This window comes from Notamacropus eugenii, chromosome 4 (assembly GCF_028372415.1).
Source record: "Notamacropus eugenii isolate mMacEug1 chromosome 4, mMacEug1.pri_v2, whole genome shotgun sequence".
NCBI lineage: Eukaryota > Metazoa > Chordata > Mammalia > Diprotodontia > Macropodidae > Notamacropus > Notamacropus eugenii.
Window position 1 is genome coordinate 245,306,079 of NC_092875.1, and position 72,089 is coordinate 245,378,167.

General features: G+C 36.4%; 2 protein-coding genes across 9 annotated transcripts in view; one reads left to right on the forward strand and one right to left on the reverse strand.

Moving 5' to 3' along the window:
- Positions 1 to 270: 270 nt before the first annotated feature.
- ESCO1 (establishment of sister chromatid cohesion N-acetyltransferase 1) lies at positions 271 to 56,496 on the reverse strand. 7 transcript variants are annotated; one of them, XR_011966068.1, is made up of 14 exons: positions 56,169 to 56,300; positions 45,241 to 45,287; positions 43,396 to 43,457; positions 40,917 to 41,013; positions 38,505 to 40,699; positions 36,530 to 36,644; positions 34,107 to 34,170; positions 32,609 to 32,726; positions 25,146 to 25,277; positions 14,635 to 14,756; positions 13,981 to 14,070; positions 6,601 to 6,744; positions 4,497 to 4,684; positions 271 to 1,481 (listed from the first exon to the last, which is right to left on the reverse strand). XR_011966068.1 is itself a non-coding variant. In XM_072604364.1 (13 exons), exons 5-13 carry the CDS (start codon positions 40,695 to 40,697, stop codon positions 1,334 to 1,336), a joined length of 3,192 nt encoding a protein of 1,063 aa, XP_072460465.1. In that variant the 5' UTR covers positions 40,698 to 40,699; positions 40,917 to 41,013; positions 43,396 to 43,457; positions 45,241 to 45,287; positions 56,380 to 56,496; the 3' UTR covers positions 271 to 1,333. The 7 variants fall into 7 exon arrangements, 6 of the variants coding, with proteins under 6 accessions (XP_072460465.1, XP_072460464.1, XP_072460466.1 ...); XM_072604364.1 differs by lacking the exons at positions 14,635 to 14,756; positions 56,169 to 56,300 and adding an exon at positions 56,380 to 56,496; XM_072604363.1 differs by lacking the exon at positions 14,635 to 14,756.
- A 7,351-nt stretch (positions 56,497 to 63,847) lies between these two features.
- SNRPD1 (small nuclear ribonucleoprotein D1 polypeptide) overlaps positions 63,848 to 72,089 on the forward strand; it is a 17,650-nt gene continuing 9,408 nt past the window's right edge. The window contains exon 1 of one of the 2 annotated variants that reach the window (XM_072604369.1): positions 63,848 to 64,058. In XM_072604369.1, coding sequence (XP_072460470.1) covers positions 64,045 to 64,058 — 14 coding nt within the window. In that variant the 5' untranslated portion in view covers positions 63,848 to 64,044. Of the gene's footprint in view, positions 64,059 to 64,263; positions 65,242 to 72,089 lie in introns of those variants that run through there. The other variant, XM_072604370.1, reaches the window with a different exon arrangement.

Here is a 72,089-nt window from a genome sequence, read left to right on the forward strand (position 1 = left end):
TGAGCAAAGAAAAGGTGTAAGGAAAGCAAGTAGAGCATGGTGGGAGATGGGCAGGTGAATTCCAGTTTGGCCCAGTGCTTGAAGGGCAGAGAAAACTGACAAGACTCAGTGAACTGAAGATGTGAGCTGTGGATTACTTCATGCCACAGCACCTGCACTTGAGCAAAATGGTGGCAAAGACTCTTGAACCATCAAATTTTCAAAGGGGTTGAACTCAATCACAATTCAAAACGACGACAACATATGGGTCACATCAGGCCAGCACTGATATAATTTAGAAAAGTCTATCAAGTTATTCTTTTATTCTACATTATATACAGTTCAAGAAAGGCCACAGCAGTTTTTCAACATATAAACCCTTTAAAAGTGGAGGGCATTATACAGACAAGTATAAAAGTGAAGTCCAGTAATAAAGGCATATATCCAGTGCAGTATTTGAGGAAAAATAAAGCAGATACCAGGGCCATTTGATTTAGCTTCAATCTTAATTATTAATAAATTACAAAAAATCTTTTTCAGGAATTTGGTAAACTTGAAATAATCGGGCTTGTCTTCTTGTAGGATATATAGAAATACACAAGTAGGAGCAAGATGTACAATAGTCTGCCCCTACAGTTTGTTTTTTACCATTAAATTCTAGCCATAGGAAACTTTCCAGAGGGAAAAGTCCCACTCTCTTTGGACTAACTCCTACTTCACTCTTCTTGCCTATCAAGGAAAAAAAAAAACCTAGCATCTCACATAACTTCCTACTTCCTCAGTGTATGTGCAAATGAGGGCAAGTACATACAAACATCCTGGAGCTTTTAATTTTGCCACTGTTTTCTAAAAAACATAGTGTTGTTCCTCCTTTAACAACATCCCAGAAGCAATTAAGTTCCATTAAAATACAATCTTTAAACTCTTATGCTTAAAAAGCAAAACTAGGATCAGCAGTTCAGTATAAAAAAAGATACAGTACCAAGCAGCACTGATATATTACCATATTAGGAACTTCAGTATATATACTCATCACTGAGACCATAGTCCTTGCATTAGTTTACAGTCCACTATGAACAATTAATTATCTGCTGCATGTAAACATGACTAAATAACTATAGATAAAATACAATCATAAACTTCTGTAAAAGATAACAAAATATCTTCTTTTAAAAAAAACAAAAAAATTAAGCTATTACTGCATTGTTTCCAATTTTATTAAAATGGAACAACCTTTTGGTTGTTACCAGTCCTGAGTTCATTGTAATAAAAATGGCCCTAGCTCCTGGTTAAAGTCAGCAACCAATCCATAATATTCAGCAGATGTAGTCAGATCAACATAGACAAGATTCTATTAAGAGTTCTTTTGTCCATTAATAAAATTATATACCAGAAACTGGCCAGTGCCACAGTACTGTGTTGCAAAGAGTTTCCCATCAGGAGTAGGATCTGAAAAAGCAATTTCTTCTTTGCTCAAATATGAGCCATATATGAAGTTGCTCCTAATTGAAAAAGAAAGAAAAAAGGGGTGAGGAGACACGGTACAGCATAAAAAGTATCATATTATTAAACCCTCATAAAAACTTTTTTAAAATCACAGGAGATAACTGAACTGGAAGACTCCATGGGTAACAGAATATGATTCCAATTCCAAAATAACTGCTACAAATGTTTATTCATCACACATACTATTCAACTTTTACAGTTACAAGTTTGCCTAAATTTATTACTTTCCAATTAGCAACAATTTCCTGTTGTGTGCCCAGCCCCACAGAACTGTAGGCGTGCGTGTGCTGCTGGAGCACTCAACGATAACACAAGATCTAGCACAAGATGGACAAGGAAGTGGAAAAAGTTTGAGAAGCCCTGGTTTAGCTAAGAAAAGTGACAGTGAGAAGGAGAAGGGAAAAGAGTTTGTTAGCTTGGAACTGTTTGGAGCTCTTCTGGCTATCCCTGCATGGTTTCAATTTTAATAAAATACCACATTGCTTAACTATCTCAGAACAGGCATCATGCCATTCTAATAACCTCATCATGGGACTATAAAAAACTGGAAGGAACTTCAATGGCACCCAAAATTATTTGTGGAAATAAACATCAAGCAGAGCATAAATGAAATTCATATAATAATTCTTGAGAACGGTGGAGAAGGAGTGATCAGATTTGGAGTTAGAGGAGAGCTGGGTTCAAATCCCACTAAAATCACTGCTCCAGGTGTAACCTTGGACAAGTTGCTTTCTCTCTCTAGGCCTGTTGTCTCATCTGTAAAATGAGGGCATTTAGGCCAAGGTTTCCACAATCCCTTCCAACTCTAAGTCTGTGATCATATTAGTTAACAATTTCATCTTCTTAATTCGCTAAAGTTACTAAGAAAGGAAACTTGCCTAGGAATTCTCTCTCCTCTATTACTGCCACCTGCAGAAAGAGATTTTAATGGATAAAGCTCTGCAAGGTGAGTGAGTAGAGCAAGCAGCCAAGATAAATCACCAAGAGATTTGATATGCACAATCTAAGACCAAGTCTGTATTCATTTCCACCAAGTGGATTCATTCTCAAAAGGTAAAAAGTACAAGCGACAATTCTTCTATGACTATCACCACTCTTGCAGTATCTACACATTTACAGGTCTATAATGATCAGGGAGGCAAAGCTTGCATGCAGCTGACTAACTGCCAGCCTCTTCTTCCTCAACTCTTCCTTCTACATCTCACCAATAGAAGAATCAAGCCAACAAGCTGTTGCTCTGTAGCCCATCTTCCTAAGCCTTCTGAATGAGCTGCATCTACAAGTCAGTGGGGGACAGAGCAAAACAAAAAAATTTGGTCATTTCTTGACCAAATCCACTCAATTCCACACCTTTAAATTTACTGACATCTGTGACCAGAAGATCACAGGCTGACTTCCCAAATTTGGAGTTTCTTGAGAAGTATCTGAAGGATTTCACCAGAAGAAATGATAATGGATTTCAGTGAATAAAACTGTTGGACTTTCCAAGTGATTAAACCAGTTGGACCTTCCAAGTGTTAAGACCAAAAAGATAGGGCATCTAAAACCACTTAGTTCAAAATAAAAATTCACTAAATGTCACACAGAAAATATGGATGATTAGAACTCTACCTTGGGAACAAAAGGGTAGATTTCAGTCAATAAAAGGGAAAAGGGTGTGGAACAGTCATTTTTCATTTTGGTTCACTGAATCTCCATGACCATAAAATGACTAGATGGTATAAAGTTTACAAACCAGTCCAGTTTACATGTTTCTATTTATAAAGATACTAAAAAGAACATCATTGAGCTTTCCCTCTTCAATGTATTTCAGAAATAGTAATGTCTATATGATCTAGTTAAGTTTTAAAACACTAAGGTATTACTGTTCTCATAAGAACTCAATTACTTCTTTGGAAATTAAACTGCTGTGTTGTAAACGGCCTGTGCCACAGTAATGGTGGATCGGAACCTTCCCAGGATAATAATAAAAGCTAGTGTTTATGTAGTGCTTCAAAGATGTGTAAAAGCGCTTCACATACATTACTGGCAGGTACTGCTATTACCCCCATGCAGAACGCTACTATCCCCACTTTACAGATGATAAAAGTGACTCGTCCAAGGTCCTACAACTAGGAAGTATCCAAGGATAGATCTGAACTAAGGTTTTACTGACACCAGTTCAGCACCCTCTATCCACTCTGTCACCTAGCTTCCTAGGATTGTTAGGAAAGTGGCTTACATAACTTTAATTGAAATCTAAACATTTTGATTACTTCCCAAGTCAACAAAATTTTAAATTAGCTAGCTTGATTTCCTTAATTCCAAAGTATAACTTCTTAAACAAAGTTGTTTTATTTTTGAACATAATCAAATATCTTACATTCTGAAGATGATCTACTGTAAAGGTTTATTATTTCAAAATATTATTTAAAAAAGAAGCCAAACAAGGTAAATGAAGTATTAGAAACAAAGAACTGCGAGTTTAAAATTATACCTTTTTAAGTTCACAAGACATTTTATAGTATTTTGGTAAATATTTTTTAAAAAAATCTTTGTAAAACAGAATAGCTTTTAAATGAGCCTATTCATTAAATATTATGAACAGAGCCTGGTATGGTGCCTAAAGCTGGAGAGCCAATATGTTATAACTGCCTCAGTGCTGAAACATTTTCAAGAAATACTCACTTTTTTTGGTTCAGATATAGAGTTGCTTAGCTTTGCAGGACTATCTGAGACATGACCCTAATATTCTAACTTACAACAAAAGCAAAGAAAGTCTATTGGTCTTAGAAAAAAATTTAGAAATGTCCTGATAGAAAAAATGTCTCAAGTTCCTGCACATAAGTAAATGGACACTTTTTATGTTCTATTTTGAATGATGTATGCTGTGTGACATTCTTGCATATTGTGTTCTGAATGATTTGATTCATAGTAACTACTTTCATGTTATCAAAATGCACTGCAAACAAACTGTAAATAAGAAATAAAAAAGAAAAAACTTTTAAGATTCCTATTTCTAAATTACTTACCTTAGACATTCAATCATTCGAGAAGCTATTTTTCTACGACGCATCATGCTGAATACCCAAATGCGACTAATCCCACAGACAGCAGGTTCAGGAGAGGTTGAGCAGCACCATGCTTTTTGCCGTTCAAATATAACTTTCTCTTTTTCTGAATTGACATCTGGAACTTTATCTTCTATAACTCTAAAGCCCTATAATTAAATTTAAAATATATTACGACAAAATATTTTAGTCAATACATGTTTCATTTTGACCTAGCTAGGCTTACAAAGTAGTATGTCTGGTATCTACCCACACTGTACTAAATTTAAGAACATATTTTCATCTCTGCAATCTCCAGTTTTCTAGTATAACTGGGCCATTAGATAGAACCACTACATAAATAATTATCATCTCCTCTGTTCTAGAGCTCAATGGAACACTTCCCATCCCATCCCCCAAACTATCTGATGTATTTAGAATAATGGGTACTAAGTTCTCAAGAATCTAGAAATTAATCCTTTTTTATTTTCCTTCACAATCTTCTGAGAGCATATGCCAGCCCAGCTGAGGATGTGGCAACTATAATGATGGGATAAAGCAGAGTTTATAAAAGAGTAACTGAAGTCATAAAATATAGAAAAAAAAATTTTTTTTATTAAACTTTTTTCAAAGTACCAAGAAAACACACATAAACAAATACACACACAGAGATGTATTTTCACAAAAAACAGTGTAAAAGGAAGGAAAAGTAAGGACTGGCCAATGAAATTAAATCATCATAGCTTTTCAAAGAAGAGTGGTCCTCAGAATATTTACACATGCTTCAACTCTTTTTGTGCTATTACTAAGTTAACAGGATCCTAAGCCTCAACAAAGAGAGTAGTATGAATTCTCTTTACAAAGAATCCTCACGGTGCCTGAGCAGGAAAAAAATTGTGTAGACCTGGTCTGTAATCCTGATTTTGCCATTTGACAGTTGAGTCACTTGGATTTTTAAATCATTTAACCTGAGTCTCACCTATATATTCTGTATATATTTTGTATGTACCTAGTTATTTCACATGTCTCTCCCACTAGAATGTAAGCCCCTTAAGAACAGGAGTTTTCACATTTTTTTGTATTCACAGTGCTTAGCAGCGACTGGAACAGAGTAAGGGATTAACTGATACTTGTAAATTGATTATTACTTGAATTATTAATCCCATAGTATTATTATGAGGAATGAGATAATTTAACCACAAAGCACTACATAGAAATTGTGAGTTACTTATTTTAGATCAGCAAACTGAGAGCTAGAGCAATACATTTAACTGATCTGTCTTGAAAAACATTACATAACCTTTTATGTTTGAAGCAGAGGAGACAGAAAATGAACCTGGAAACCAGAAAGACCTGGTTTCAAGTCCTGCCTCTGTCACATAATGACTGTCTTGGTACTTTAAAGGCTTTAAGATGCAGAGAAGGTACATGCACCTGGACTAATGGAAAACAGATCCATTGCCTCTTCCTATGCCTATGCGTATCTTTATGTTCAAGACATAACCTGTGCTCTAGGTTTGCAAAGGAAAGAAAGACTGCCCTCAAGGAGATTCTATTCTACAGGGAACACATTCATAGATGATTAAACACAACGTGATATGAGCAGTGGAGGTGCAGAACTAACACCTGGGAAAGAACAGGCAAGACTTCACAGATGAGGTGGCACCTGAGGTGAAAATGTGATAAACAGTGAGTGCTTAAGAAATGCTTTTTAATTAAAGACAAACATTTTACTCAATATTTAATAAAGCTAATAGTTTAAACAAGTTTTATTATTTAAATACTATCTCGAAAATCTTGGAATTTTAGGTTAAAGTATGAAATATTCTAACATTTATCATAATGAAACCAAAATGGGATTGTTTCCTCATGGAGTAATATTTTACCAGATAAGTAGTTTCACCAGCTTGATGTGACGCATTATTAAAGTACTAAATATTCAATGAAATATCATGTAGGATGGAACCGTTAAAACTAAAATGTTTAAGCGGACACTTTCTTGAAACATAGCAGGTTTATTGAAAATATAATGTTTAAAATAATCTGTTCAATACACTCTATGATCATTTTTTAGCAAATTACTCACCCACTGGATATGTTCTGCAATTAAACAGCCAACAACTTTTTTGTCATTAGAAATAAAGAGAAGAGTCTTAATTCTAGAAGAGCACATGAGTGGAGCTTGTTGGAATCCCAAGTCATTGTCTACCATCTCTCTAATTTCTTCAACCTGCCAAATAGAGAGAAAAAAATTTTTAAATTGAGAAAGTCAGCATGGTGTATGTACTAAAGAGTGCTAGGTATGGAGTCAGATCATCAGAGTTCAAATCTTGGTTCTACCTCTTACTACTTGGGTGACCTTCGTAAATCGCTTAAAGAAGCAGAATTAACATTGTTATGTTGCTGCACCTTAAGGATCACAGAAATTTTCCATCTTACTTATAGCTGATACTTTCCATATGGGTTGTCTCTCCCATTAGAATTCAAGTTCCTTGAAAACTAAACCCATCTTGCTTTTTTCTCTATTTGTATCCTCACTGCTTAGCCCAGTTCTGTGCACATAGTAAGTGCTTAATAAATGCTTTATTCAGCCAGTCACGTTCTAAGCCTAAATCTTCTAATCTACAAAACAAAAGGATTAAACTAGATCAGAGGTGTCAAACTCAAGGCCTCTCCCGTGGGATCATAACCAGACTAAAATGCAATCAGGAAAAGTTTAACAAAACATATAAAAATACCATACAACACAGATAATGCTAATTTGTGATTTCTAAGTCAATATGCATGTGCAGGGATTGATTTCTATTTGAGTTTGACACCAATGGACTAGATGATCTCTAAGTTTCCTTCCAACTCTGTATCAATGAACTTATGAAACTATATGAAGATAATACATTTGTACAAAGGAATACTATATTGAAGTCAGTAAGTCCTGTATGATTGGGATAATTGTGATTTCATTGGTATTGGGGAAGCCACTCTACTAATGTACCTAGGCAGATAAATGCCACAGTGGACTGAATGCCAGGTCTGGGGATAGCAAGTCCTGAGTTCAAATCCAGCTCAGACACTTACTAGCTGTGTGACATTGGGCAAGTCATTCAACCTCTACTTGCCTCATAATATCACCTACAAGGCTACTGTGAGGATCAAATGAGATAATTATTTGTAAAGCACTTAGCACATGGCACACAGTAGGTGCTATGTAAGAGCTATCACTATTATCATTAGCATTATTATTAGTCAGTAACTTCTCTGCAGCTTATAGCCTTAAAGCTGGAGTTCTTGACCTTTTTGTGTCACAATACTGGTAATCTATAGTGAAGCCTATAGACCCCCTTCTCAGAATGTTTTAAAATGAATAAAATAAAATACATAGGAGTAAGAAGGAAACATGTTCAGTTATCAAAATATTTAAAAAGCAAAAACTTCCTGCCCATGAGAATTACCTAGAGCCCTGGAAGTATAACTGATCTGTGCCAGGATCTCTGGGCTATGAACAAATGCAGGCTTTCCATTTCTGTATCATGTATAACATGTACTTTGGTACTTGCTGCTTAATGCAATAGTCATACTTAAAAGGCTTGGCATATAATAAAATCTTTAAAAAGCTCTTTTTCTCTTGAGACAACAAACGCACACACACACACACACACACACGCACACAGAGTTTGAAACATCAAACCCAGGGAACACAGTCTTGAAAGGTACATTGATAGGCAAGGGACAGCTGTGAATTAGTCCAACTATTCTGGAATGCATTTGGAATTATGCTAAAAAAAAAAAAGTAGCTAAAATATTCTTACTTTTAATGTGGAGATCCTATCCAAGTCATATATCCCAAAGGGGTCAAAATATACAAAGGCAGGTTTCATATGAATAATATCCAAAGCAGCTCTTTTAGAGTAGCACAGAACAGAAAAAATACAGGTGCCCATCAAGTAGCAAAATATTGAACAAATGGTGGCAAATTAATGTAACAGAGTATTAATACACAGAAATAATTAATATGAATTCAGAGAACCACAGGAAGACATATGAACTGGTTAAGAGTAAAATAAGCAGAACTGGAAAATAGATAAGGACTACAACAATGTAAAGAGAAAGAAAAAAGAAAACTCAATGTTACATAATTACAATGGCCAAGCCTGGCCCAGGAAAAACGTTGAGAAAATGCATCTCCCTCCTTACAGTGCAAAGGTATGTGGAATACAGCATATGCTTTCAGATAATCATATCTGATCAAATATGTATATGCAAATTAATATATATGAAATTCTACTATGTTGATTGGTTTTAATGAACTTCCTTTTTTCTTTTTCTTCTAAAATTTTTGTTACAAAAGATGGCTCACTGGGTTGAGGGGAGAAGGGGTGCGAGAATTATATTAAGAAAGAAAGGTGAATGCAAGAACAAAAAGCATCAATAAAAAATAAAAATAAGGAGGTTACACTATATAACCTCCAAAGGGCCCTATAATCTTCTAACTGGTCTCCCTGCCTCAAGCCCATCTTTCACTTTGCTCCCAAAGTGATTTTCCTAAAGCACTAGTCTAAACATGTCGAACACCCCTCCCCCACCCGGCCACCCCAATAAACTCCAATGGCTCCTTATTATCTCTATGACCAAAAATCAAATCTTTTGAATGGCATATAAAGCCAAAAGTCCCATATGAACAACCAGAACTCTTTACTTGCCAATTTTCTTACACTGAACTCTTTTCTAAAGACTCTAGAATACAGCTGTACTGCCCTCCTTACATAGGATAAGCTATCTCCCAATCCTCCACTTTTCACAGGCTGTGTCCCATGGATGGAATGCTCTCCCTCTTCACCCCCTGTCTCTCAACTTCTCTGGCCCCCTTCATGATTTACCTTAAATTCCACCTTCTTCAAAAGGACCTCCTTGGTCCCCATAGCTGCTAGTGCCTTTCCTCTAAGATTATCTTCCATCTATTCTGTTTATAGCTTGGATGTGCAGTTACTTATATGTTGTCTCCCTCTTTAGAGTGTGAGCTCCTTTAGGGTCAGGACAATGTTTCCACTTTTTTTTGCTTTTTTTTTTGGTATCCTCAGAACTTCACATGGCACTTGACGCATTAGTAAGTGCTTTATAAATTCCTGTTGACTATTACAAATCATCTGTGTACTCCCAGAATCTTGCACATAGTGGGCAATGAATCTGTGAGAGGTGGCAGTAAAGTGTGATATTCATGAAACCACAGAAAGATGTATTCAGAAATGAGAAAGTAATCAGGAACTAATGAAAAGAAATGCTAGGGAAGGTAGCGTAGCTCTACCAGATCTCAAATTGTATTATAAAGCAGCAACTATCAAAACCACTTGGTACTGGATAAGAAACTGAAGGGTAGACCAGTGGAATAGGTTAGGTACTCAAGACACAGTAGTCAACGAATATAGCAATCTACTGTTTGATAAACCCAAGGACCCCAGCTTCTGGGATAAGAACTCACTGTTTGACAAAAATTGCTGGGAAAACTGGGTAACAGTGTGGCAGAAACTAGGCACAGACTGACACCGTACACAAGAATAAAGTCTAAATGGGTACATGATCTAGGTATAAAGACTGATATTATAAACAAATTAGTGGAGCAAGGAATAGTGTATTTATCAGATTTATGGAGAAAGGAAGAATTTTTGACTAAATATGAGGTAGAAAGCATTATGAAGTACAAAATGGATAATTCTGATTACATTAAACTGAAAAGTTTTTGCACAAGCAAACCCAATGCAACCAAGATTAGGAGGGAAGCAGAAAACTGGGAAAGAATTTTTGCAACTAGTGTCTGTGATAAAGGCCTCATTTATAAAACATATAGACAACCGAGTCAAATGTACAAGAATACAAATCATTCCCCAATTGATAAATGGTCAAAGGACATGAACAGGTAGTTTTCAGAGAAAGAAATTAAAGCTATCTGTAGTCATATGAAAAAATGCTCTAAATCACTATTATTAGAGAGATGCAAATCAAAACAACTCTGAGGTATCACATCACACTGGTTAGACTGGCTAACATGACAAAACAGGAAGATGATAAATGTTGGAGAAGATGTGGGAGAGCTGGAACACTAATTCATTGTTGGTGGAGCTGTGAGCTGATCTAATCATTCTGGAGAGAAATTTGGAACTATGCGCAAAGAGCTACAAAAATGTGCATACCCTTTGACCCAGTAATACCACTTCTAGGACAGTATCTCCAAGAGATCATAAAAATGGGAAAGGGTCCCACATGTACAAAAATATTTACAGCAGCTCTTTTTGTGGTGGCCCAGAACTAGAAATCAAGGGGATGCCCATCAGTTGGGGAATGGCTGAATAAACTGTGGTATATGAATATAATGGAATACTATTGTGCTATAAGAAATGATGAACATGAAGACTTCAGAGAGGCCTGGAAAGACTTATATGAACTAATGCTGACTGAAAGGAGCAGAACCAGGAGAACTTTGTGCACAGCAACAACCACAGTGTGCGGGGAATTTTTCTAGTAGACTTAGTACTTCACTGCAAAGCAAGGACTTAAATAATTCCCAACGGTCTCTTAAGGCAAAATGCCTTTCACATCCAGAGAAAGAACTATGGAATTAGTCCTTTCACAGAATGGAGCAGATCATTTTCTTTTGTATTATGTTTTGGTTTGTTATATGATTTCTCCTATTCATTTTAATTCTTCTGTGCAACATGACTAAGGAGAAAATATATTTAATAGGAATATATGTGTAGAACCTAGATAAAACTGTATGCCATCTCAGGGAGGAAGTGGGGAGGTAGCAGGGAAAGTGGGAGGAAAAATCTAAGATATATGGAAGTGATTGTAGAAAACTGAAAACAAATAAAATAATGAAAAAAAAAAGGAATCAGCATCGCCACTATCATTTGATATTGTTCTGAAAATGCTAGCAAAAGGAATAAGATGAGAAAGAAATTAAAGAAAGACATGCAAAGAAGAGATTTCAGAACTATCCCTATCTGTTGATACAATGGTACATTCAGAAATCAAGGAATCAGCAAAGTTACTGATAGAGATAATTAACAGCTTCAGCAAAGTTGTAGATTACAAAATAAACCTTAAAAAATCAATTGCATATGTATATAATAGGAAAGTCCAACAGGCAATAATAGAAATGGAAATTTCATTCTAAATAACCATAAAATGAATAAAGCACCTTGAAATCAATCTATAAAAGCATGCAAAAAAATTTGTTCAAATTCAATTACAAAGTATTCCTTATAAACATAAAGAACAACTTAAACAGCACAAGAAATATTCAGTGCTTGTGTCTAGCCTGTGCCAATATAATAAAAATGACAATAGTATCAAAATTAATTTACATTTTTAATCCTACACGAATCAAATTATCAAACAAATGCTTTATAGAACTTGATAAAATAACAAAATTCATTTGGAAAAGCAAAAGATCGAGAATATCAAGGAAAATGATGATCAAAGGAAAAGAGATAGGGATAAATGGCGAAAGCACTTCAAGAGCTCAAAATGTATCATGAAGCATCTGTCAACAAAACCATCTGGCACTGATTAAAAAAGAAAGGCAAGTCAATGGACTAGACTACATATGGGAGAATTAGGAACAATGGAACTCAACTGAGTGTTTGGTAAATTGGAAAACATAAAGACTATTTAGGAAAGAACTCCTTGGTTAATAAAAACTACTGAGAAAACAGAAAAACATTCTGGCAGAAAGTAGGCTTCACCCCATATTCGACAATATATTCTAAATGGATACATGACCTTAATTTTAAAGATCACACTATAGAAAAATTACAAGAGAAGTGCTCATGTCCCTCTCAGAGCTAAGGAAAGGAGATGCATTCTTAACCAATAGAGGCAATTGCAAAAGAAAAAATAGATAACTGTTTACATAAACCCAAAAAGCTTCTGCTTAGACAAAATTAACACATCTAAAATAAAAAGGGAAATTATCGATAAATTTCTCTAATTGAGGTTTGGTATGCAATATACAAACAATTAACAGATACACATAAAAGAACAATAGTCATTCCCAAAAGAGTTATGGTCAAAGGGGATAAACATATAGTTGTCAAAAGAAGAAATGCAAAGTATTTACAACCATATGAAAGAATGCTTCCATTAGTAATAAAAGAAATTCAAATTAAAACAATCCTGTGGTTTCAACTCATACCCTGAAAATTAGGAAAAAAGTGACCAAAAAAAAAGCAATAGTCAATGCTAGAAGGACTGTGGAAAAACAGGCACATGAAAACATTGTTGGTTGAGCACACAATGAGTCCTTTAGTAAGAAGAGTCTCCACATCAAAAATTTGTAGTAGGACTTTTTGTGACAGCAAAGAATTGGAAACAGACATCCACTGACTGGGGACTAGCTAAAAAAAAAATGTGATATATAAATGCAAAGGAATATTGCTATGCTGTAAGAAATGAAGAATGTGTTGAAAGCAAAGAATCATGGAAAGATTTACATAAACTAATGCAGAGTGAAGTAAGCAGGGCCAAGAAAACAACATATACAATCATTACAATAATGTAAATGGAAAGAAACATACACGCATACACATAAATCAAAAGTGTTACAAAACTCTAAAGAATAAATATGGTTTAAAAAGAGGCGAAGAGTATGGACAGTACATTTTTTTACTTTTGACAATGTAAAAACCAAAAGACATCAATAAAAATTTTTTTCCTAAGATAGCCAACAGTGTCTAAAGCGGCAGATGTGAAAGAAAATGAGAATTGGGCAAAAAGGTCACTGGATTTGGCTACCAGGAGAGGTAACTGGTGAAATTTGAGAGAACATTTTCAATAGAAGGTTAAGGATCAGAAACCACACTGTAGGGATAGGGGAGGAGAGAGACAGCATTGGCTAATATGAATAGAAGCAATTGTTGCATTCAAGAAAAGGATGACTGCTAGAACAAGGTCCAAGAAAAGACAGGAAGAAATGGGATCAAGGATGCAGACAGAGGGTTTAGCCTTAGAGAGGATAAAGGGTACCAGGATACTTATCATCTAAGACCAGAAAAGAGGGTAAAATATATAACGATCCTGAGAAGTTCTGAAGAAAAGAGGGGAGGAACTAAAGAAGCTCATGTCAGACAGCTTCTATCTTCTACATGAGGAAGTGGGGTAAAAAGCACATGGCTAGGACTAGAGGAAGAGCTGCTAGGGGCAATGAAATAAAGAACTGACAGAGACAAAGTAATTTGCACATCAACAACCAGTAAACACAATCAGTGATCTCTGCAAAAAGAGAGGCAGAGGAAGAACAGAGTCACAGCAAGTTCACAGCTCTTTTGCTTTTGATACATCATTTAGCTGCTTGAAGAAATTGGAGACCAAGAGGAAAAAAAGTCAGTAAGCAGATACATATACACCTAGCTGCTATTATAAAGCCACAAAGGAAAATATATTGCCTATTCAACATTAAATTATAATGAAAATTTACCTTTCTAAGTGCATACTTTGGGTCTTCAGGAAGAACCATTATTATCTTTCCATCAGGATATTCAGCTAAAATTCTTTCCTTTTTCCACCCCTAAACAAAATGAATACATTTACATACTTTATTCCACACAGTCATTTAGAAGGAAAAAAGCAGCATTAATTTATCTGAAAATTTTCACCAATATCAATTATCTTATACATTAGCATTTGGCTGCGAGGGCATGGCATAATTAGTCAGCCCATTTAAACACAGAGTTAAGCACAGTGCAAGTTCAAGTTAAGCTCTACTTATACAAACATACCCTCCCACTTCCTGATATGGCTAAAATATCAATATATCAATTCCCACTTCAAAATAATTCTGAAAGATCTTAACTCAAACTACATGAAGCCCCTTAAGAGTTACTGGTCCCCCAATGTAAGTTACCCTTCCCCAGATTCTTGTGAAAAGAACTTAACTCTTAAATTTATTTTGAACATGGTTACCTCCACAAACACACACTCATGGTTTTATGTCTGGCATGCGAAAGACCTCCAGGAGGTTTTAAATGAACTGATTTGCATGCAGTAGCCCAGTATGTAAGGTATAATTTTTATTCTTATTGATCACAACTATTAAGAGTCACAAGAAGGAGACTGTAAAAAATATAACTACCTTCTAAGAATCTAATGGGGAAGGAGGCTACGTTGTGTGTATCTGAAGTTAAACATACTCAAAAAAATAGAGGTAATTAATTCTTCTTCAGATCCACACTCGTGGTGATTAATGAGCAGAACCTGCATGAAAAAAAAAAACAACAAAAAGCCGCTTAAATCTAGTAAGATGGGACTGAACCAGAGGTTAAAACTAGGAGCTTTGAAGTTCAAAATAAATACAGAAGGAATGAGCTGAATGGGTTGTTCCATGTGTCTTACCCAAGCAAAAAGGCCTTTGGAGAAGCAATATTAGTACTTCCTATTAGAATAAACCATCATCTTCTTTCTGAGACCTGTGCTTTCTAAAAATGTTAAAAGCTGAATGAAACCAAGATAAAGGCAAATGGACTTACTCAATTTCATTTAATGCTGTTGACAAAGCTCAAAGTAGTTTTGTTATTTAATGAATTGGGATGTTATTTTTGTTACGTTGGTTAGAAAGATTTTGTTAACAAGACTCGATGACATGACCATTTGATCATACATGAAATTTCTGGGTAAACCCTAAGATTTCTTTGCCAACTCTATAGCATCTGTAAGGGCTATACAAGATAAGATCCTGTAACCCTGCCTGGTAAGCTATCCTCAATTTAAGGAAAGAAAAAAAAGCAGAAACAGTCTTAAAAGACTTTTTTAAAGAGGAAACTAAAAATAGTTACATCACCATTATACGTCTTTCTGTCTCTCTCTCTATATATATATCCCAAAACAAGTAACAAAATATCAGCAAATCAAAGGCATACAGACATCACTCTTTATAAACACAACATTTTCACAAATAGCTTGACAAGTTTTATGAATTTTGAAAATAAAGCTCATTACCATCAAATAAAAGCTAGAGGTTTTTCACTTGATTAAACTATAAATTATTTATTTACTAAAGACCAATAATTTAAATAATTTTTTTTAAATGCCACACTTTCTAAACTATTTGAAAACAATCTAAATTGTTTTCATTTGGTTCAACTGTTACCTCAATGTCACTCAACTGCTATTCTATTATGTGATATGTACTTTTAAAAAATAACATAAAAAAATTAACAAAAGTCCACATTTATTGAGAGCTTCTTAAAACAATTCCACAGTTAAAATGCAGACCAAGATTAATGTAAAGATGAAAAGAATCAGAGTTGGAGTAGACCTTTGAGATCATTTAGATCAAGCTGCTTCTTTTATAACATATGTGGAAAAATTAGGTCCAGTTCCTTCACAATGAATTTGAAGAGGCTATCCAAATTATTCTCTCATTAGAATCTTATACAGATTTACTGAAATGAGTAGACAGAAATTTTATCATATTGAGGTAAGACTTGTACTTATCTACATTTAAAATACTTAAAGTATAATTTTTCCCTTTCTAGGGATCTGACAAAAAAGCCTTTCACAAATGAAAAAAAAAAGCAACAGAAAACAATAAATATACAGTACCACCTATACGACCAATGGTTTTATTAGGGTTAAAGAATATTACATTATTAGTATTACTAATTAAGATTCTGAAACTAGAAAAAATAGAACATTGTCAAATAGATCAAAAAATTACAAGAACTGAAACTGCCTGCCTCTGCACTCTAAGATCATCCTCTATTTGCTTTCTTTTCAACTGATTAGTCATACATACACACATACATAAACATAACTACATATGAAGTACTGAAGACTGAAAACTACTAATGATCTCTTGAAATAGAAGAGTGAGTTGAATTCTGCTGTCCAAGATTATCTGGGGTCAGTAAAGAATGTTAAGAAAGGATAGCTTTGAAGGAGAAACATGGAGACACAGAGACAGGCAGACAGACAGGCACACACCACATACACACACACACACACATATACACACATACCCCTTTAAAAGGATATTTACAAGGACTGTGACAGTTAATCTGAAACCAATTTATTGAGGGATTTTCAAATCACTGCCTCTGCTAAGGGAAAGGAGTGATAAATGATGTCAAATGAAGAGAGAACTCATGTTAAATAGTGTGAATATGAACAATATATACAATGGCAACAATGCAAAAATAACGTTGAAAGATTCTAGAACTCTAATCAATGCAATGATAAGCCACAAGTCCACAGAACTAAAGAGTAAACATGTTACACACCTTCCCACCAGAAAGGTGATAAACTTAAAATGCAGAATGAGACTTACATTTTTGGATATGACCAACACAGAAATTTGTTTTGATAGATATAAATGCTTGTTTTGTGGGTTTTCTTTTACTTTTTATTGTTTGATGAGGGAAGGTGTCCGTGAAAGGGAAAAATAACAAATGCTAATAAAAATAAATTTAAAAATAAAATCAATGTAGCTAATAATTAGCATATTCTAGGTCAAAACTGATGTTTATACTCACAGTTTAGAAAAAATGTATTACCATCTCTCCTTACAATATTTAGCGCTTCAGAAGTCAGATGCTTTAAGCATTACAACATCTTAAATTTCATCATGTCTTATTTGCCAGCAGCATGTCAACTCACTGGTCATATTTATAGTCTAAAAATATGCAAGCCTTAACCTTCTGAGCACCCTTTTGAATTACCTCTCCATAATCACTACAAAAGCACAAAGGGGCCACCTAGGACTGATGGCAATATTTAATTTTTTGTTGCAGAGCACTGAACCAGAAGTAGCACTATCAATATTATTAAAGAGTCAAATGATCAGAAAAGGAGGTGGGCTAGACATATAAAAAGAGGAAAACTAATTAATAAGACTGTCTGCATCTTTGCTTAGGAAGCCACATAAAGTCAGAAAAATCTAACCAAAAGGCCTCCACACAAAAGCAAAGAGAACAAAGACCTAAATTTGAATCTCAGCTCTTCAAGTTTCTACTTCTGTTGATTTGGGTAACTACATCATCCACTCTCCTAGGGTCTCAATTTCCTTATTATATTAGGGAGCTGGACTAAATGGACTCTAAATTCTTCAATCTCTAGTCTACCAAACAATCAACAAACATTTATTAAGTGATTACTATGTGTCAAGCCCTGGGGGAGGACAAAGATAAAGAATGAAACAATCTATAATCTCAAAAAACCTTCATACGATGTGATCCCTATGGAACATTTATAGGACATAAACATGCACCTCACAAAAAGTTAAGGCATGGATAGACTGAGAGCTACATAGTTGCAATAAAAACATGCATCCAACTATCCGTTCTGAAGAAAAGGCAGAAGCTAATATATGAAAGAATACACTAAAACTACCTGTTAAAATGTCAATTGTAGCACTTCTTAAATGTGTGTTATATGTATATATTTGGGTCAAACTAACTTTTAAACAATGTAAATACTTAAATATCTCAAGCAATTTTAAAAAGGGCTGTGCTAGATACTTCTTCGGAGCAACTGTCTTAGAAAGCAGCTTATGTATAATTTATCATAACTTTTATTTTACATTTCAATACAGTGTGTGACAGCAACCCAACCAGACTACTTTAAACTGTAAACTAAACCACCCAAACACTAGTTAATATTCCAATTAAAATCTGTAAGTACAACTACTAGGAAAAACTGATGAAATAAAATGGATCTTAACTTCTAATCTATATTTCAAGTCTAGCATAAGTTTAAAAATTATCTTTCAGTTTTTACGTTGCTTTGATACTTATCCACTGTAGTATTAGAAAAATATAAGAGAGCTTCAGGTCTTAATTTACCAGTCTTGTTCCATGAGGTATTTGACTTGTATATCTAAGTTTTTCCTCTAAGAGAAGAAATACAATCAAAGCTGGAGTGGATCTTAAATTATCATCTAGCAGGTAGCCCAAATTTCATGGAAAGTGATGTTTAAAATAACTTAGTGTTCCCTTTGGCTAATACAATAGCTAAGATTAGGTAGAGCTCCTGACTACAGAACCAGATCACAGTCTTTCTCTCCTTCTACCAAGGAAACATCAAGAGAATCTATCTTATGCTTCAGAAAGTAAATATTCTGACATTTTACTCTTAAAAAAAATAATTAAGACATAATACAAATTCCTCAGAAAATACATGACACAATACTCCCCTTCGTAAGACATGGTTCTTCTCACTGAAAAAATAAATTATTTTAGACTCATGTAATGTTAAAAGATGGAGATAATCTAAGAAGAAACTAAGCACACTAAACATCCTGCTCAACAGCATATAGTTGGTTAAATGACAGGGTCAGAACTCAACTTAGAAACCAAGTGTTCCTTCAACTATCCCATGTTTCTTTCTCTGAATAAACAAACCAGAATGTCATATTAGTTAACTTAATCATCCAAATATGAGTACCTATATTTTATGGCACTGGTATCTTTATATTTTAAGCAACTCTGATTCTTTTGATATTGAAGATATTCAGCAATCCTGAATGATACTGAAGAAACACCTCTCTATGGCACTGACCTTCTGTGTCTCTGATCACAAGTGATCAGACTTCAAATGACCAGAATTTAAGAAATGACATGTTAGATCAAATCAATGATCCATCAAGTTCATTTTCTATCTGAAATAATATTAAAACATCTACAGGGAAAGAAAATAATAATAGGATATTTGCAAAGTCATAATGAAAGGTAAGGAAACAATAATAAAAAGAACTCACATTTCTATAGTACTATAAAGTTCATAAAGCGCTTAGCTTACGATTCCTTCATGGCTCTATGATCCACAATTAATTACTATTTGTATGCTCTAAACACTTTAAAGCGTTTAGTAACAGTATCCAAGTTAAAAAAATGGGCTGAATATAATAAAACACAACCCAATAGGATAAATTTGAAATCTTATACTTGGGGTTCCAAAAAACACAGCTTCACAAGTATGAGAAGGGGGAGGCATAGTCTCATAAGTTTGACTGATAAAAAACCTAAAGGTTTAAGTGGGCTCAATACAGAGTTAGTCATGTAATACAGTAGTCAAAAAAGGTTACTGCATCTGAGACTACACTAAGAAAAGTACAGTTTCAAGAAATATGGAGGTATCAGCTCAGGGTACCAGAGTTTAAGATGGATATTCATAAATCAATCAATCAATAAGGACTATATTAAGCATGTACTACTACATGGCAGACACTGCACTGTTGCAGGTGTTGGGGACATAAGTAAGTACAAAAGATGAAAAAATCCTTACAAGGAGTTTATATTCTAATGAAGGAGATACACAAGTACATATGCAGCATAAATATAAAGTTAATTAAGTACAAAGTAGTTAAATACAAGATAGTTTGGTAAAAAAGGCTCTACCAACTGAGGGGTGCAGGAAAAGCTTCACACATAAGATGGTACCTGACTTGCAGGTTAAGAGAGAAATACTCAGAAAAGAAGAAAAGGAACTAGAGTCTGGGGGACAACTAGTACAAATCTAGACAGAAAAGCGAGAGTATGTGAAGTAAGGAACAATGACCACAGAGGGCATAAGGGAGAGTAATGTTCAACGAGACTAGAAAGATAGATTATAGGCCACAGTGGGTCAAAGTGGGTGATACCTCCCCTTGAGGGGTGCTAGAATGATGAGGGGGAGGGATAAGTAGCATCTGTTGCAATTGGGGGCACTAAATAAAAATAAGGGGGCAGTGGAAGTATAAAGAAGAGAATTTTGGAAACCATTTGCATGTTTCAATATCAATGTTACAATAAATCACTAAATTTAAGATGTCTTTTTTAAAAGAAGTATTTTTTTAAATGGCACAGATTTTAAAAAAGTTAAAGGGTTAAAGAAAGTAGATTTCCAAGAGGGAACTAATTTTTTTTTTAAAGGGGGAGGTAAGCCAAATAAGTTTGGAAACCTCTGGTATAGAAGGGCATTAAAAGGAAAAGTTTAAATTTTATCGTAGAAGCTACTGAAGTTGATTAAGAAACTCACACGGTCAGATCTGTGTTTAAAGAAAATTACTTTGGCAGCAATGTGTAGGGTAGACTTAAGTAGAAAAGACGGTTGAGGCAGGGAGACCAATTAAGAGACAGATGAAATAATCTAGTCAAGGAATGATGACAGTCTAAACTAAGGTATGAGTGAAGAAAAGGGATGAAGACAGAAATGGCAAGATTGGGCAACTAAATGGATACACAGGGCAAGTAAAGGAAAGAATCAAGGATGATGCGAAGATTATGAACCTGAGGCATTGAAAGGTTGGTGGTATCTTCAAGTAAAGTAGGGATGTTTGGAAGAATGTAAGATTTAGAGATAAAGATAACGAGTTCCCTTTCAGACATAAGTTTAAGATATCTCTGAGACACCCAGTCTGAAATGTCAAAAAGACAAATGGTAATGTAAGACTGAAGCTAGTGGGAGAAACTGGAACTGGATACAGAAATATAGGAGTGATTGGTATAAAGATGATGCCAAACTCATGGAAGCTAAGAAAGTTACCATGAGAGGGGGAAAAGAGCCTAGGACAGGATCACCCATCAAGTGATACGATGTAGATGATGAGTCAGCAAAGGAAACTGAAGAGTTAATCAGACAAGTAGGAGGTGAACCAAAATAGACTAGTATCATAAAAACCTAGAGAGAAGAGACCATTCAAGAGGAGAAGGTGGTTAATTTGTCAAATAATGTATAGAGAGAAGGGTTAGGATGGAGAAAAGACCATCGGATTTGGCAATTTAGAGATCACTAGTAACTTTGCAAAGATCATGCTGTTTCAAATGAGTGGTGAAGTTATAAACTAGATTGCAAAGGGTCGAAAGGACTGAAAGGTGTGAACCTAGAGGCAACAGATGTAGCCAACTTTTTAAGGGAATCTGGCTGAGAAAAGGAGAGATAAGTGATGATAGGCTTAGTGGGTACTTTAAGGACGACTTAAATGTATAGGCAGTAGGGAAAGAACCAACTGACAAGAGAGGTTGAAGATTCAAGGAGGGGATGAATAAGGATTCAATCTGCTGGACAAGAAAGGGTGTAAAAGAGTGCAGCAAAGATGGTGAAAACAGTCTTGACAGATATGAGGAACTGGAAAAGACTAACTGAAGGAATTGGGAATAATTAACCTGGAAAAGACTGGCTGGAGGATGGTGTGAACAAGGTGTACCTTTGAGGGTCTTAGTTTATTGTAAACAGACACTAGGTTGTTTCTTTGCATCCTCCACGGTACCTAGCACAGTACTGTGCACACAATTGTTAATATTAACAATTGTTAACAATTTAAGGGAGAAAAAAGTTTAAACCAGGAGCTTCATAATGAATCCAAATGCTATTCTGATTAGTCACTAGAAAAACTAAAGGTGATTCTAGACACCTAGAGGGAGTCTGAAGTTACACCTGGGACTGGGGATCAGGGACAAATATCTGACTTGGCCATTTGGTATAAAGCTATACCTGCTTGCAAGTCACCCTGAGCTCTTTTTCCTACAGGAACCAACATCTCCATACACTAAGGAGTTAAAGAAGTTACTCAAAACAGTATCAAAAATCAAGAAGAGAGAATAAAGAAATGAAGAAAGGAACAATGAGAAGACTGCAATAGAATGATTTCCAAAGAACCTTTCCAGCTCTAAAGTTGTATGATCTATGAAGTCGCTTTCACAGAAAAGGATAAGAAAGGAAGAGATCAGAAGCTTAATGTTTCAGTAGGCTAAAAATTATCAGAAAAACTAAGAATGTTTACAGGTCTTTATTATATGCACATGATTTAAATATTATTGATCTCACAGAGGAAAAAAAGCCTATTTTAAGAGTTTTAATTCAGTTCCTAAAGGAAATTCTTTTATATTTCAACAATTTATGATTCCACCAATGAAGAACACAGCCACCTTCACACTTAAACAACAAGTTATTCTGAATTGACCTGCGTTGGTCCTCGGACCACAAACACAATCTGTTGACAGGGACATGCATGAAAGTCTTTCTATTCATTTTGGTTACTATGAACAACTCACATTTATATAAGAAGCTTTAGGCTTTGCCAAGGATCTAGAAAAGGTATTTCACTATGCTAAAATAACCCTCAAAAACCCAAGGCCACCTAGTATAACACTGTAAGATACAACATAAGTTTAGGGGGAGAAATTTTTATCATAAAAATATTGAACTTCATTCCTTTTTGAAGACTGTTTTATTACTGTACTTTCATCCAGTATAATATCCATAATCATTATTCTGGAGGACTGATGGGAAAGACTGTTCCTCACATCTCAGCAGACAGACAACAGGTGGAAAAGTAGGCTTAAATTAGCAGACATGGCCAATGTGTTAATTTGGCTTATTTTACCTGTTACGTATAAGGGCATGTTCTATGGGATAAGGAAGGAGAAGAGTCAGTGGAAAGTGACAATTATAGAAAAACAAAGCCATCAAAATTTTTTTAAGGACTGCTAATTAAAAAATAATTGAATTATCTTTTATTTTGTATTTTAGTAAGTGTAACAAAAATCCTGAATAGTTTTTGAAAAGTATGCTACTTTAAACATGACTAATAAGGGCAGAGCACTAAACTCCTTTTTTAGCATACTCCACCCTTGAAGAAACACACCAAAAAGGCAACACAGAAGATAAAATAAGGACAAAATTATCCAAACTCACTTTGGTGTTATAATTAAGAAATCAAAACTGTGTGCTCTCTTTGGTACATTTTGGGCATCAATATTTTCACCTTCTTCCAAAAACTAAAAAATCAATTATTAGATTTTTATCTGTCAATCTACACATATATATGAAATGGAAAACATACTTATAACATAAAAAGTTAAGAATTTGGACCTCAATGCAAAGTAAGACCATCTGCTTAACTCAATTCCTTCTCTTAAGGTTTCAAAACAAAATCAAACAAAAAATTCTACTAAAAAAACAACAAAAACCAACAACCCTTAGCTCTGTCCCATCAATTAAAAAAAAAAGAAAAGAAAAAATATCCTTGGATTCTTTTTGGAGTCTCACCCTCGCAAAAAATCCTAACTTATTAAAAAGGTTGATTTCATTCCTTTTTACATAAGATAATCAACTTAGTTATTAATAAATTATAGGAAACATGAAATAATTATTACTACACTCCAATTTTTGCTCAGCTCAGCAAAATGTTTTAAAGCAAAATCTTCAATTCTGTGCTCAGAAATGTACTCTTAGTTTTTTTTACCTCAATGAGAATTTGACACATTACATTAGCACTTGCATTTGATCATAATGGCTTCAGTAGCAATTTAAATTAAGTTGTTAAATCCAAATTTTAAACTACTTTTCAAAGTAAAATCAAGTGAAATATTTTCCCTGAAAGCTATTATTAACATTGCACATGTGTGTATATACACGCATATATGCACATACATGTATGTATATATTTTTTTGCTTCCTTAGAAGGTTACAAAAGGATTCAACACCTGAGAAGTCCCATTCTAAAACATCACCTTGTTGAAGCATACTGATATAAACAAATTGGAAAAACGCAGGTTTCAAGAATCTGTATCTTTCAACAGATTTTCTGCATGTATGAATCTTAAAATGTGCTAAGCATATTTGAGGAACATTAGAAGCAGAGACAATATTAAGTAACTTCAGTATCTTAGATAAAGGTGAAAATTTTATCCAAGGGAGAAAACTGGTTAACTGAAATAATGATAACAGGTCTTTTTAACTTAAGGCAAAATGACTCTAACTTGGGCCAGAGTAAGAACATTTGAATAATTATCTAGTGCTAATCTGAATGCCTATATGAAATGAGTTGGTGATTTCAGTTCAGATATCCTGGAGGTCTTGTCTACGTGAGTGTACAGTACTGAAGGTAACATGTATGTAAATATGGATTCCAGTTTGTATTTCAGAACATGTGGGAACAGCTTTGGTATAAAATCGCTATTTTCACAAGATATCTAAAATAGTTCAAAATTACTTAAAATTTTACAACATTAAACTCAAATGTTAAAAATTACCCAATAGACCTAACATGCACATAAATAAAGAAAAAAATATACAATTCCCTTATCCTTATACTACTAAACAGGAAAAAAATAGGAACTTAAAACATAATTTCTTTCTAAAGAAGGCTTCAGAGATTTAAACTACTAGGAAAACCTCTATTTTTCTAAAGAGTAGTCTCTTATAAAGGCCAAAGGGAAATAAAAATTTGAAAACCATCTAGATGTCATTTTTCAGAATACTATCATATAATTATAAGACACAAAGTTGTTCCAAGCCATTGGACTATTAAGTAACTCTGAATTTTGATATCTTCCTAAGCTCATATAATAAGCAAGAACTGCCCAGGTGGAACAACATTATTTCTTAGTAGAAGCCCAGAACAAAGGCAATAAAAATGTTTATTTAAAACAAAAACTAACTGATACTAACCAATCAATACTAACTGATCAACATTAAGTAGTTAAATTCTTAAAAAAAAAAAAAAGCCAGTTAATTCCAGAAATGTTATGTTTTATTTTATAAAACTACAACTGGAAAATATGTAAAGTATTATTTTAAAAACCATTCCAGAATTAATCTTTTTGAGAACTCATCTCACTAAAAAATCTGGCCCTTTACCCTTAATGAACCGTGAAATTCTCTTACCACATATTTTACAGCACTAATAAACTGGTTGTGGAATAGCAAATGTTGCGTCTCATCTTCCGGATTTGAAGCAGTGTAAAGCATTCCACAAATATTACAGGAAACTGCTCCAAACCTTTTTTGTCCAGCATCCTAAGAAAAACACAATATATTACTCAAACTGAATGTAATTCATAAATCTGAATATAAACTACATATAAGATTAAAAGTGGAGAGAAAAACCTGTAAAGTCAAAACTGGACTCTAAAATTAAAGAGTAATTTGAAAACTATCTAATAAATGAACTAGCAATTGTTATATTTAATGTGTGAAATTTTGTACACAAAGAAAACCAGTTTTAAAGATATGATATATCTCTCATTACACAGAATCCTCTACAGTTTAAATGAAGAAATACACATAAAAAATTTAGGGTTTCATCATCATTAAGTTTTGTTTTGTTTAAAGAAAATAGTTTGCTTCATTCTGCATTCTGACTCCACAGCTCTTTCTCTGGATGTGAATGGCATTTGGCATCATGAGTCCTTTGGAAATGTTTTAGGTCCTTGCATTACTGAGAAGGGTTAGTCTATCAATATCAGTCCTTGCACACTGTGGCTGTTACTGTGTATTATTCTTCTGATTCTGCTCACATCATCTTATAGCACAATAGCATTCCATTATATTCACATACCACAATTAGTTCAGCCATTCCCCAGTTGATGGGCATCCCCTCAATTTCCACTTCTTGGTCACCACAAAAAGAGTTGCTATAAATATTTTTGTACATGTGGATCCTTATCCCATCTTTATGATCTCTTTTTGATACAGCCCTAGAACGATATTGCTGGGTCAAAAGGTATGTACATTCAGACTGCTCTCCAGAATGGTTGGATCAGCTCACAGCTCCACCTACAATGAATTAGTGTTCCAACTTTCCCACATCTTCTCTATCTTCTTTTGTCCTGTTTTGCCATGTTAGCCAATCTGACAGTTGTGATGTGGTACCTCAGAGTTGTTTTGATTTGCATCTCTCTAATCAATAGTGATTGAGCATTTTTTCATAAGACTATATATATATAAGACTATAGATGTTTTAATTTCTTCCTCTGAAAACTTCCTGTTCATATCCTTTGACCATTTATCAACTGGGAAGTGACTTGTATTCTTGCAAATTTTACTCAGTTCTATATATTTAGAAATGAGAACTGTGTCAAAGATACTAACTATAAAAATTCTTTCCCAGTTTTCTGCTTCTCTCATAATTTTGGTTGCACTGAGTTTGTTTGTGCAAAAACTTTTCAAATTTATCCATTTTGCATTTCATGTTTCCTATCTCTTGTTGGGTCACAAATTCCTCCATTCTCCATAAATCTGACAGAAAAACTATTCCTTGCTCCCTTAATTTATTTATAGCATCAGTCTTTATACCTAGGTCATGTATTCATTTGGACTTTATTCTGGTATACGGTGTCAGATGTTGGTCTATGCCTGATTTCTGCCACTCAAACAGAGAGTTCTTATCCCAGAAGCTGGGGTCCTTGGGTTTATCAAACAGTATAGATTACTATAATCTTTCACTACTGGCCCAGTGAAAGATTATAGTAATCTATACTGATCTACTCCTCTATTTCTCAGTCAGTACCAAGTGGTTTTGATAATAGCTGCTTTATAACACAATTTAAGATCTGATATGTCTAGACCACCTTCCCGAGCATTTCTTTTCATTAATTCCCTTGATATTCTGGACCTTTTATTCTTCCAGGTGAATTTTGATATTATTTTTTCTAGCTCCATCCTTAAGTCTGCCCAAATATTTTGTAATGATGAGAATTAATGTTTACTGAACGAAAGTTTTATACATATCTACAGTGCAAAAAATTACAATCAGAAGAATAATTTTACTAGCACATTATGGATTTTTCCATACAAAATATTTAAAACTTACTCCCTCCTTTTTAATATTTTTTATTTAAAGGTACATATATATGAAACAGAAAATGATAAATGCTGGAGGGGATGTGGTAGAGGTGTGAACTGGTGCAACCATTCTGGAGATCAATATGGAACTATGCCCAAAGGGCTATAAAACTGTACATATCCTTTGACCCAGAAGTACCACTACTAGGTCTGTATCCCAAAGACACTGAAGAAAAAGGAAAAGGCCCACATGTACAAAACTATTGATAGCAGCTCTTTTGTGCTGGCAAAGAATCGGAAACTGAGGGCATGCCCATCAACTGAAGAATGGTTGAGCAAGTTATGGTGTATGATTGTGATGGAATACTATTTATTGTGTTTGCTATAAGAAATGATGAGCAGTATTGTTTGAGAAAAATCTGGCAGACCTATATGAAATGATGCAGAGTAAAGTGAGAAGAATCAGGAGATCAAAGTATACTACAACTGTAATGATTAACTATGAAAAGTTTAGCTACTCTGATCATTACAATGATCCAATATATTTCCAAAGGATTCATTATGAAAAATGTTATCCACCTCCAAAGAGAGATTTGATGAACTCTGAGTGCAAAATGAAGTATAATTTTCTCATCTTATTTTTCTGGCCTTTTTTCCCCCAACATAGCTAATATGGAAATATGTTTTGGATGATTTCACATACATAACTGATATACTGCTTGCCTTCTCAATGAGTGGGAGAAGGACAGGGGAGAGAAAATGTGGAACTCAAATATTTTTTAAAAGAAAACTAAAAATAAATAATTTTTTAAAAAGTGATGAAGAAAAAGGTTAAAACTATATATTCAATAATTTTCCCATGGAAATTATGCTATTCTGATACCACCAAAAAAACTTTCATTAACTATATAAACTAATTAATCAATCAGTAATTATTAACTCTTTGCACCTGTATCACTTGGGCCTTTAACAATACCTGACAAACAAGTACATATTTGTTAATTAGCTGACTGAAACAATCCCTACTCACAAGAGAATTTACATTCTAAGGGAGAAATATCAAGTAGAGTATACATAAAAATAACATATAGCATAAGATAAAGTGAATAAATACAAACATATACAATGGAGTCAAACACAAATTAATTTGAGAGAGAGGACAACAGCAAATAGAGAGAGCAGAAAAGGCTCCATACTGATGATGGTGACTGATTCTCATCTTAAAGGAAAAGTGAGACTCTGGGATGGAACTAAGGAGGAAGTGAATTCTAGGTAAAGGGAATGGCCAATGAAGACATGGAGATATGAAACAAAAGCACCCTGTGGAAGGAAAACAGGAAAGCCAAGTTGGCTGGATCAAAGAAAGGCTGTAAAAACAGGTTGTACAGGACTTCAAAAGTTAAGTAGAGGAGTTTGTATTTTATTGTTGAGGCGATAGGGAACACTGGAGTTGGATGAGACATGAGTAATGATTAAATTACAAACATTACACAACAGAAAGATGCAGGGCCTTTGACAAAAGTAGGGAGGTTTGGAAGAGGGAAGGGTTTAGAGGAAAGAATAATGAGTTCAGTATTAGATACATTAAGCTTAAGAAACTTGCAAGATAGTGCTTACTACATACCAGTCATTGTGCTAAGTACTGGGAATACAAATACAAGCAAATATAGTCTCTGCTCTCACAGAGCTTACGTTCTACTTGGGGAATAAAACACAGAGGAAGAGCTGGAGGGGAACTGAGGGAAAAAGAAAATAGTTACAGCTTGGTGTACAGCACAGTGTAGCAATAACTGGTAAGTGGTATGGAAACCTAGTTCTGGGCAAGATAAGGTGAAAGCTCACTTATCATTATTTTAATTTTTGACCAATGAAAAGCTGGGCCAGAAAAACCCATACACACTCAAGATTGCTCACATGATCTATTGTGTAATACAAATATTCACATACCAAATTTTTCACTGCCCTCTCTAATCCTATCAGGTAAATTTCAATGACAAAATCAAGATGACAAAAAAGTAAAGTAATACATGTTGGAGGGAATATAAGAAAACAAATACATTAATACATGGTTAATGGAATTGTGAAATGGCCCAGCTATTCAAGAAAGTAATTTCAAACAATGTCTAAAAATTCACTACACTGTGCACAACCTTTTACTAAGCAACAGTATTACTGGACTTATACCATAAAAAAGATCAAATAAAGAAAATGAACACATCTACACAAAAAGATTCATAGCAGTGCTTTTGGTGGTGGCAAAAAAACTGAACAACAAAGGAAAGTTCATGAAGTAGGAAAGAACTGAACAAATTATAATACATGAATGTAACAGAATATTACTGTGCTGTAAAAAATGATGAAAGGGAAGATTGATAAACTTTAGAAAGCTTATTTGAATTAATGCAGTTAAATGGGTAAAAACAGAATAAAAAATTTATATAATACTATAAAGACAAACAACACTAAAAGACTTAAGAACTTTAATCAGTTCAATGACCAACCACATTTCCAAAGGACTAATGATTAAATATGCTATTCACTTCCTCAGAGAAAGGCAATAAGACTCAAGGTGCAGACTGAGATCTATTTTTCAGACATGGCCAATGCATGAGTTTATTTAGCTTGATTACACATATTTGTTACAAAGTTTTCTTTTTTCTTTATTTTTTCAATCAGAGGGGGTTGGGAAATGGAACAAAATAAGATAGAAAATAGATTTGAAAAAAATGGAAATTTTTTTAAAAGGATCAATAAAGTTAAGTTCTTATTTTAAAAAAATCAACTGCAGGGAGATTTCTGTTCCGGAGAGACCTGCAAACCTCTCGAGGGGGGTCCTTCGCGCTGCGGACTGGGCGCCGGGACTGGGAGCTGAGTGCAGCCCTGCCGCGGCACCGAGAGGAAAAGATCCGAGCGGGCTTCAGGGACAGGATCTCCAGTGGCCGCACAAGTCCCTCCACCCATAGGTGACGGGGGTTGGTGAGAGAGTCTCTTTGGCGGGTTGAGAGGGGAGTGGGGTGCCCCCATAACTCAGGCCCCTCCAGGAGGTAGAAGCTGAGAGGTGGCTGCAGACAGGGGCTCCCCAAGGGGGCAGGAGCCTGGATCCATTGTGGAAGGTCTGTGCATAAACCCCCTGAGGGAACTGAGCCTGAGAGGCGGCCCTGCCCCAACCTGACCACCTGAACTTAATCTCACACTGAATAGCAGCCCTGCCCCCGCCAAAAGCCCTAAGGCTGGAAGCAGCATTTGAATCTCAGACCCCAAACGCTGGCTGGGAGGATCAGGAGGTGAGGTGGGTGTGAGGAGAATATTCAGAGGTCAAGTCACTGGCTGGGAAAATGCCCAGAAAAGGGAAAAGAAATAAGCCTATAGAAGGTTACTTTCTTCGGGAACAGGCATTTCCTCCCTTCCTTTCTGATGAGGAAGAACAATGCTCACCATCAGGCAAAGACACAGAAATCAAGGCTTCTGTGTCCCAGCCCACCCAATGGGCTCAGGCCATGGAAGAGCTCAAAAAGAAATGTTGAAAATCAAGTTAGAGAGGTGGAGGAAAAACTGGGAAGAGAAATGAGAGAGATGAAAGAAAAGCATGAAAAGCAGATCAGCTCCCTGCTAAAGAAGAACCAAAAAAATGTTGAAGAAATTAACACCTTGAAAACTAGCCTAACTCAATTGGCAAAAGAGGTTCAAAAAGCCAATGAGGAGAAGAATGCTTTCAAAAGCAGAATTAGCCAAATGGAAAAGGAGATTCAAAAGCTCACTGAAGAAAATAGTTCTTTCAAAACTAGAATGGCACAGATGGACGCTAAGGACTTTGTGAGAAAGCATGATATCACAATACAAAAGCAAAAGAATGGAAAAATGGAAGATAATGTGAAATATCTCATTGGAAAAACAACTGACCTGGAAAATAGATTCAGGAGAGACAATTTAAAAATTTTGGGACTACCTGAAAGCCATGATCAAAAGAAGAGCCTAGACATCATCTTTCATGAAATTATCAAGGAAAACTGCCCTGAGATTCTAGAACCAGAGGGCAAAATAAATATTCAAGGAATCCACAGAACACCGCATGAAAGAGATCCAAAAAGAGAAACTCCTAGGAACATTGTGGCCAAATTCCAGAGTTCCCAGGTCAAGGAGAAAATATTGCAAGCAGCTAGAAAGAAACAATTCAAGTATTGTGGAAATACAATCAGGATAACACAAGATCTAGCAGCCTCTACATTAAGGGATCGAAGGGCATGGAATGGGATATTCCAGAAGTCAAAGGAACTAGGACTAAAACCAAGAATCACCTACCCAGCAAAACTGAGTATAATACTTCAGGGGAAAAAATGGTCTTTCAATGAAATAGAGGATTTTCAAGCATTCTTGATGAAAAGACCAGAGCTGAAAAGAAAATGTGACTTTCAAACACAAGAATGAAGAGAACCATGAAAAGGTGAACAGCAAAGAGAAGTCATAAGGGACTTACTAAAGTTGAACTGTTTACATTCCTACATGGAAAGACAATATTTGTAACTCTTGAAACATTTCAGTATCTGGGTACTGGGTGGGATTACACACACACACATGCACACACACACGCACACATACATAGAGACAGAGTACACAGAGTGAATTGAAGAGGATGGGATCATATCTTAAAAAAAAAAATGAAATCAAGCAGTGAGAGAGAAATATATTGGGAGGAGAAAGGGAGAAGTTGAATGGGGCAAATTATCTCTCATAAAAGAGGCAAGCAAAAGACTCATTAGTGGAGGGATAAAGAGGGGAGGTGAGAGAAAAACATGAAGTCTACTCTCATCACATTCCACTAAAGGAAAGAATAAAATGCACACTCATTTTGGTAGGAAAACCTATCTCACAATACAGGAAAGTGGGGGATAAGGGGACAAGCAGGGTGGGGGGGATGATAGAAGGGAGGGCATGGGGAGGAGAGTGCAATTCAAGGTCGACACTCATGGGGAGGGATAGGATCAAAAAAGAATAGAAGTAATGGGGGACAGGATAGGATGGAGGGAAATATAGTTAGTCCTACACAACACAACTATTATGGAAGTCATTTGCAAAAATACACAGATTTGGCCTATATTGAATTGCTTGCCTTCCAAAGGGAAGGGGTGGAGAAGGAGGGAGGTAAAGAAGTTGGAACTCAAAGTGTTAGGATCAACTGTAATGTTCTTACCACTAGGAAATAAGAAATACAGGTAAAGGGGTATAGAAAGCTATCTGGCCCTACAGGACAAAAGAGAAGACGGAGACAAGGGCAGAGAGGGATGATAGAAGAGAGAGCAGATTGGTCACAGGGGCAATTAGAATGCTTGGTGTTTGGGGGGGGAGGGGATAAAAGGGGAGAAAATTTGTAACCCAAATTTTGTGAAAATGAATGTTAAAAGTTAAATAAATAAATTTAATTATTAAAAAATAAAAAATAAAAAAATAAAAAAATCAACCACATCTGAAAATGTATTTATTGTTACAAGGGTTGGCTGGGAAAGTACAAAGGCATATCTGGAAATGACTAATATAGAAAAAGGCAACAAAATTTTAAAATAACTTACTATGATCAACTGCTTATCACCATCCTTCTCTGCTTCTTTTAGTTTTAAATCTTTTGAAATCTTTATTTCCAAAGGGGAATTGTACTTTGTTGATGATGAATGGTTTGGCAAACTCACCCTTCAAATTTAAAAAACAGGTTACAGTGAATTACAAAATAATTCCAGGTAACTTCAAATATTTTTTAAGTAATGTAACATTTACTATTGGTGTTCATTATTAAATAATGAATTCTAAGAAAAAAAGATTTTTCTAGACAAATTAGTAAGCCTGAATGAGCATGCTAATTAAGAATCTAAAAATGAGTACACTACATACTATGGATTTTTTAATCTTGTAAATTGTTTGCTTTATACTTATTTAATCCTTCAAATATATGAGATAGTCTTTCAAAGCATACATACATTTATTTACATATGCTTAAAGCACAAAAATAAATCTATAAAAACTGGAAAAAATTCTACAAAAACTGCAACACTTTATGTTTTGAGAATTTTCTTAATGAAAATTTTCTTTGTTTTCACTAATGTGATCAAATATATTATCTAATAATCTCTATCAGGTCTTTTTTTTTTTAATAGAACGTCTGGTTCAATTGCGTCAAGAGAGATGACAGTTAAGAAACTCCCTCTACCAATGCAGATCACAAGTCTTCTGAAACTTACAATTTTAAAAGTTACTTGTGACACTGCAAAATTAAGTGACTTGCTCAGTATCATACAGCTAGTCTGAAAGGGGTCTTGAATATATCTTCCTTGCTCTAAAATCAGTGTTCTCTCCATGATACTCCAATATCTCCCATTATCTTTTAGCTTCAACTTCCTTTTCCTGAACTTGATTTTTCATTTACCTAACTTGTCAATGTGCTACAAGTATTTTCCTATCAAACATTATAATTATTTTTTCTACAGGAATTTACACTGATCTTGGAAAAACAAAACAAGATTAAAAAGTCTTGTCAAATAAACTAAATGATAGTTAAACTCTAGGATAAGCAGAATGGTCTCAATCGGAAAACAGGTTTGGACCAGTTTCTCCCCTGAGGATTATCAAAATACAGGTTTAAAATTGGAGAGTTGTCTAATTTTTTCCCTTTTATTTGATTCTCTAATGCATTCTTCAATATATAACACAATGATTTATCAAATTTAAAACCAATCAAGAAAGGCAACATGGTATAGTAGACAAAAAGCTAGTGCTAGTCAGGAAAAGTTGATTCACGTCCCACTTTTAACAAATACTGGCTCTTATGAACCCAGGTTAATCCCGGGTTAACTTTGTGAATCCCTTTAACTTGTCAGTGACCTAATAAGAGTATAAGACACAAAGCAGCTATAGATCCGTTGGTGAAGGGCAATTACTTACTAGGAGTTCTTTATATCAGTAAAATAAAAAAATCTAGCTGTGTACAAGACAAATTCCTCTACCACCCCAAAATTTCAATTTGCCACAAATATCTTAAGAATTCATCTTTTCATCTAGACAAAGGTAATACCATACCTGTTCTCAGTGGTCTTAGATATTTGGTTATTAAAAGTGCTTATCAGCTGCTTAGGAGTTATATCTGTAATTTAATAATAAAAAAAAGATCACATTCCTAGCTACATAACTGGTCAAACTTTACCACACAAAATCAAAATATTACATATAAATTTATTACTATTTGATAAAAACCAATTAGATTTTTTTCCTCCCTCAGAGTCAATAAAATTTATACTTGTTTTATACACTGTGAATTTTAAGAAAGGAACAAAGGGTAATCAATCAATACGAGACTTTATCCCCAAATAAAAGATTTTTATTATTGAATTATTTATTTATTTAAGTGTTTAATACACACTTTTATATGTTAATGCACTATTAGTGGAATTGTAACCTGGCCCAGCCGTCCTGGAAATCAATTTAGAATTATGCTCCAAAGTTACTTAACTGAACAAGCCCTTTGATCTACTGATACCACAACTAGTTCTATACCCCCAAATAAAGAAGAAAAGGTTATATATTTACCAAAAAAAAAAAATAAAAAAAACTTACAGCAGTTTCTTTTGTTGTGGTAAAGAACTGAAAGCTAAGTGAGTACCACCAAGGAATGGTTGAACAAATGAGGGTATATGAATGTAACAGAATACTATCGTGCAAAAAGAAATGAAGGCTGTTTCAGAGAAATCTGGGAAGACTGATGAATTGATGAACAATAAAGATTTTTTTTTCCACTTAGTAGTATTTTATTTTTTTCCAATAACATATAGTTTTCAAAATTCACTTTTATAAGATTTTGAGTTCCAAATTTTTCTCCCTCCCTCACCAAGATAGCAAGCAATCTGATATAACCTATACATGTACAATCATATCAAACATACTTCCACACATTATACACCATGTAAAAGAAGAATCAGAATAAAAGGGAAAAACCATAAGAAACAATAAAAGGGAGAGAAAATAGCATCTGCATTCAGATACTAAAATAGTGATCTGCACTCAGACTCCATAGTTCTTTCTCTAGATGTGGACAACATCTTCCATCATGAGTCCCTTGGAATTGTCTTAGATCACTGCACTGCTGGGAAGAGCTAAGTCTGCCACAGTTAATTATCATACAACATTGCTGTGTACAATGTTCTCCTGGTTCTCCTCATTGATGAAGAGTAAAGTAAGTAGAACCAGGAGAACAATATATACTATAATACCGATATTGTAAAAATGAACTATTCTGAAAGATAAAGAACTATGGTCAATGCAATAACCAACCCTTCCTCCAGAAGACTGATAATGAAAAATGTTGCCAACTCATGACAGACTTGTGAAATCAACACATTTTTGAGCAAAGCCAATGTGGGAATTTGTTTTACTTAACTATATAACAGACTTATGCATTTCTTCCCCTCTAACCCCAGGAAGAAGGGAGGGGAGATGTACAAAGAGAAAAAAAAATGCTTGAAAAAAATTTTTAATTATTTTAAAAAAAAAAACAAATGGCAATGGGAGGCAGAAGAAAAATAAGGATATTAAAGCCACTAAAATACCAAAAAACTAAAAATCAAGTTCAGTTTTATATACAATGTTTTTCTATTCTTGTATAATGAAATATATTCATGTTTACTATATTTAAATTTATAACAAAAAAATAAAAACTTATCTACTGAGCTGATTTGGATTTACTCTTTTATGAGAACACAATAAGAAAGATGGGAGATAAATATAACTTCAACTGCCTAGGTCTTATCTTTAGCACCTTCCTTTAGCAGAGTGATAATCATAAATTTCTCTTTTATCTGCCAGTACAATCAAGAAAACAATAACCAAATGGCTCAAACAATATTATTTTATGAAGGGGAATAGGTTTCATCAAGATTACAAGTATTTTGTAAGATATCATGCATACATCTATGATAATAGATGGCAACATTAAAACGATCAAGAACCTAATACTGAGTTAGCAGTGTTAACTAAACAGAATTTCAGTAACTGAAGGTTACGAATGAGGATATGAAGTAATGAAAGACTTCAGAAAGCCTCTGTATTTTTTGAATACTCTACAGTTGCTACTGACTAGCTTAAAAGTATTAATCAGTTCTTGAAGATGTGAGTTATAGGTATTCTAAAATAAAAACAAAATAAAAAGTCACTATATAGAGACTCCAGGAAAAGAATCAAGAATAAATTAGTTACATTAGAATTCTTTAGATAAAACCAAATCTCCAGATTCTAGAATGTAAAGGAACAGATAAAATGTTTAAATCTCCTAGAAAATAAAATCTCACTATAAAAGGCTGTACTTTATCTAGAAATAACTTGCAAGTCTAAAAGATTTGAACGATGCCTAGTGAAATGAACAGTTATTATGGAGGGAGATTTTTTTTCTTATTCTAGTAAAGTATTTCTGAACTTTGACAAATTCAACCAACTTAATTTCAAAATATTACCTGGAGATTTATTTTCTCCTGTATCATTTCTGGCTTGATTAAGAAGAAGCGGCACTGCTCTAGCATTTTTCATTGGAGTGTTTTCCGGGCTGGATTCCAAATATAAGCTGAAACTCTGAACATACACAATTCAAAATTTTAATACATTCTGAATCAAACCATTTCTCCCTCTGCATTAATTTCTGTCCCTTAACCCAAGTAAGTACTAGATGTTACTAAAACTGATAAAAAGAGAGTACATAAAGAGAAAAGTACATTTTATATTCACAAAGAACTTTACTTACTAATATTAAGGAGATCCCTCAAAAATACATGGTTTATGAGTTATTCTTACCTTAATAAACTACAAGTTAAGCCAACTGATTTATTCAAAAATTATCATCCCTACAAAAATTCTGCACAGTGTACAAAATTTACTTCAACTCTGGCCAATTTCGTTTTCCCAACTATCACTTCCTCTTTCTTCAAGGATTACTGATCTATTGCACAAGTGACAAAGGGCAGAATTTGAAATAACCAAGTGATTCAGTGTAGATTAGGCAAGATTAAATGAGCTAGCCTTAAAAGTTAAGGGCTGACTTAACTGGACCTTATTAAGAAAGTAGTTTGTCTCTAGCATTTTTTACTTTCTCATCCTTACTAATGCCAGCACACCCCATTCCTTATCCTCTTTTCTACCCATGTACTATGTGCCAGTCTTGCTTTTATCTAACTGAGGCACTACTATGGAGTCAGATGATTCAGATTAAAATCTCAGTTATACTTCATAGTTATGTGACTTTGGGAAAACTAACAATGCTCTTTGAGACCCTTTCCTTTTCTGTAAAATGAAGAGTAACACAGAATAATTCAAGAACTGAGAACAAAAAGGTATGAGTATGCTACCTACAAAACCCTCTATGAACGTTAGTTGATAAACCTGTTGGCTTATAAGGTAGTGTGACAGTTTACACAAATACCTGGAAAGATCAGAGTAAGACTACTACAATGCAATTCAGCATAGTAACTTTTGTGATGAAGCCATCAATGAATAACAATCCCACTAGCAAAACAGGATGGCCACCACTTGCACATCTCCAGCTAGCAACCATTTTTTAAAGGTTGTCCTCTGCTAATTCCTTACTAATTGTGATGGAAACTAAAAAGGGAACAGAAAATAAGAGTATATATCATGTTCCTTTTTGTCCCTCTGTGAGGTGTCTTACGGCACACTGATTTATATTTCAGGCTTCTAGCAATAAGATTCAAACTCTTAATTATAAAGCCAGATGAACATACACAGGATTTGAAATGACATGAATTGAAAATCGGATGAAGGAAATGGAAGGTTATTTCACCTCAAGAAGAAATGAGTTGGGAGGATATAAGTTCACTATTTACAAATATCATTTGGACTAGATGATTCCACGTATTTTACTTGGAACCAAAGGGCTAAACTAGGACCTTTATTCCTATCATACAATAGTTAAGTCTGTACCAATGTTTCAGGGTTTTTAAACCACTTTCTAAAATACAAATATGTAAAAATTTTGACAAAAATAGGCTTCCTCCAATTCATATCAGATTTAGACAAACAGGGTTAAAAGCAACAGAAATTAAGAGAGCATGTGGGAATTGTTAAATGAAGAAAGAAAAATCAGGTTTTCTGCAGGAAATTTACATATAAGGTACCATCAAAAAAAAAAAAAAAAAGACCGCAATTTACATGGAAATTTGAAGACTATAAAGGAAGTACCTTACATTGCCCTCCACTGGTTTTAATTATCTCTCCAAGTTAGTAAAGAGCTTTACTTGTCCGTATGTTAATTAGCAGTTAGTTTATACCTCCCTTATATACATAACCTGACCTTAACAAATGATTTTTTAAACTAAAGCATTTTTAGCTAAAGAAAACATGATATTATTATTTGGGTCAAACTACTTTTTATAAAGTACCCATGTCCCTTCGATTATTATATACAATGAAATTGATTACCTCATCAAGTGTTGGTTCAAGAGAATGTTTCATCGGATTATCCATTGATGATTTGGGAGGAGGTTTAATTTTATTATCCAGATGACCATTTTCAGTAGCCCTTTCTGTAGTTTTGGTTTTTTCAGTTGTTTTATCACTTTTTACTTCTTGAAAATAAATCTCTTTTTGTTTTTCCTCCTGGCATGTTAAATCTTTGTCATCACATGGTTTCGGCATTAGCAATTGGCTTTGACTTTTTGGATGATGCATTTCTGAAGCTGTAAGATGAATTGAAGCTTGTGGAAGTGTAGGTTTCGTTTTTAATAGGTCCATTTTAGGAGCAACTGGAGAACCTAAACTATTCAGACGTAAATGATTGGCTTTTCCTAGCTTAATTTTGGTCCATTTGGATTTCTTACTAGCCAGTCTGTTTAAACCATTTAACACGCATTTTACAGGATTGGCTTTTCTACTAGGGAAGAAACGTTTGCACTGAACATTTTCATTTGGTTCCTTCTGAGTAATCATCTGTGTTTCAATTCCAGTCGGCTCCAACTTTGTTGACTTCTCATCCTCTTTTCCACCTTCAGTAAATGAAGATTCTCTCTTCACCTCAACTGTATCTGACTCAATTTCACCTGCAATTTCTTCACATAGCTCAAGGATGCTAACACGTTTTGTCTTTACAATGTCCTCTGAATGTTTATCGATGTTTCCTTCGGTTATTGTTGGTTGTGAATTTTTTGATTTTGTTTTGCTTTTCAGTTTTAGATGAACTGACTCCTTCTTATTAATTTCCTCATTCCTTTTTGGAAGCGGGGAAGTAGCCATTTTTACTTTTTTGTCTTGGGAAGAGATGACAGGGACTGAATTTTTTTCTTTCTTAATATCATGCTGGTGACATTTTTCAGATCCTTGCTTACGCTGAGGACCACAGGCACCTTCTAATTTATTATTTACCTTGCATTTCTTTCTTTTTGGTGAATTTGATACTTCACTCACTGTGCTTCTGTCTTCTTTCGAGTCAGAACTTGTGAGTTTTCGTTTCAAATTTTTCTGCACAACTTTAATTTCAGTGGGTTTAGTTTTAGCTTTGCTACAGGACTCTGCTCTGTTAGTTGATATACTCTGCTTTACTTCTAGGACTTGACTTTTAATTTCTCTGTTACGCAGTGACTTTGTTGAAACATCTGCTAACTGTTGTAGTCTTTGTGATCTCCTATTGAGCTGTTCATTCAACTGAGTGCCACATTTTGATTTGGCAGTTTCTTGAGCTGATTTTTTCTGATGTTTCTTACTTTGTCTTGGTTCTTGTGAATGTTTCTTCACAGTCATCTGGGTTTTGTGAATGCAGTTAGTAGATTTTTTCTCATTAAAGAAAGCTTTTGTTGACCTGGTGGCCATGTGTGTTCCTAGTTCAGATTCATTTGTGTCACAGTCACTGGAAGATTTACTTGATAGTTTTTCTAGTTCCTTGCAAGTTGATTTTGTTAGAGTCCTCTGAGAATTATTAACTCCTTGTCCTTTTTTATTGTTATTTACTATTTTAGTTGATGTAGCAGAATTATTTTCTTTTGGTTTTCCCCTTGTAGATTTCATTTCTGACTGAGGACTCCTTTGAGTAGTTTTAAATGTCCTTGTAGAATCTAATATTGAATGCCTAGTATTTTTGATGTTCTGGATTCCAGAACTGTTCTTAAAATCTGTTTTCAACTGATGCTGACATTCATTTTCAAAATAAGTTTTAGTTTCACTCAAATTAGTTTTCTCTGTCTTTCCTGGGGCAGTACTAGAAATAGTATGTTTGGACACTGAAAGATTCTTATGTTTTACTTTGGAAGATCTGGGGGAAGTCTGAGGACAATTTATCCCATTTGGAGATTTTAGTGCTGATTTTGTTAATGGCAAAGTTTTATGGGTAGTTCTATTTAATTCAGGTTCAGATTGTGACTTTTCAACTAATTTAGTCTGATAAGAAGACCGAGTAAAATTATTGGTGTTTTTATTGGTCACTGACCTGTCAGTTTTGACAAAGGTTTTGGGAGATTTTTTCTTCTGTACTTTACAGTTATTTGATTTTGATTTATTTGACACATGTCGTGTTTCGAAGCTTCTCTCTCTGTTTGCAGAGTTTGTCAGTTTGCTGCTGTTATCTAGTTTCCTCCGTTTTGCAGAATGTTCTACTAGCGTAGATTTCCTTTTCTGTGCTGCCATTTCTGCAAGTTAAAAAAAAATTTTTATACCTTATTCTAACCATCGCAATGTACATAAATAACCTCAATTTATCAGCATCTGAACCTTTTAATTCTGACTTACTCTATACAGGATTACATTGATAGTGCATATACTGATGACTCTTATATTTAAGCCATAACTTTCTTTATTTGAACACAATTCAGTTGAAGTTCAATATTTCAAATGTGTTTTACTTACAGTTTCTCCCTAAAGGATGTAACTTCAGCCACCTTAACTTCTCAAAATATGACAAAAGCATTCCTTATAAACTTGCTCTTGACACATTACATTTTACCTAAAGGGAAGATTAGGTATGAAAACATTTAAATTTAGTGAAAGAAGACAATAGAAATATTTCTCCTAAGATAATAGGGAGTTGGGGGAAAGCACTAGTCTATGAATTACCACCTGGCTTCTAGGCCCAGGTCTGCTAATTCATAGCTGTAAGATTTTGGGACAAATCCTCTACTTATCTGAGCTCCAACTATCTAGAAAATGATGCTGATACCTTCATGATCCAACTCACAGATTGTGAGAATCAAAAATAATCAAATATATGAAAAGTGTGCTCTGTAACCTGTATCACAGTATTAATAGTAGCACTACATGGTTCCACAAATACAGGTATTGATTTCTACATAACTAATTAGAATTGGATTTTTTAAATTCTCATTTAGGATAATAATTTTTCTGTTACAGAAATTCAGTCATTGGGAGGCAGTCTGGTAAAATGGAAAGAATACCAAGTTTGAAAAATCAGAGAAAAATGGGTTCAAATCCTAGCTTTATCACTTACTACCTGTGTGGTCTTGGACAAGTCACTTAATCTTATCTTTAAAATTATAAGGCTAGACTAGATGATTTCTAATGTCCCTATCCTCTCTCTCGATTTTCTTTCTAACTATCTAACTGCTCTTTCTCAGTGTTCTTTGCCAAATAAGTTATCCAAGTCACATCTGCTAACCATGAGCATACATAGAACACAAGGTTCTGTCCTGAAATCACTACTTCTCTCTCTCAAAACTATTTCACTTGGTCATCTCATCTGCTCCCATGGATTCAATTAACATCTACTGTAAGCTAATGATTACAGTCTCTGCTGACTTCCAGTTTCACATCTCTAATTATCTATTAGGTATCTCAAACTGGATATATCATAGAGATGTTAAATTCAACATATCCAAAACTGAACTTGTTCTCTTTCCTCAACCCTTCCAAACTTCTCTCTTAAAAAGGAACCACTATCCTCTCTAGAACCCCTTACTAACAATCTAGTTATCCTTGACCCAGTTCTCTCTCACTTACCATATCCAATCTGCTGTTAAGGCCTGTCAATTTTACCTTTATATTATTTCTTACAAATGTCCTCTTTGCTCTTCTGATAATGCTATCCTGGTACAGGCTCTCATCTTCTCACACCTGGATTACTGCAATAGCTTGCTTCTTGGTCTTCCTGACACAAATCTTTCTCCATTCCATTTTACCCTTCACTCAGCTGTCAGCCTGATCTTTCTAAACTGCCTGTACAATCATATAAACTTCTTACTCAATAAGCTCCAATGTCTCCCTAATATCTTCAGGATCAAATAAAAAATCCTGTTTGGCAGGATATAATGCAATGATATATCAACAAATTTTGTTCTGTGCTTATGCCATGCTAAGTACATCCTATTTATTCACTATCAGTCAAATGTTCAGATCAAGTTCAGAGAAATGAGAAGTCCTGTTGACAGGATCTGGTCGGGTACAAGAATAACAAACATATTTACCCAATAACCCTCTAAAAAAGGATCAGGAAGTGGATGTAAGACCTACAAATATTAAGTAGTTACATTAACATCTCCTGGTCTCCTCTCAAAAGCAACAATCTGACATGATTTTTCCTTGTGACCAGCAAGGATGGTAGTGAAAAAATGCCAAGATATCTGATAAATATGGGAATCACTTCCATGGTTTAGCAACTTAAGAAATCCTCCAAAACAAATATAGTTAATACAATAAACATATTCATAAAATTTCATGATAATGATTAAAGATAAAGAAATATAAGTTAATTTTAAGATGTAAACCAAAGCAACTCATTACAGAGCAATACTAAGTGATTTTAAATCTTTCTCAAGAATTAAAAGCTCTTAAGAAATTATATGTTTGTATGCCCATCTGGCACTAAAATCCTCATTTAACATCTAATTATACTAAAATTTTCAGCAACATTTTTCTAGAATCACAGAATTTCATCACTGGGAAGGTCATTTAATCCAACTAATCCCTGAAGCAAAAATAGTCTAACCAACTGTCTAATAAAGGGTCATTCAGTGTCTATTTAAAAGATGTTCAGAGACTGAGAATGACAGAGATTTTGTATTTTGTGCCTTTAGTATTTTAACAGCTGAAGTAGTTAAGATTACAATTCCACACAATTAGTACCTTACACTTAATATTACTTTTCACATTAGTTTTAGTAGTTCTAAATTATATACTATCTACAGAAGTACAATTATAAAATTATTTAATAAGATTAACACAACTATGTTAACAGTTTATGCTATTTCAGTGGTGAGTTGGTGAAGAAGTGAATTTTTCTTCTTTGAAAATCTCAATAAAATAGTATAAATAATACATGACACCCAAAGCACCAAATAATTCATCCTGGAAAAGACAATTATTATTTACTTACCTCACAAAAAAGGCTTGAGATAACTTTTTAAAAATTGGATAGTCAATTTTTTTTTAACAATTCTATAAAAAAAAAAAACAGAAGAGAGGGTCCGTTATTAATGTACATCAATGAACTCTGTAAAAGAAAGCCATCATAAAAATATTTTATAATAATTTTCATTTAATTAATTCACTAAGCCATCTTAAAAACAAAGGCTGAATTGCCCATTTACTTGACATTGTCTACTATAATTGTGCTCAGAAAATACAAGCACATTTAAATCAGACCCAATGTCCCACTTTTCCACAGCATTACATTTTTTCCCCTCGAGGATTCCCAACTTAGCAAAGACTAGACTTCAAGGGTAGAATAACTTTGAGAAATGTAGAAAAAGTTCATTTAAAATTTTTTTCAATAATTACATTGCCAATAAAAATTTAATAAAGATGCATTAACTTGCACATTATTCTATATTCAATATTTCTAGTTGAATTAACTCATCTAATAGCTTAGAAATTCTAATATTTCTAAACAAAAAAACTGATAATTCCCTAATTATCCATCAAACTTGTTAGTTACATAAATTTCAGCCTGCCTTTTATTACGCTATCTTCTCTAATTTGTTTAATATTTAAGAGTATTCATTTCTTCTATATAGTATGTTACATTCAAGGAAGTCAACCTGTTTGGTAACTAGACTATGAATCCTTATATAACGATTCAGACCTGCTAAAACTCATCCATGACCATTCCCCCAATCAAAAAATTACACAAAAAGAGAATACTACAGGAAAGTCACGATACTATAGAGTCATTTTAAAAAGCAGAAAGGAAAGTTTTTTCCAAGGGTAACAAACAGTTCAGGAAGTGGTGCTGAGCAGTGCTGTCTCTAAAATTCTATACTTGTTAATTTGATACTCTGTGAACATTAGGTTTTATAATAAACAGTGCCAAAACTGATTGTAAATTATAATTATTATAGCAATTACTTAAAAGGACAGCAACTACCCACCTCGAGGGTCAATTGTTTACCAAAGATTTTTAAAATGTCTTGCTGCAAAGTTCTGGTATTGCCCTAAATTCTGTAATGACAGCACTTCTCTGGAACCAGATGCTTTTATGCTTCCTGTGCTTACCTCTCATTGCCTGAGTAACAGATTCTCCATAAATCTCTCTTTTCTACAGGGTAGCTTTTGTATTGATGTTAGTATGCTCATAAATGACACAACTCCTTCTTTCATTTTCCCTAATGAACTCTCTACCCATAGAGAAGAGAAGAGCTTACTTTTCTATTTTTCTACCTTCCTCTAAAAATTATTAAGATGGGAGCTGATAAATGCCTAGGGACTTGGATTTTTCATTTAATTTGAGGACTCCAAATCTATTCTATTGTTTGGATCCAATACTATTATATAACTATTTAAATTAACTTCCTAAATGATCACCTTTCAGTTCACTTATACATACACTGAAGTTAACAGCAGCTGCATTGCAGACCAGCCTCAAAACTGTCAACTTATAAAACTACATTTCTAGTCAAGCTTCTGATTGGTAATAAGTGCTAATACTAAACCTTAAATTGACTTACTGGGACACAAAAGCAAAATAATGAGAATTGTGTACAATATTTTTTTTTAAATTAAGCTACAGGTTGACTGTACCCAACATCTAAATGCACAGCTAAATGATGACTTACCCTAGAAAGGAAATAACAAAATATAAAGCTAATGAGAAGTACCATAATTAAATCTTTTAGTTTATCAGTTGCATAACATTCTCTACTTTATCAACACTGACTTGGTATGGCTACACAATTGCCAATAAGTTGCCTAAAATTTATAAACATTTACATATAATACTCACATCTGAAAAGAAGCTCCACGAAGAAAGCCCAGGAAAATATGAAGTATCTAGTTTAAAAGCATAAAAAAAATGTCAAAAATATTCAGACCTAGTCTAAAATGCACAAACTACATTCTATTTTACAGTCTGCATTCAGCATGAATACATTATTTTTTTACTTTGCAGCTTTTCATAGGCAAAGAAGTTAGCGAAATTGTTAAAAAACAGTTCACATTTTAAACTTTTGCAAACATTTATTTATATTTTGAGCCTTAGAAAAAAGTATGAAATTTTTGATTAATCTTTCAACAACTACTATGTGGCTCCAAGTTAACGAAAGAAAATTGAAAATAGAAGCAATTGCTAAACAAAGGTTTTTAGCATGGAAAAACTCACCAAGAAAATGACACTTCAACTACAAACATCCACAGAAAGTACTGTTCAGACAAAAATATCTTAAATCCTACCCTCCCATCCCCCTCCCCCAAGAACCCCAGTATGCTAAGATGATTCCACAGACAATCATAGCTGTTAGATCTAATTCTATAACCTGGATTGGATGACAAAGAAAAGGCTAACCAAACTCCTGAAACAGGTCAAAAAATAATTTGATGGAATACTATTGTGCTATAAGAAATAATGAACAGGAAGACTTCAGAGAGGCCTGGAAAGACTTATGTGATCTAATGCTGAGTGAAAGGAGCAGAACCAGGAGAACTCTGTGCACAGCAACGATCACAGTGTGCAAGAGTTTTTTCTGGTAGACTTGGAACACTTCATTGCAATGCAAGGACTTAAAAAAAAATTCCCAATGGTCAGAAGGAAGACAAGAAAGCTAAATTCTGAAGGTGACAAGGAAGAAGCCAATCCAAGCCTCTGGCTGTCCCCCTCTCTCTGACTACTGATCTCCCTGGCATCCTTTAAAGTCCAAACAAAAATCCCACTCCCTGCGATTTCCTATTTATCGTGTATGTGATTTGTTTTGTATATACTTGTTTGCTCACTGTCTCTCCCACTAGACTGTAAGCTCCCTGACAGCAAGGACTGTCTTTTGCCTCTTTCCCTATCCCAAGCACTTAGCAGTCCCTGGCACACAGTGGGCACTTACTGAAATGTTTACAGATCAATTAGGGGGAGGGGGCATAGTAAGATAGTATAGCTGAATTGTAGAGCATGTGGAGGGATTTCAAGTTTAACAGACCTGGAAAGGGCCTAGATCTGAGAAGGGCTTTAAATGCCAAACACACAGGACTTTATATTTTATTCTGAAAGTTACTGGGGAGCCACTAGAGTTCAGTAAAATCACTTTGGCAGGACAACTGAGGAAAGATTGGAGATACAACAATTAAAAAGCTAATACATAAGATACAGGCATGAGATGCTGAGGTGGCTTTGTGAATGGAAAGGAGAAAAATAGAAGAGATGCTGTGAAGGCAGTAATGACAAGACATGACAACAGATGGGATATGTGGAATGATAATGAAAAGTAAAGGCTGACACTAAGATTGGGAGGCTGGGTGACTGGGAGGATGTTGTAAGCTAGATAATAAGAGAAAAGATGGAAAAAGCATGGTTTGGGGGAAAGATAATGAGTCACTTGGCCACGCTGAGTTTGAGATGCCTATGTAACATCAAATTTAAGACGGTCAAAAGATAGTTGATGATACACAATGTGAAGTTAGGACAGCTTATAAATTCCTATGGGAATCATCTTCTTAGAGATGAGAGTTACACCCATGGGAACTGAGGAGATCACTAAACAAGATGGTACAGGGTAGGAATTCTTTACCTGTTTTTGTGTTACAAACCCCAATGGTAATCTGTTGAAAACTATGTACTCCTTTCAAAGAATAATGTTTTAAATGGTATAAAATAAGCATTGTGAGATGTAAAATGGATAATTCTGATTACATGAAATTTACAAATAAAACCAATGTAGCCAAGATTAGAAGGAAAGCAAAAAAATTGGGTGAAAAAATTATAGACAGTTTCTTGGATAAAAGTCTCATATCTCAAATATATAGAGAACTCTGTCAAATTTATAAGAATATGAGTCATTCCACTGTTGGGGGAGTTGTGAACTGATCCAGTCATTTTGGAGATCAATTTGGCACTATGCCTAAAGAGCTATAAATTTGTGCATACCCCTTGACCCAACAAAACCATTACTAAATCCATATCACAAAGACACCCCACCAATATCCAAAAAAAAAAAAGGAAAGAGAAAAGAAAAGGAAAAGTACCTATTTGTACAAAGATAGCTATAACTCCTCTTTTTGTAGTGGCAAAGACTTGGAAATTGATGGAATGCCCACCAAGTGCAGAATGGTGGAACAAGTTGTGGTCTATAATAGTACTACTACGCTAGAAGAAACCAAGTCTTTGGAAAAAGCTGGAAAGATAATCATATGAACTGATGCCAAGTGATTAGAACCATAATGCTGCACACAATAACAGTAATATTGTACGATGATTAACTATGAATGAATTAGCTATTCTCAGCAAAACAATGATCCGAATTCCAAAGGATTCATGATGAAAAGTGCTATACTCCTCCAGAGAAAGAACTGACGGAACCTGAATGCACATTGAAGCATATCATTTTTCACTTTATTTGTATGTGTATTGTTGGGTCTTTTGGTCTGTGTTTTTCTTTCTGAACATGACTAACATGAGAATATGTTTTGCATGACTGCATATATATAATCTATATCAAATTGGCTGCCATTTCAGAGAAGGTGGAGGGAATGGAGTGAGAGAATTTGGCATTAAAATTTTTTTAAATGTTAAAAATTGTTTTTATATATAATTATTTATATATATAATTTTATACATATATTTATATATATATAATTGTTTTTATATATATATATATTTCAAAAAAACTAGGGGTTATTCCCCACTTGATGATAAATGGTCAAGGGATATAAAAAGGCAATTTTTGGAGGAAAAAAATCAAAGCTCTATATATAGTCATATAAAAAAATGCTCTGAATCACTACTGATAAGAGAAATGCAAATAAAAACAACTTTGAGACATCATCTCATACCTATCAGATTGGCTACAGTGATAGAAGGGGAAAATGACAAATGCTGGAGGGGATATAAAAAAACTGGGACACTAACACAGTATTAGTGGAACTGTGAACCAATCCAACTATTCTGGAAAGCAATCTGGAATCATGTCCAAAGAGTTATAAAACTGTACATATCCTTTAACCCTGCAATATTACTATTAAGTCTGTTTCCCAAGGTGATAATGGAAAAAAAGGAAAAGAACATCTATGTTCTAAAACATTTATAGCAGCTCTCTTTGCTGCTATATGAAAAATGAGGGGATGAGCATCAATTGGGGAATGGCTGAACAACCAAAGAACATGTTGATTTTAGAAAAACATGGAAAAACTTGCATGAAATAATAAAGAGTAAAATGAGTAGAACAAAGAAAATGAACAGCAATATTGTTCCAAGAGCTAATGTGAATGACTTAGCTATTGTGAATTATGTGAACATTCAAGTCAACTACAAAGGACCTATGAAGGAAGATGCTATTTACTTCCACAGAAAGAACCAATATATGGAAGTATATATTGTATAGTTTCACATACATCTGTGTGTGTGAATGTGTGTACGTGTGAAATGTTGGCCTTTCCTAGTGCAGGGTTGGGAGGGAGGCAAATAACTTTGAATTCAAATGTATTGGTTTTTTTTAAGTAATGGGGAAGTAAGGATGATGAGGTGGTTTTGCTTTTTTTTTAGGGGGGCGGTAAATTTGAGGAAGGACAGTGGACAAAGTACCTCAGGAGCAATTGTGTGAGACTCCTCTAAAGAGGTATATTGCCTCATTATTCATTGACTGTGTGTAATAAAGCAAGTTGTCCCCTGTTAAAAATAATACAAAAAATATAAGATAAAATACGAAGGATTACAAAAGAAATTAATTTTAAAATATAGCTATCAAAATAGATTTTTTTAAAAAAGGTCACAAACCCCAGGTTAAGAAGCTTTGGTATAGAAAGAAAAGAGAACAGGGTCCAAGATAAGAGCTATAGAAGATATGACCTGGTTGAAGATATAGCAAAGGAGACTAGGAATAAATATTGAGATAAGTAGGAGAACCAGGAGAGAACAATGCTACAAAAAAACTAAAAATGACAGTATCCATGAGGAAAAGATGATTGATAGTGTCAAAAGCTACAGAGAAGTCAAGAAAGATGAGGATTAAGAAAAATGCCAGTAGATTGATAACTTTGGAGAGTAGCTTCAGTTGAAACAATGACACCCAAAACCAGATTGCAGAGGGTCTAGAATCCATTGAGAAGGTAAGAAGTGGAAGCTCTCCAGATAAAATAGCTTTCTCAAACAATTCAGCCAGGAAAGGAAAGAGAAAATAAAAGATGATAACAGAGATGACTTGATCAAATGAAGGTTTTTTTAATGAGGTAAATATGATCATGTTTATAGGAATAAAAGGAATCAGCATACAAGTAGAGAAAGAAAATTTCAGAGTATGGATGGTAGTGAGGGCAAACTGATAAAAGAGCAAGAGTACAAGCAAAGGGGCTTGCTTGCCTTGGCAGGGAGAACACCACTTTTTCATACAAGTAGGGGTAAAGAAAAAGATAGTGAAGGAATATCTGAGCGTTATGAGAAAAGAAGACAGGAGAAGAGAGTCGTTGGCAAATACCCTCAGTTTTTTGAAGTGAAGTCCTCTGCTGAGATGGGTGCTATGATAGACTTGAGGAAAAATGAAAAGTTCTGGAATTACCATTGTGGTGATAAGGATATTGAATCATTTACAGAATGTGAAAGGCTCAGATGAGATTACGTAACATAAATTTGTATAGTTCTGTGATATTCTCCAGCTCCATGTAGCAACATGAGTCAGATAGTAGTAGTTCAAGGCTGGGGTTTAGAAAGGTATGACTGACCACAGAACAAGGAGGCAAAGGATTCAAGTGTAAAGGACACACTGCAGTTGAACTGTTTCACCAAGGAACTGAGATAGGGAAAAGAAGAGAGTGTCATCAGTGCAAGGTGATGGCATGGACAAGGACTAAGGGATGGACAGATGTACAAAAATATTTATACCACCTCTTTTTGTAGAAGCAAAGAAACGACAATTCAAGCATACCCATCAAGAGGGGGAGAGCAAAACAAATATGGTATGATGGTATACCACAACAAAACAGATATGGTGCCAAAAGAAATTATGTAAGGGATTATAACCTGGGAAGACTTATATGAACTAAGGCAGAGTGAAGTGAACAGAACCAAAAGCACAATTCATACAATAATAATCCTAAAAAAAAAATACTATGAAAGGTTTAAAGAACTATGATGAACTTAATGAGGTCCAATGACGAAGCATGTTACTTAACTCCTGAGACAGAGGATGAATGGACTCAGTGCAGAATGGGACACATATTTTTTGGTCATGGCCAAAGAAGGAATTTATTCTGTTCGACAATTCAAAATTTTTAGAGGATTTTGCTTTTCTTTCTTCCCCAATGGAATGAAGACAGAGAAAAATGAATTTCTGCTAACTTTTTTAATTAAATCAAAATTTCTGAAAAGGAAACTGAAAAGTGGAAGGATTGGCTGTCAACAGTGAAGACAACAGAGTTAAGTTGAGTTAACAGAGGTAAGAATAGAATTAAGTTAAGGCCTGGGAAAATATGGAACAATAAGATATTACTATTAGATAAAGGAAATATAGAGCGCATAAATACAGAAGTGGAACACTGGTGGGTGATAACAAGATTAAGGGTATGACCTCCTCAGTATGAAGCTGATCTGGAGTGGAGTAGGTCACAGTTATTTAGTAGATGGAGAACACTCTTCCACATTTGTAAAAGATGTCTATTGAGCCCTCAGACCTTTTCTTTGAGCCAAACACCACTTCTTTCAAAACACTCCTTAATTGATATGATTTCTAGAATTTTCATATTACCATTTCTAGGTGTGTTCCAATTGTCTGCAAAGGCTCTCACTGTCAGAATCACACAGTGTGAACAAAAACATATAGAACATTCATGCAGAGGATCAGAATAATACTGCTGTTTCCCTTGTTCTAAACACCAAAATAACACTGATAATTTCAGTAGCCACACACCACATGTGGCACTATCAGAGTATGTGCGCATGCGCACATGCACACGCATGCACACACACGTGCGCACACACATGCACACGCACACACACACACACACCACACATTCCCTACTTGAATTCACAGGACTCTGGCTTTTCCCTGTGCCACTTTTTTCCAAGTGGAAATCTGTGGGGGAAAGTGACCATTCTATCTTAGAGTTTGTAAAAGGGGATAATAAGAAAGTCAAGTACAATCTTTGGTAATGCAGATTTCAAAGTGTTCAGAAAAAGGATAATTAAGATCTCATGGCCTAAAATTCTATAAGGGAAGTCAGCACAAGATATTGAAAAGCACACAAAATCAGATTCTGAGGACACAAAGGGAAGTGAGTTAAATGAAATAGTCTCCTCTCAAAGTAGCTTGACAGTTCTCATCTGCTTATCAACGCTCAAGAGCTATCTCTTACATGAGGCCTTTCCTGATCACCCCAGCCATCAGTGCTCTCACTGTCTTGAAATTGCTCTACATAACTTTGAAATTACTTTTCTTCACTTAGTAGGTATAAGCTTGAAAAATAACACTAATTCTTTAGCATGAAATCTGAGTGCATCCAAGACAGATTTGGAGAAAAAAGTGCAGCCTGTAGGCAGACAAAGAACATTTGCTCATAAAATCTTAAACAGTTACACCAAGTCTCCACTTGACTGAATGGTGAATAAATAAGCTGTTGGTACATGAATAAAGTCATTTAAAATTGGGAAATCATTTGAAAATGGAAACAGCAGGAATCTTGTCTATTTTTTTTCAGTTCCAACCAACAGGAAATTTAAGACTGAATTAATTACCTGCATAAAAATATTTTAAGTTTCTCACTCTGGCTCAAATAATGTAATTTTTGTTTAAAGACCTCACCCTCACATTTTATATGTACAACTAAAAAGCTCAAAATTCAGATGCTTCATTAAAAATAAATATTTATTATCATTTATGATCACAAGGAAATCGCCTGACCTCTGTGAGAATTTTTCCCCCTCAGAAAGAAAGAGTAAGGCAGATATTATTACTACTTACTCAGCTACCTCAGAGTTGTCAGGCAAATTCTTTGTAAAGCCACACGTTATAGAAATATGAGTTATATCACTAAATTTCAAAATGTAAGGAAACAGCAAATTAGGTTACCTAGTAACTCCTCCACCACCCTGAGAAAGACTGTAGTGGAGAATGTGTTTATATGAAAAGATTAAAATCAATAGAGAACAAGAGCATATTCACTGAACAGGGTTCTAAGGCAAAGGTTCACCATGTCAGCTTAACTAACACTCATTACATCTTGACCTCACTACCCCTTAGTAAGGCCTTTTATACAGGCAAGCCCTCAGTCAGTCAACAAGCAATAAATCAATCAAATAAATGCATTTATAACTAAGACTTCTAGAAATTCACACTTCAATATATTACACGTACTTGTGGAATTCAAGCACACTACACTGATGGTAAGAAAAGGTAACATTATACAGTATTTTACTTGAGCTGATTAGATTGAACTGATCTGTTACTCACAACAACCTTGTGAGGTATATACTGCAAGTTATCACCATTATACATCACCCTTTGATGTGATTTCATTTGGTGGTTTCCAATGATTCAGCTCATAACATATCCAATCATCTTTTATGTTACTTCTATGTCCCTTAATAAATCTCCCACTTAGGGGGAAGGGGTGGTGGTATCAACTGACAAGGGATGGGAGGGAAGGAAAGGGAGAGCTTGAGGGTCCTCTAGATCACTCTACTTTTCCTGGCTACTAATAGAGAACAAGCACTCAATTCTTCATACATCAGTACACTGCCTTCACTGGTAGTATGTTGAAGCCTCCTCATTCCCACCATGTACCTCTCCAGTGCCCTTCGGGTGACCTACAACATTAACTTTTCAGGGACTATGGCATTCCCTTTCTCACAACGAAATGGAAAAAAACAGACTTTAAAATATAGTCATTTATATCAATGAGATGCTTGTGGTTATTAAAAGGACTATAATTTCCCAAAGGCAATCAAGTAAATTCTTCCACTCTATTCTGGGCCAGGTCACTGTCTATTTGTAGTTATCCATCCAAGACAAACATACTAACAGTTCAGCTCCATACTGCCATTTTACAGAAAACAGAAATAAAACTAGACTCAGAAAAGCAACATAACTGGATCTCCCAACCTAGTCTTCCATTTCTAACTCTAATAAAGTCATCAGACTTTAGATCAAACAAGTCAGTGATAAGTACAGAACATAAAAGGGACACAAATAATGTTTGCTGTTTCCAGCATCCAGATATTAATGAGACAGTCATATGTATGGAGTAGGTATACATTTCAAGGTCTAGAACCAATGTCACTGGTAGGATAAGAAAAGGAAGACAGATTAACATCTTGATAACTCTAAGCATTTGTTACTTTGATCTAGTCTACCCTCTAGTCATTACTGCCTGGTTAGTGAATTATAACATGTATAAATTTCTTGCAAGGGACCTAATCTCAATATTTCCACATAATGACAAAAAGAAGGAATGAAGTCTCACGTAAGTAAACAAATGATAACCTTTCCTGTGGAAAAGGTCTTAACTCATGTTTATGACCTTGATTTATAAATTTGCTAATTATCCTTCCCTTTTACAGTTGTTACAACCAGTGACATTTTCATTCTTTTCTTACCGATATCAATTTAAGACTACACAGTATTACATTGAAACCAGAACTAACAAACAGGTCTAGAAAACCTAGACCACAGAACTTACTGAAAAATGTCATGGAGAATTTCCAAACACAATGGTCTCAGTATTTATCAATGGCCCTACTGCTACCCACTCAATGAATTTTGGAAGTTTCTCTTTAAATTTTAACTCTTGAGGATTGCAGCCTGGCTCCTTATTTGAATTTGATATTCTACAAAAAGTCATTCAGAGCATTACAAAGAATATGACTATTTGGAATATGAAAACTAAGAGCCAGCATGATGTTAACAGTGCTAATCAGAAGGCCTGGGCACTGGAATCTTAGGAGTTACTAACCTTGAATAAGGAACATTTCTTCTCTGGGTCTCAGTTATTCTTTGTAAAATGAGTAAATGACTAGTTGATTACTAAGGACCATTCCAAAAGTAAAGAGACATTCAAGATATGTACTCAATATATTGCATATGTCCACAAAAGAACACAATAATTCTGCTTAGGAAGTTGTCCTAACCTCCAAAGTAGGCACAGCCATGGTATCTATTCCTGGTTCACTTAGACTACTTCAATAAAAATGTTTTTGCATGTTCATTTTCAGTACATTATTTAACGTACAAATCTAATCTAAAACAAACAGAACTGCACACAAATTTCTCTACAACTAAATTCATTTAGCTTTAGAATTTAGTCAAGTGCTTGGTACATAGTAGGTACTTAAACATTAGCGATTGACTAAATGACTGGTTTATCAGTATATTCATAAGTATATTTGACCACTGAAAGAATGGCTTTCCCCAAACTGCAGATGGGAACTGAATTCACATTATGCATTCGGTCTGCCCAGCACAGTATTATCTTCTTCCAAAATACCTCAGGAACACTGGAAAGTGATGATAAAGGGAAGGTTACAAAGAGGGGAAGGGAAAAAGAGCCGTTGGCTGTTGAGGGAGTAGAAGAGTATATTCTCCTTATTCTAATTCTCAAAAAGAGACATGGCTTGTTTAGAATAGAGAACATGGCCTTGTTTCTGTACTACAGAAATATAACACGGTTCAGTTCCCAATTTTCAGTCCCTAATCTGACACTCAGAAACATTTCCAATTCTATTCCCACTCCTCATTTCAATGCCACAGACAATCGTTCAGCACCTACGTAGAAGCCCAGTCAAGTACAGTTAATTGAAAGTTTGAGTTTTCCAACGTAAGGAAGGGAGATAACTATAATTATAACTTCTCTCTTCTCCCTCAGCTTTTAATTACAGGAGCAAAAAAAAAAAAATACCTGTAACACCAACTACCAGCCAAGTACACCTCCTGCCTATTTTGTCTTCTAAAAAAAATGTTCTTTACATACCTTCCGCACGACTCGCAGAGTTATTCAGGAAAGTGTTGCCAATCAGCCACACAAATCCCATCTAGATGCCAAGTGCTGCCATCAAATACTGCTGAAAGAGGTCACTCAACATACCCAATTCAGCCCCCAAATAACCTAGTCAGAGCGCCCATCCAAGCTTTCTAACTTTAAGGTCCAGAGGCCAATCTGCACGCCTCGGTCAGCCGCGTGCTCCTCCAAGTTGCCATTCCTCAGGACTACTGGGGGGAGTGGTCCGTTCATCGGGGTTAGCCCGCACTCCCAGGGAGCAGGGCCGGGGTGAGGAGCTCGGCAGCCCCGGTCCCCCACCCCCCCGCCTCCCTCCCGGGCAGCCCCGTGACCTTGGGCTCCTTAGTCCCCCCGCCCCCAGCCCAGCTAAGCCGGGAAGCATCCTGACCCGCGGAGGAGCAAAGGCCCCGACTCCTCGGCCGCTGGGCTGGGCTAGGTCCCACACGGCGGGGAGGAACGGAGCAGGAGAGCGCGCCGGGGGACGAGTCAGCGTCGGTCCTTGGGCGTCCGGCCCGCGGGGCAGCCCCGGTGCCGGCCCCCTCCTGCCCACGGCGGCAGCGGCAGGTGAAGCGGCCAGGGCGGCGCGCCGGCAGGCGGGAGGCTGCCTGCCTCGGCGGCAGCGGCGGCCCCGCTCAACCACCACCTCCGGAGGCAGGCGCGAGGAGCCGGCGCCGGCGGGAACGCGGCGGAGGAGCAGCGCCGGGCGCTCGCGCGGGGCCCGGGGGAGGGAGCTCGGGAGGAAAGGACGCGCACCTTCTTCATCCTCGGCCGAGCTTCCTACGGGAGCCGGCGGGTCACCTCACATCCGGGTGCCGCGAGCGAGCCCCGGGGGCGGCGGCGGCTGCTGGGGCTTCGGCTCGGCTCGTCCGAGGCGCGGAAACCCCAAACTTCCGGCGACTGCGACGACGGCGGCGGCGGCGACGGCGCGGGCACCGCCTCGCTGGCTAATCAGAAGGAAAGCTACCTGCAAGTTTCCTGGGTGCGCTTGCGCAGCGACTCGTCTTCGCTCCCTAGACCTTACTCAGCTGACTGTCTTGACCAGAGGCTAAAGATGGCCGCCACGCGGGACGCGCGTCAAGCCGATTTTCTCCCAGGGCCGGGACCTTTAGACACTCCCCCTCCCCCGCCACCCCCGCCCTCGGCTTCCAGGGTCCTGGCAACCGGAGCCTTCTCTCCGCGCAGGCGTACCGTGGGGAAGTTCCAGAGAGCGCCCCCAATGGGAAGCATCTGGGAAGGAAGTACAAGCAAAGGGGCGGAGCGAGGCGGGACGCCCCACAGCTGAGGGGCAGCGTCCCCTGGCGGTAGAGTTGGGGAGCTGCTCTGGTTTCCAGGCCGGCCTGGAGCTCTTGGGCCCCTGCCTAGATGTTCACCAGAGAACGCTCTTCCGGGACCTTCCGTTTCATCCCATTTCCTCTCTTGGTTTCCCCGCATCTTTTATCCGCCCCGATCTGATCCTTGTGACCCCTGTCACGGCTTTGAGGCTCCCACCGTCCCCCGTCGGTACACCATTAGTAATAACATTTACGTAGCGCTTCTTAAGCTTGCCAAGCCCCTCCACGTGCGGTGTCACTCGGTCCTCGCGGCCACGCTGTGAGACAGCTGCTACTGTGACTGCCGTGTCACACGGGGGGAGACCTGCGGAGAGAAGCGAAGTCGTTCGGCCAAGCTCCAGGAGCTGCGTTGGAATTCAGCGCTCCTGTCTGATCCCTGCTCTGTCCAGCGCCCCCAGCTGCTCCGCGGACTGGAGACTGGGGAAAAGACAGGCGGTATATATATATACATGTATATATATATGTACGCGTATTTAAACTCATCTCTACACAGCCCCAGAGTTTTCAACTTGAACAGTCTTTAACCCAGATTTCCCACTCAGGTTCCTTCCTCCCCAAAACAGCTGTGTTGTAACCTCCTTTGTCCCTGGATGTGACCAGCCTGGCTCTGGATCCCTTGAGCTGAACTAGAATCCAGGATAGAATTTTCCTTTGTGCCGTTAATTACCAGCCCTGCCATCCCCATTTTGGAGGCATACGCGACCTAGCGTATGTTAATATTATGCATATCATGGAGAAGTACAAATAAGAAGATATGAAAATCCCAAAGATGAAAGATGTCTCCACTTTTTACTTCTCTAAGTTTAACAGCTTGAATATTTTTCTTTAAAAAAATCACCTCAAAGTACTTTCCCATATCTCATTTTTCTCCAATTATCTTTAATGTATGAATAAACTCGCCCATGGTGCAGTGGATAGAGCATCAGTGCAGGAGTCAGGAGGACCTGAGTTCAAATCTCACCTCAGACTCTTGACACTCACTAGCTGTGTGACCTTGGACAAGTCACTTAACCCCAACTGCCTCATCCTGGGTCATCTCCAGTCATCCTGATGAATATCTGGTCACTGGGTTCAGATGACTGTGGAGGAGAAGTGAGGCTGGTGACCTGCACAGCCTTCCCTCACTCAAAACAAAGTCAAGTGGAAGTCATGTCATTATTTCTCTGATGGCATGGTCTTCTTCAGCAAGGAGGGATGAACACACAAACTCATCCATAGCAGTTTTCACCTATAGTATTAAAAAATTACATTTTATATTAAATCTCAGGAATAAATTATAAGCCTTAAACATAGTTGATGAGTTAATAATTTCCATTTGTAGCAAATTTTGATTCTGTATTCATTATTGTTTTCCCTTATAAGACTCTCCTATATATATTTTTTAATTTAATTTTTAAAAAAATCTTCACAAAATCATTTAACTGTCAGGCTGTTCATAATTTTTATCAACATTGGATCTCACTAGTCAGTCAACAAAAATGTATTAAGCAAAGAGCTTAATAGGGCAAAAAGAGAGTTCCTGCTCTCAAGGAGCTCACATTCTGATAAGGAAATAATATGCATATACATATATTCATATGGTACAAATGAAAGGTAATCTTAGAAGGAAGTGAGTGGGAGGAGAGACAGGAAGGGCATACAGAGGATGAAATTTTAGCTCAGTCTTGAATATTACATGAAAAGCAGACTAAATAGCCACACAAATATTAATGATTACAGAAAAGGTTCATAACATAGCACAGTGTTAGTATGACTACATTATTAATTCAAAATTAACTCTGGTCTTTACAAATTACAAAAATACAGTCATTAGCCATGAATATGATATTCATTTAAAGTTGAGATTTCAATCTCCTGATTATGTGAAAAAATCTCCATATTACTGTCATTGAAGTTCTTGTCAATTTTCAATAACTTATCTGACATTGTTTTGGACTATATGAGAACTTCAAATTATCCATGTAGCTGGACGATGATAAAATGATCACTGTCATATTTCCTGAAATACCTGGACTTGAGTCCTGCTTCCCCTACATGTTATATAAACTTAGACAAACATAATACTCTGATCCTTAATTTTCTCATCTATAAAATACAAATTGTACTTGTAATTCTACATATTGAACTATTTTGAAACTCTATTAATAGATATCAGCTAAATGAGATAATGCATGTAAAGCACCATGTGACCATAAAATTCTATATACTTAAATATTTCAGTGGATTCATAACCTTGCACTATGCCTTTTTGTCAATGATACAGTTAGAGTCATAGAATGCTTATCAAACTTGTAAATGACACAAAATGACATTGGACAATAGAGTTAGCATGCAAAGTCTTAAGAGGCTAGGGCACTGGGGCAAATAAGAAGATGAACCCCAATAAGGTTAAATGAAAAGTCTTACTCTTGAGCTCCAAGAAAACTTCACAAGTACAGGATTGGGGATACACATTTAGGAGTTTGTCTGAAGAAGATCTGCTGGGGAGTTAATGGGCTGAAAGTTCAATGTGAATCAGCTGAAGGTGATGGGACAGTCGAATAAAGAGTGTAGCTTAGAGAATCCCGGCTTTGAGGAAGCTATGGTCCTGGTGAGGTCATATCTGGAAAAGATCTGTGTTCAGTTTGGTGAACCAATGTTGAAAAAGGATGTTGATAATCTAGGGAGTCTGCAGAGGAGAGCCATCAGGATTGTGAAAGACTTTGAGTCCAAATCATTTGAGAATAAGTTGAAGAAACCAATAGAAAGACAGAGGAGCATGGTAGTTGTTTTCAAGTACTCAAAGGACCGTCAAGTGGAGGAAGAGGCCCCAGAGGGCAAAATAAAGAATAGTGGGTAAAGCAAATTCAAGCTTGACTCTGGGGAAAATAGACAAACAAACAACTAGGTATGTCCAGGTGGAGTGGGCTGCTTGAAGTGCTGCCTGACAACCTCCCTTTTTGGAGAGTGTCAGGCAGAGACTAGACTAGATGTCATTATTTGTCAGGTATGATGCAGTCTGGATTTTGTTTGTCCAGATTGAACTGGGTGGCTGTTGAGATTCCTTCCATGTCTCAAATTCTGTCATCCCCTCCAACAGCCCTGATCCATTAGCTCTCCTCTAAGTTCATCCTGTGTGACTCAGGTAGACCAGAGTTCTATTTCTGCCTCAGTCACTTAACGGGCTTATAGAACTCAGCAAATTACTTAATCTCTCAGCCTCAGTTTCCTCATCTGTAAAATGAAGATAGCAGCTACTTCAAAAGACTGTTGTGAGATTCAAGCATTTTGCAAAACTTTAAGTACTATATCAATATTAGTTACTACTATTATGTAAAACTAGAAAATATCAATAAAAATTTAAAAAAGACAAAATGTTGCTTTTAGTGAATGGAGGTTGACCCAGATGTCATAAAATAAATCATTACTTCTAAATTAAAATACATGTTTTGCATATTATAGGGGACATTTTAAAATTTCTTTGGCTAAAATTTCAAACACAGGGTCTACTGCTTTTCAAAAGCCAAGTATTTTGGTTGCTCTAATCTCTGTTTACATAGATAATATAATGGCATATCCAGGTTTTTATCTGTACTTGTTTTATCTTCTCATCACATTACATTTTGGGTTTTATGGAATGATTGTCCATAATTCCAACAGAGGAATATAGGATAAGGTAACCCAACTTATAGTTAATATTTGTCTTTGGGGAACTGGAATTTATTTTCATTATAAAGTAGAAAAATTAAAATTTGGTTTTCCTGTCCTAACTTTTAAAAATACATATTCTATAATCATTCAGAATATTCCATTAATTTTTCCTTGAATGTATTAATTCCCTTGTTTCATGAGTTGTGTTGGTTGGATACCTGTAACAAATTTTTTGGAAGACAAGGTGTTTCACAGATAATACAGAGAAAGACACGGGAGTTTTCGGTCTCTAACAGGTTCACTCTTAATCTGGTCAGACAGGCAGACAACTTTGGAGGGATTAATAATCAGCTTTATTCTAGTCTAGTCTTCTCAAATGATTGTTGGGAGAACCAGCTCCCACAGCATTCCTTAATCACCCTTCTCAAAGGGAGTGGTGGGGGCAACTACCCCTAGTCTCAGCGGGGTCAATTGAGACAGGGATAGCTTGTTCACTCTCTTAAATCCCCTCAAGCCTCAATGGGGGCTGGTTGAGGCAAGTACATGTATTCCTTATGTATGTATGTGGTTTTCCACTCATTGCCCACTGCCCACTTGCTTCATAAAGCACTAGACAAAGAAGGCATCTTTCCAACATTAAGCTCACAGGTTAACTTTAGCAAAACTGTTATTCTGCACAAATGTAGTAAATGTCACATTATGTTACCCCTTATCTCCTGGAGCAGCCTCGGTAGGCCTCTCTGTCACTATGATTCTGAGAATTAATATCCTTGGGGTTATTCTGGGATTTATTTTCTAACACCTGGAAATTAGACATTCCCATGGCCATGGATCCTGAGAAACTAAACTAAAAAAAGATAACAAAATCCTCCTTCCATATACATGGACAAGAGCCACACAGGATAAGCCAAAATGAATGATTTCCATCTCTGTCATTAGGAGGAATACTCTCATCAATAAGGCTTCTATTCATTTGAATTCAATCCATTTTCATAGTATTCTAATGTAAAATGATTATCTTAGTAAGTTCCCAGCATTCTTTTGTACATGGGGTTATATTCCACCCTATTAATTTATTCACTTCCACTATGCAGTGGGACTATATTTAGTCCTGTTATTTTTACATTTCTTACTGCTGATCAGCAAAGCATGTGCTGTACATAATCAAGGTTTTATATGCCTCTTAGATCCTAGGATACAGTTGAAAGGGACCTTAGAGATCATCTAGTCCAAACCCATCATTTTATAGGTTCTGTCCTTTTATGATGCAGACATTTTGGTGACTGAAAGGAGCAGAAAAGGGACAATTGTGTATGAGCACTGATAAAAATCAGCTTGAGAGGAAATGCAGCCCATCAGATAAAAGTACTAGGGGAGAAACAGAGACTTTTCTAAGAGGACCAGATAGAACAGTCTCTCTTATGCTGAAGCTGGGGATGGCTAGAACTCATTGCTATCCATCAGCTTATTTACATATGACAATTTTCAGTATTTTGAAGGAAACAGGTGAGAAGTTATAAGAGCAGCTTGTGAACTCTGGGAAAATCTTCAGTTTGTGCCATATCGATAGAATTGTGGATTTTGTTTTTTTTTTCAACCTGAATCAGAGATGGGGCACTACTCATGAAGAGCGCCTGATTAAAAGTCAGAAGTAACCAGAGAAAAAGCAGGAGAAGGGGACAGAAGACTTAGAAAATGACAAGGGAAGCAGCTCAAAGAAGATATAAGGAAATAACAAGCACTGAAACTAGCTAAAAGACATGCTTTGTAGTTGACGCAGGGAACTATTTGATTGGAAGAGAATGCTATAGCTATTGCAAACTGACTGAAGAAAGGCAGAATCCTCTTATGTAAAGAAGCGTTCTGGGTTTATTGCCTTTTACCAACACTCCTAGCCTGAGAGGGGAAACCTCTCATATTGTTACTGTTCTCTACCGTTTTAGACGGGGAAACCCTAAATCCTACAAGGAGAACAGACCTCATTAGTACAGCTATTTACATACTTAAGGGAACTGTGTTTCAGGAAAGAATGTAATATATGTTGCTAAAAAGAGCATCATACTTTTTCACCATCCTTCCATGAGTGACAACTCACTAAAAGAGCTTCCTTTAAGTCCCAACTAAAAATCCTTCTTTGGGAAGTCTTTCCCAACTCCGCTTAATCCCGATTCCTTCCGCCTTTTACTTATTTTCTATCTACGTAGCTTGTTTGTATATAGTTATGTATCATTTTCCCAAATTAGATTGGGAGTTCCTTGAGAGAATGCCTTTCTTTGCATCCCCCGTGTTTAGCACAGTGTCTAGTGCATAGTAAGAACTTCATATATGCTTGACTCACTAATATGCTGAATTTTTCTTCCTTTTAGCTTTTGCTCCGTTTGCTGTGTCTAGAATGTTCCCTTTCTTTGCTTGCTGAATGCCTGACTATCCTTTAATGGCTTGCTCCAATGCCACTCTTTCCACAGTCTTACCTGATCCTCTTCCCTTCTCACCACATCCCCATTACAACTTTTATCCACCTACTTTAACAACCGCCCCTTCTTTACACCTTGGGGCACTGTTTTGCCACTCTGTGCATTACCTATCCCCCCACTCTCTATGCTTGCCTACATCTTCCCAGGGAACAAATGAAACTTCATTAATTCAGACCCCACTGCAGTAGATTTGTGTAGTTAGACAAAAAGCACCGCTTTCTGGGTAAAACTTCTGAATTAAGTGGCTTATCTTCCCCTGCCCACCCAAGGTGCCACAGTTATAAATGGAGATAGATAGCTTCATTCCCTAAAACACAACCCCATACATTTGCTTTTTTCAAAATTCAGCTCTTCATGAAATCTTTTGATTGATTTCACTTTTGCCTTTATTCCCAGTGCCTAGCAGTAACTGTTACTTAATGAATGCTTGATGGATTTAATTTTAATATATTGCAAACACAGACTTGTTACGAATTACATTTTTTCAATAACTAATATCTACTCTTTTCACTTGTTTCAGTCCTTTTCAGTTATGTCCTAACTCTTGGTGACCCCACTTGGGGTCTTCTTGGCAGAGATCCTGGAGAGGTTTGCCATTTCCTTCTCCAGCTCATTTTACAGATGAGGGAACTGAGGCAGACAGGGTGAAGGGACGTGCCCAGGGTCACTCAGCAAGATGATCCTTCCTGACGTCAGCCCAGCACTATCCACTCTGCTACCACGTACACACATGTAAGTATGGGCACAGATCCATCAGGCACAGTTCGGAAATTCCAATAAATGGGATTCCTTCTTTAAGATCAATTACAGAAAGCACTTGTTTTTGCTCAACTTATCCAAACTTTGGCTTTGTGCATCCCGGGCAAGACGGGAGTATGACCGATAACCTGAGGTTTTTACTAAAGAGGAGAGAGACATTGCTTTCCCCCAAGACCAACAGTGAACATCCCGGCCGAGCTCTTGCGGACATTTGCACCGTCGCCCTCCAGGGGGAGCCGCAGCAACAACATGCTCCTGGAAAGTACCCGCTCCCCCCGCCTCAGAGCCGTCTCGAGTTTTCCTCCAGTCGGGTTTTCTACTTCCGGTTCTCTTGGTGGAAGTGCTTCCGGCCATTCATTCCCTCAGCCCCTGTTAGCGCCCTGGGGTCGTGATTTTGCGACCTGTAAGACCGAAAAGTCGACGGCTCCGTGAAGGATGAAGCTCGTGAGGTGAGGAGACGGCGAGAGCGCCGGCCGCCGCAGTAGGGTCGGGTTTGGAGGTTTGTCGCCAGACGCCGTGCGGCCAGTCAGAATAGGCGCCAAAGTGGCGTGTGCACGCGAGATAGGCCGGGACAACGGCGGCCCTTCCCCGCCCTCGGCCCGCTCTCCCGCCCGCGCGGCGCCTCGCGCTGCGGCTCGTGCCCCGAAAACGACCGCCCTGGGCGGGGCGAGGCTTCCCTCCTCGCGACCGGCGTTGTGCGGCCGTTGTCCGACGGGGACTCGTGGGCCTGGCCGTTAGCTTCTAGGCTCTCGCGAGACGCCGCGGCGCGGGTCCTGGGCCCCGGGCCCCGGGCCCCCGGCCCCCGGCCCCCTGCCCTCGCTTCTGGGGCCCTTTGGTCTGGGCCTTTCTTAACCCTGTTCCAAAACCGTCTGACCGCTTTCACGTGGTGGAACCGTAGGGTTAGAGCTCGAAAGGACTTAAAAGACAGGGGGCCCCCTCGCCTTGCCATTTTACGCTTGAGAAAAGTGAGACCTATGAATGCCAAGTGGCGTCCGGCTCCTCCGGCGCTAGGCCCAGTATTGCGCCTTCCGCTTGGACCCCGGGGGCAGGGCCTGGGAATTCGGGGGCGCGGCAGCGGGCAGGAAGAAGCACCTGAGAAACGGACGGGGGACCCCCTGGGTGGCTTGGCCTTTGTGTTTTCTATCGGCTAAAGCCCGAAAGCCGAGGCGGGGTCTGACTACTAAAAACGTCAGTTCCTTCAACTGGGGCCTTTACGGAACTTTACAAAATGCCTGGGCCCTGCGGTCCATTATTTGGAAACCCATTATACCATTAGATGTCCTCTCCTTCCATCTTTGGCTGTTTCTACCCAATTCAGCATTTCCCACAGCCCACAACTCCTTAGAATCGGATAAACTTAAAGGATTAAACTTTACATCAGATGGTTCCAGTTAAAGTTTGAAGGAGTCATTGAAGCCAGCTTATTACTCTGAGCCAGCCGTAGTATTCGAAGCACACACGGAGAGTCGGGGTGTACCAGGTTTCCAGATCCCAACTCTGCACTGTTGGGAACTATAAAGTGCTACGACAGGTTTTATATTTAGCCAGTTTCTCCTTGTCTTCTAGCATTAGAGCACAGTAATTGCCTCTCAGCTGCATTTAAAATGATTGCTACATTTCCTTAAGATAAAGGTATGATTCAGACTAAAGCACTTAACTCTGAACCCACTCAGATGTAGAGTAGACTAAGGGGAATTTTCTTTCAGCTTTAGAACTCCAATCTTGCTTGCCCCTCGGAAATATAGAGGATGCTTTTGTCTAAGATATCTTTTAAAAGGAAGAAGACAGGGTTCAATTCAGGGAATTGTGCAGTAGGGGAACTTCATTCAAGAGAGTAACTGAATAAAATCAATCTGAAAAAATATCATACAAAAATTTCTATATTTGCCAACCCTGGAAGTGGTATGTATAAGTTCTCTGTGTCTAGAGAAATGGGACTAAGAATCAGAATTTGAAGTTTTGGAATGTAACTTTTGTATAACTACCCAGACTCACTCAGATAACCAGATGTGGCATTTGTAGACCTCTTTTGCAAGATGACTGTGCTTAACATTGCCCTTTCTGCTTACTTCAAGCTTTTCATCAGTCAATAAACAATCATTTATTAAGTGCGTTTTACTAGGCGTACAAGGCAAAAAAAAATCCCAAGCAGACCCTGCCTTCAAGGAGCTTATACTATACTGGTAGAAACCAATATGTATCCAGACAAAAATGATGAAACTGCCCTTGCAGTAAAAGGGACAATGGCACTCTACTTGTATTTAAAGAATTTAGGTGCCAGTTTATTGCACTGCCACCTCTGTCTGCATGCTATTGGCCAACTCACTTAAGCTCTGTGAGCATCCATTCATTCATCTGCAAAACACAGAAGGTGGACTAGATTTCCTTTAATGTTCTTTACAGTTCTAGATGTATAGTTTTTTTAATCAGATATGTGAAATTTAGTGTTACATGGAATATTCAAATGGATCTTTAATTGGGTTAGATGTTCCCTTAGTCTCTGCAGATTACAACCACCATTCCTTGTTGGTACTGTATACCTTTTGTCAATGTCATTCCATAAATTTGACGGTGTCTAACCATTATACTAGAGATCTGTAATGATGGGGTACAGATTCTGGGAACCCCCTTGAATCTTCCCACTTAATCTTTTTTTCATGCCCAAATCTGTTACTCTTAATCTAGCCTAGGTCCTCCATTGTCTGTTGCCTCCCCATTGCCTGCTGTTTCCCACCCTTGATCACATCAAAATCCCACCCTCTTGGTTCTGACCTCTTGTCACCTCAGTCTCAGCAAGATCCTCCTTACATTCTTCCTCACGACCCTCCCTAAACCCCTCCTCCCATCACCCCAGACTACTAGACCACCCCCAGATCCCTTCTACAGTCTTTCTGTAATTAAGATTCTTGTCTCCTTGAAAGTGCTGACATTCATTCTAGCTCAGATTCTGTCTGGCCTGCTTGCGTGTCACAAATCTTGAGGATTCTTAAGAGTCAACCCAACATGGTGAATCTTTAATAAACTTTGTTTTACTTTGGCTGAAAGAAGGCTTAGGTGAAATTCATTCAACCAGGATCTAGGATGTTGGCATTTTGGGGTCCCAAGCACCTCTAACCTTAACATTATGGTTCTTTGACCTCAATATTACTAAATTTCTCCTGACTTAAAAAAGGTGTTGGAACACTTTGAGCGGGGGTGGAGAACTTGTGTCCTCCTGGCTAATTGTGGCCCTCTAGATCCTCAAGTGCAGCCCTTTGAGTAAATCTAGACTTGACAGAACTAATAAACCCCCTTAAAAAGTATTTGTTCTGTAAAACTTGGATTCAGTCAAAAGACCTCCCTCAAGGACCTAGAAAGCCCCACATGGCCTTGAGGGCCTACAGATTCTCTGCCCCTGTTCTGGGCTGTCTTTCTGTCATACTGCCACTCATTATGTGACCAGCCCATCTTCTCTTCCTACCATAATTCTTCAAAGACATCTTTTACTCTGGTTCTTATGAGTCCCTCTTTGGTTTTATGTTGTAACCTGCTTATACTCACAATATACCTTATTGCCCTCTGTGATACCCATTTTAAATGCTTCATAAACTTCTATCCCATGTGACTCCTAAGGCTGTGAAAATGACTCTGATAAACAGAGAATCCTGTAATATCAGAAGTTCTGAGTACATAGCAACCCTAGTATAATTCTGGTATTAAGAAAAATGGGCCTTTGCTTTCTTTAAAAGCTTGGGGTTATTAAAAAAGCTTTGCAATTTTTGCCAAGACAGTCTTGCCTTCTCTATTTGCCTAACTTAATTTTCCATTTGTATTGTCTTGATCTACATGAATAAGTGAGGGGAAAACAGACTAAGCCATCCTCCCTTATAAAGGTGAATCTTTTAGATAAAATGTGTAATCAAGACCTAGCTGTAAATGAACTTTTAAAGTAATAATATTAAGCATGTTTTTCTTTCATTTGGAAATCATTGTAAAATATATACTTTTCTACCTTCTTTTTCTGTACATAATGTAATTTTTCTTTGATTAGTCACTTCCCCCAAATGCTACTGTTTTTTAGGTTCTTACTGTCTTTTTTATAACTCTGCCCCCTTCCTTGTAATAGCTTGCTGTTTTCAGTGAGTCTGCGTATAGCTTTTTTTCTTTCCCCATAACACATTTATATTGTTTCTGATCTGCTGTCATCTTAGAAGCCAGATAACCAAGCTTGTAATTTACAGAATCATAGATTTAGAACTAGAAAGGACATTTTCTTTTTTTTACCCTGGAAGAATTAGACTTTTTGAGGTTAAATGATTTGCCAGTCACATAACTGGCAAAAATAGTTTTGAACCCAGGTTCTTTCAGAGCCAGTTTGAAATAAGAATGCATAGGCTTATGAGTAAAAAACATAGACTTGGTAAGATTAGTATTAGGTTAGAGAATAATTTTATTCATTTCTTGATCTTTGCTTTTGTTTTAGTTAGTTGAAGTTGCCAGATAAATGACCCTTGGATAAATGAGGTGGTGTTTTTTTCCCATATTTATACCACTAATCTCTTTCAGTAACAAAGATAATCCTACTATCAGTTGTCAGTAGTTTCACATTGTTTTAATATTTAGATGTATCCAAACAGATTTTGTAGTTATGTGTATTTTGATGTGTATCTGGTTTCATTGATGTGGATTATGCCTTGTACTGGACAGCTAGGTGTTGCAGTAGATAGACCACTGATCTTGGAATCAGGAAACTCATCTTCCTGAGTTTAAATGTGGTCTCAGACACTAGCTGTGTGACCCTGGGCAAGCCACTTAACCCTATTTACCTCAGTTTCCCCTGTAAAATGAGCTGGAGAAAGAGATGGCAAAGCACTTCAGTATCTTTGCCAAGGAAACTCCAAATGGAGTCATGAAGAGTTGGACAGCACTGAACAACAACAACAATAAAATTCCCTGTAGGCAATAGATGTGAACCTACTTATACATTACCTTCTCACGTTCCCTGTGATTTTTGTTCCTCTTCTATAAATCTTCGTAGAAGAGCCTTGTTGTGCATTGGAAGCTTTCTTCTGTGTCTCTTAATGTTTTCCTCAATACTAATTATCACTTGCTCTTACTACATGACCAGCTTGCCTCCTTTTTGGTTGTACATGGATCATGAATTTAGGAATTCAAGGGATCTTAAGAGGTCATTGAATCCCAACTTCCAATCCCTTTATTTTTAAGAGGAAGACTGAGGCACTGAGAGATTAACCACCTTGGCCAGGTTAATAGCTAGTAAGTATGAGATTTGAACTCAGGTCTTCCTTACTCCAAGTCCAGTGTCCAATCCATTACATCATTCTTCTTCTCATCATATTTGGGTCTTTTATACTTCTTGCATTTTGGTTTTTTTTCAAACTAAAGCCCATTTGAACCTAACATGTTTATTTTCATTTCCTTATGAGTCACTCACCATTTTGATTCTTCTGAGAATGTGATGTTTTATAATTCACAGACAGATAGCATTATTGGAGAATATTGGTGCTGATATTTGCTTTGGTGGCAGGGAGCAGCTTGAGATCGTTGAAAACACTAGAATTTTCTGAATGTGATCTTTCTTAGTATTTTATCTTCATCCTACTATAATTGTTCATCATTTATCTGTAATGCACATATATCTACTGCTGGAGTAACTCCACAAGAGGCATTGTGGCATAGTGAGTAGAAGACACACTTGGAATCAAGAAGATCTGTGTTAGAATCCTGCCTCTGACACTCATTAGTGTCACTATGGGGAAGTCATTTGACTTGTCTTAGCCTCAATTTTCTCATCTATAAAGTGAGGATAATAATAATCCCTATACCACCAATCTCACAGGGTTTTGTGAGGCTGAAGTGAGATATAAATAGCTGCAGACTTTTAAGTGCTACTTTAGTATATCTTGTTCTAGTGGATCAATGATCTTTTTATCATGTTCCTGCAATAATGCAGACTATAAACCATCTATGCCTGTTTCCTATCGTTATATAATAAGTTCAAGCAGGTGGTCCGCTCAACATGGACTGTACATTCTTTAGATGATTGCCTCCAGGATCAAATATAAAAATCTGGTTTTTAAAACCTTTCATAATCTTGCCCATTCATGCCTTTTAACAACCAGTGATGTTTTCTTCAGTCCAGTGATACTGGCCTAATTGCCGTTCTTCCTACAAGACACTCTCTTGACTGTATGTTTTCACTAATTCTGTAACTGGAATTCTCTTCCTTCTCATCTCTGACTCCTGACTTCCTTCAGGTCCCAGCTAAAATCCTACCTTTTGCAAGAAGCTTTTCTTGGTCCCCTTTAATGCTAAGATCATCTCTGATTTATCTTGTCTATATCTTGTTTGTACATAGTTGTTTTAATGTTGTTCTCCCATTAAACTGTGAGCTCCATAAGAACAGGGACTGGGTTTTTTTTGCCTGTCTTTTTACTGCCAATTTCTAACTTAGTACCTGTCATATAATAAATGCTTGTTAACTTGACTTTTGCCATTACAGGAATACCAATGGAATTAACACTCAGCTGTCCATCCTACCTGATTAGGCCATCCTTTTTTGGTTCTATAGTTTTACTTATTGTTGTTTTAAACTTTTAGTTTTATTTATGTGTTTTACTTTTACATTATAAATATTTACAGATTACTCCTACTTTTTAAGAGGTCTCTTGAAGCAAAGAAGTGACTCGCTAAGTCATTAAGCATTTATTAAATGCCTACTATGTACCAGGCAATGTGCTGAGTGTTGGAGATTCAAAGAAAGGAAAAAGTCAATCTCTGTTATCAAGGTGTTCAAAATTTAATTGAGAAAACAATATTAAAATAACTGTATAAAGAAGACATAGATAGGATTATATTGGAACTAATCAACAGAGTGTGAAGGCACTAGCATTAATGGGAATCAAGAAAGACTTCTCAAAAAGACTAGATTTTGTTGTTTGTCCATCATTCTCCAAGAGGACCATGACATCAGGGAAGTGATGCCATGACATGCAAGTGAATTGGATTTAAATGAGGGAGGACTGTGCGAAGTCACCAGCTTCACTTTCTCTTCTGGAGCCATCTGGGTCCAGTGGCAAGATAGAGATGATTAGGAAGAGTAGAGACTTCCCTGGATGCAGTGGGAGACCTTGACCTTTTTAAGCCAAGGTCTTTAACAGGTCTTAGCCAATTCAGAGATTAAGGCTAGGTCTTTACCCCAAAGAGAGATCAGAGAAAGAGGAAAAGGATCCATATGTATAAAATTATAACAACTGTTCATGCTGTCAAGGAACTAGAGAATAAAAGTGTGCCCATCAAAGTATATGTTATGTATATATTTTCCCAATTACATGTAAAATCAATTTTTAACATTCTATTTTTACAATTTTGAGTTCCAAATTCTCTCCCTTCTTCCTTTCCCTCTCCTGTAGAAGACAATTTGGTATAGATTATACATGTGCGGTCATGCAAAACATTCCATATTAGCCATGTTGCAAAAGAAAACACAGACCAAAAAAAAAACCAAGAAAAATTAAGTATTTTTTTAAAAGTATCATTTGATTTGTATTCAGACTTACCAGTTCTTTCTCTGGAGGTAGAGAGCATTTTTCATTATAAGTCCTTCGTTGGACTTATTTGGACCATTGTGTTGCTGAGAACAGCTAAGTCAGTTACAGTTTTTCATTGTACAGTATTGCTGTTATTGTGTACAGTGTTATCCTGGTTGTTCTCACTTTATTTTGCATTAGTTCATATAAACCTTCCCAGGTTTTTCTGAAATCATCCATTTGTCATTTCTTCTAGCACAATAGTATTCCATCACAGTTATATACCAAAACTTGTTCTTCCATTCCTCAGTTTATGGTCAATTTCCAATTCTTTGCCACCACAGAAAGAGCTGCTATAAATATTTTTGTACACAAAGGTCCTTTTCCTTTTCCTTTTTTTTTTTTTATTTGGGATACAGACCTAGTAGTGGTATTGCTCAGTTTGATAGCTCTTTGGACATAGTTCCAAATTGTTCTCCAGAATGGTTGAATCAGTTCACAATTCCACAAACAGTGCATTAATGTTCCACAAATTATAATATATGAATGAATATATTGGAATACTACTGTACCGCAAGAAATGATGAAGGGACAGTTTCAGAGAAACCTGGGATATCATAAGAACTGATACAGAGTAAAGTGAACAAAACAAGAACAGTTTATAGAGTTATCAGCATACATACAGTACCAACATACAGTACAGATTATAACACTGTAAAAACAAACAACTTTGAACCACTTAACTCTCTTTCTCTCCCCCCCATCTAACCTGTTGCCAAGACCTGCCGATTTCACCTTTTTACACCTCTCTAATATGTCCCCTTCTTTCCTCTAACACTGCCCCACTGGTGTAGCCTGCTCTGCCCACCTCAGGTGTCTTCCCATTCAGCCATTAAAGTGATTTCTCTAAACATAGGTCTGATCATGTCAGTTGCACCCCTACCCCCAGTA

What these genes read in the sequence shown, in the direction of transcription:
- ESCO1 (XM_072604364.1), bottom strand. Translation starts at nt 40,697, where the DNA reads ATGGCAGCACAGAAAAGGAAATCTACGCTAGTAGAACATTCTGCAAAA. An exon ending in TTGAACCAACACTTGATGAG is followed by an intron (nt 36,645 to 38,504) that starts GTAATCAATTTC and finishes GTGTATGTTCAG; the next exon opens with AGTTTCAGCTTATATTTGGA. An exon ending in TCTAAGACCACTGAGAACAG is followed by an intron (nt 32,727 to 34,106) that starts GTATGGTATTAC and finishes TTAAATTTGAAG; the next exon opens with GGTGAGTTTGCCAAACCATT.